Source organism: Stomoxys calcitrans, chromosome 5, assembly GCF_963082655.1.
Source record: "Stomoxys calcitrans chromosome 5, idStoCalc2.1, whole genome shotgun sequence".
In the NCBI taxonomy this organism is placed as follows: Eukaryota; Metazoa; Arthropoda; class Insecta; order Diptera; family Muscidae; genus Stomoxys; species Stomoxys calcitrans.
The window spans coordinates 142,957,301-143,029,389 of NC_081556.1; the positions used below are offsets into that span (position 1 = coordinate 142,957,301).

General features: G+C 38.5%; 2 protein-coding genes across 4 annotated transcripts; one reads left to right on the top strand and one right to left on the bottom strand.

Moving 5' to 3' along the window:
* Nucleotides 1–6,993: 6,993 nt before the first annotated feature.
* Nucleotides 6,994–8,177, top strand: LOC131998009 (uncharacterized). Its single transcript, XM_059369961.1, has 4 exons — nucleotides 6,994–7,169; nucleotides 7,669–7,803; nucleotides 7,883–8,018; nucleotides 8,085–8,177. The coding sequence occupies exons 1-4, from the start codon at nucleotides 7,078–7,080 to the stop codon at nucleotides 8,175–8,177; spliced, it is 456 nt and encodes a 151-aa protein (XP_059225944.1). The 5' UTR covers nucleotides 6,994–7,077.
* A 1,776-nt stretch (nucleotides 8,178–9,953) lies between these two features.
* LOC106092291 (photoreceptor-specific nuclear receptor) lies at nucleotides 9,954–52,922 on the bottom strand. 3 transcript variants are annotated; one of them, XM_013259104.2, is made up of 11 exons: nucleotides 52,717–52,922; nucleotides 41,099–41,552; nucleotides 32,312–32,415; nucleotides 14,200–14,314; nucleotides 13,992–14,047; nucleotides 13,535–13,855; nucleotides 13,379–13,462; nucleotides 13,081–13,298; nucleotides 12,854–13,018; nucleotides 10,263–10,427; nucleotides 9,954–10,187 (listed from the first exon to the last, which is right to left on the bottom strand). In XM_013259104.2, the coding sequence occupies exons 1-11, from the start codon at nucleotides 52,760–52,762 to the stop codon at nucleotides 10,005–10,007; spliced, it is 1,911 nt and encodes a 636-aa protein (XP_013114558.2). In that variant the 5' UTR covers nucleotides 52,763–52,922; the 3' UTR covers nucleotides 9,954–10,004. The 3 variants fall into 3 exon arrangements, with proteins under 3 accessions (XP_013114558.2, XP_013114559.2, XP_013114557.2); XM_013259105.2 differs by lacking the exon at nucleotides 13,379–13,462; XM_013259103.2 differs by having other exon boundaries at nucleotides 13,379–13,855.
* Nucleotides 52,923–72,089: the final 19,167 nt, after the last annotated feature.

Below are 72,089 nucleotides of genomic sequence, written 5' to 3' on the forward strand. Positions count from 1 at the left end.
GTCATGATGGACGCAATTATTGAAAGGTCCGTTCTGGTCAGCGGTACACCTCTTCAAGTAAGGCCCATAGTTTTGAAATGCCCACAAACCCCCCTATGTGACCTTCTATCATCCGTTGCCCTTCGGGTCTGATCGTGATATCTTGGCTTACATACACCCCCTAACCCAGGATGAAACGCTCTATGGCTTTCCTTTTTCATTGAATGTAAACTTCGATCATTAAGCTTGTCTCGAAAGTTACATAAAGGAAAATTTAGTTTTTGGATAATCTCGTCCAGAAAAAAACCTTCCACAGGTTTCCATAAATGTTGTCGCAATCAAATGAAATGCTGCTTTCAGGTGCATTGCTTCCGTAGAAAAACAAACAAACACACAAACGTAGTCTTCTGTTATCCTGCATTATAGACCAGGGTTGTGTGGCGCTGTTCGATTGATACTTCCACGGTGTGTGTTCCTCATTCTCGACTTAAGGTTGTTGTCAGAACCATGACTCTTTCTTGAAACTCACACCGATTTATAATCAATCGGCCAGCTGCCCGGAACACGCACTACCGAGAGAACTCTTTATTGCGCGGACAGTTTATATGTGGCATCGACTTCCCGGTAATGTCTTTCCCACCAGCTACGACATGCAAAAAAGCAAGACAAATGTCAAAAAACACTACTCTCTCTTCCCCCTCTGCGAACCTTAACTATCCTCTCAAATCCAGTGCACTGCATATATAGGCGACATCACGCAGGTTGGTTTGATGAAAAAAACTGGAAACCGAGTGGAAATATTGAAATATTGTCATGCGAACCTACTGGCATATGGTAAAATAGTGGGTTTTCATTCAGAATAAGAGAGATTGTCGCAACGAAACAAACGACAAATCATTTCATCCAGAAATGGATTCAGATGCATGAGAAATTTTAGAATACAGTATCTCTTTCTTTAATCCGATATCAGTCTTGGGTCTTGACGCAATTCCTAACCGATTTCGCACGTGTTGTTTTGGTATCACTTTCAACAACCGTGCTCAGTATGGTTTAAATTGGTTCAAAACCTGGTAAAGCTGCCTTATAAACCGATCTGAGATCTTGACTTCATGAGCCTCTAGAGGGTGCAACTCTCATCCGATTTAGCTGAAATTCTGCATGTAGTGTTTTGATATGTCTTCCAAGAACTGTGCTTAATATATCGGTATATAATTTGATATAGCTGCCATATAAACCGATCATGGCTCTTGACTTCTTGAGCTTTTAGAGGGCACAATTCTTTTCCGATTTGGCTGTAATTTAGCACGTGGTGTTTTGGTAGCACTTCCAACAATTTTACTAAGTATGGTTCAAATCGGTTCATAACCTGATATAGCTGCCATATAAACCGATCTGGGATCTTGACTTCTTGAGCCTCTAGAGGGCGCAATTCTTATCAGATTTGGCAGAAACTTTATACAACGACTTCATACATATCCAATATGGGCTGAAGCGATCTATTATATGGGAGCTGTATAAACCGATCTCCCGATTTTGCTTCTTGAGCCCCTACAAGGGGCAATACTTATCTGAATGGACTGAAATATTACACAATGGCGTCTTCAATGTTCAGCATTCAATTCATTTATGGTCCGAATCAGTCCATAACTTGATATAGCTCCTAAAAAGAGATGCCGCGCAAAGAAAAACACCATCTATATAGGTCTATAAATCACTAATCTTTACATTTGAATATTGAGCCCTTTAAGAGCCAATGTTTATACGAATAGGCTGAAGCTGAATATGTGAAGTACATTTATGGTCTCTATAACTCCAAGAAAAAGTTGACCAAATTTTATTTAGTTAGAATATGTTATTAACCATTGATTTGATGGAAACTTCTATTTTCTCCAATATGTTCCCTAAAACTGGTTTTTAAGAGTATTTAAGACACGTACTTGACATGAACAGAATTTATTGTGGACATCCCAACCATAAGCCTATAGCATTAATTATTGGTATTTCTTCTACAATATTTTGGTTAGATGCCTTCAGAAACCAAGGAAGTTATTGCGAATGTTTAATTTAAAAAAAATAATTTTAGTATAAAACATAGCCTACAGATAAACACTTATATTGTATTGAAATTTAATGAAATTATCATTAGGTAAACCAAAACGTGTTAATCTTAACGGTAACACTTACCATAGGTTAGCATGTTAATGTGCATGCAGCAATAGGAGTCTCCTTTCTATTAAACAGCTAAATAGCTCTCTGTTGTTATTTTGTTCTCTCTCTCTCTCTCTCTCTCGCTCTCCCTGTCTCACTTTGTATATGCCGTTCTTACATTTTTTGATTTTTTACGCGCGCTCAGATAATGACCATTGACCAAGATAATGCAGATTATGATGATGATGATGTTGGTGTTTGGCAATAATGATGTTGATTGATATCGAAGGCGAAGGCAAGCCAGCAAACAATCTATGCCGATGATTACAGCAGCATAGGCGTCGGCAGCATTAGCCGCAGATATACAGAATCAAACTGCGATTCCATGGGAGGTGTTGAAGGAGGAGGGGGAATAGTTGGAGAAGTGAAACAACAAAAACACTAACAACAATTTCATGCAGTTAAACATTTTTTCATTTTTATTGTGATGCCATGGAAGAGATTCGTATTTTATTGTAATGTGTTTTTTTTTGTTGCTATTGCCGTTGTTGTTGTTGGTTATTTGTGTTCAGCTTTCGTCGCACTCTTGAATGTTTGTTCTCGATGTTGTTTTGATGGAGTGTAGTGTTATTTTGGGATTTTTTTTTTCTTCGCCTATACTATTTCATAAAAATAATGCTTGTGTCGTATTATTAATAATATTTTCATCTAGCTGTTGCCATTGTTGTTGTTGTTGATGATGATGTTGTTAATACTTTTGTTATATGTGTGGCTCGGGCCGTATTTATTATTTGATGTTTTAAAAGAGTGTGATTTCGTTTTGCCTATAAATTTTATTTATGTCAAAGTAATAAAAACCAAGGAAATTCCAAAACTAGACACGATTTTATGGAATACCGAACCACCAACCAACCGATTGATGCGTTCGTTTGTTTGGCCGTCGTCCATTCAAAATTTCGACAGCATCAACATTAGCGCATCCAAAAGCAATCAATTGATGATAGACAGAGGAGGGCCATTGAAAGGTTGATGGCCAAAAAGAATTTGTGTTTCTTATAAAATCGAATACATCGAAAAAAGTGTAGGTACAACAAAATTACCTACATATGTATGTACACATATTAAAATAAAAATTTACTATTTAGGTCCAATGGTCAATATGTAGAGCTATGATGCTATGATGTTGCTGATGCACATTCAAAAGATTCTTAATGTATGTACCTACATGTTACATATGTACATATCAAGATGTTGTGGTCGTGTTTTGTTTGTTTTTGTATTACTGTTGTTGCTGGCGCGGACACGAACCCCACAAAAACAACTACAAAATAAAAAGAGATAACAACGCGGAATTTCATGCCATACAAGAAGTATCTTGTAAATACATGTTAGTACACCACCACAACTCACTCCTCACTTGTCGCACACACGCACTTACATAAATAGTGGAGCACACACACACACACTATGCCCGCACACTTTGCACATCATCTACCATCCCACATTGTTTAATGGGGGCCCACAGCATCATCAGATCTCATGTATAATGGCACATTCCGGTGTATTTATAAAACCACTGCTTCCACTTCTTCTTCTTCTTCTGCTGCTTGGCAAATATTTTTTTTTTTTTGCTTCACTCTACTTTTCTTCTTCTTTTTGCTTGCTTGCTTACTTCCTTGCCGTCTTTGCCAAAGCAATGCACTTGATTTCAATAAAAATTAAAATTTCCGCCAATGCAAAACTCTTTTTTTATTTTTTTACACACTTTCTTTGCTTTGATTTGGATATTTATTCTCCTGTTTTGTATTTAATATTTTTTTTGTTTTTTAAGCAAAAATATTCCTTGCGACCACAAAAACAATTTTTATTCCTCTCGACCGACTGACGTCTAAAATAACACTTAAAAGCCTGCGGTCCTTTTTTGCACAGATACAGAGAGTCAGATATGTGTGAGATACAGATACATGAACTACCACAACAAATGCTCTCTCGCCAATAACTGATTAATTGCAAGCTTTTATTGCAGATGGCGTTGTGTTAGGTAGCTCATATGGTAATCTTAGATAAATTGAAATCAGATACTCTAGCCCATGGACATATACAACACTGTTACAGTGGGGACCTTATAAAGAACTTTGCCATCGTTTACTACAAATGTGCAAATAACTGTATGCGATAAGTAGAGCAAAATTCCAAAAGAGTTCGTAGTTCTCAGGTCAAACTTATTTTAAGGCTTTTTTTGGGGACGAATGGCAAGGGTTCGTCAAGTTTTTGCATGCACATACTCCTCATATATTGGGTGCACCGATTTAAGCGAATTTTTTATTGTAGTCCAATTGTAACCCAAAAACACTTATCAGTTAGAGAAACCCCCAAGGGCCCAAAAAACCCCTACTTCCAAGAAACCTCCTAACAGATGGTACCAACCCAACGGAATTATAAAGTTTAAAATATTTTTTCTTTAGAAAATTTTGTCACCTTTTATTTTGTGCAATATTTTCTAATGTAAAGAAAAAAATCGTCCCAACTCCTTCAAAGTCGTCGGTAGAGGTGTGCACGTGAGTTGTCATGGCACGCGCGAATCACTTGATTCGTGAGTGAGTCCAAATCCAATCACATGATCACGTGCGTCAGTGTAATTGAATTAAAGTTCTTCTTGCGTGAGCGTGAGTGAGTGAAATCATGCTCACGACACTAAGCACGACTCACGAGAAAATCACTACTCACGAAACGCTCACGACTCACGAAATGCTCACGACTCACGAAACGCTCACGACTCACAAGAAAATCACGACTAAAGTGTAAAAAAATAACGAAAGTCAATACAAATGAAAAAAGCAAAGACGCCCTTATGCAGGGCTGATACATTTTATACATTAACTAGCTGAACGGGGCCCGTTCTGCAGCGCCTTTTTTAACGCTCTTATACCTTTAACTTGAGCCTTATGAGCCCAATGGTTGATATATAAGTCCTGTTTTGGTATAGTTTTATGATGGGGACGTTTCGCCCCGCATGTGGATATCGAATTCGTGTCATTGAAGCGCAGAGGTAAGCAAGTCCGCCAATGATGCTAAAAGCCTGCGTTCAGGCTTTTAGCCTTGGCGAGAACATTGCCGGCGGGTAAGAAGGTCCCTGGGGTTCCTTATTCATTTTCAAACTGAAATTACTCCTTGATGGTCCATAGGAAGTATACCCGGCCCCCACATTTATTCCAAGAAAATTTTATCTAGAATCGTTCAAAACAAATTTCAAAGCGATCTCACCAATAGTTTAGTTTCTATTAGCACTTACCCTTAAAACAAACATGAGCTTCGTGCTATACTCTCAAATATTTTTTATATAAGCCCAATATAACCATAGTCGGTAAATAAGTCGTGCTTCATTTGAGCCCTATATTTGCGTGATCGGTCTATATATAAATTTAACGGCGAGTGCTTTTTGGGGGTAGAATGGTACCTCAGACATTTCGCTCAAATTTGGATGTCAAATTCGTGCTCTACTACCAAATACCTTTCATTTTAGCCCATAATTGCCCTGGTCGACAAAAATATGTACTGTTTGAAGGGCGTTTTGGGGCTGGCACTCCACCACTTTGGCCTAAAAATAGGTATCAAATTCGTTCTTTATTCCCAAAAACCTTTCATTTGAGCCCCATATTGATATGTTCGGGAAATAAGTGCTTTGGGGCTTAGACACAAATACTTGGCCCCAAAACTGGATTCCTTTTCTAATCTTAAATACCTTGCATTTAAGTCCCACATTGTCACGATGGGTCAAATAACCAATTTGAGGGATATTAAAGAGGGATGACCCCCTTATTCGACCTGATTTTGTATGCCTAATTCTTAATCTACTTCCGTATATCTTTTAAGGGAACGTTCAATTTGTCTGCTTGGAGGAGTTTTGGGGTTAGGGCGACTTCGTGGGTACTTGGACCCAATTTTTAATACCATATTCGTATTCTACTCTTCAATGCCTTTCATTTGATACCCATATTGTCCGTATCGGTCCAATTTTAATTTTGGTTGGTGGTTTTGGGGTAACCGGGGAGGGTCCTCCCCCTTCCGATTTCAACAAATTATAAAGCCTGTTTCTTCCTCCTTCCCATATCCGCAATCTACTCCAGAATCCTATTCATTTGAGTCCCATATTATCATTATCTTAAAAAAAAAACCTACTTTGGGGGATTTTGGGGTTGGGGCGGCCCCCCAGTAATTTGGACCCAATTTTTAATATAAAATTCGTGCTCTACTCCCGAATACCTTTTATTTAGGTCCCATATTGTTCCGATCGGTAAACTTTTATTTATGGGTCATAGTTTTGGGGTAAGGGGGAGGGTCCGCCCCCATTCCGATATCAAAAAATTATATATAGCCTATGTTTCCCTCCAGAAATACCTACACAATCTGTGAAAATTTCAAGGAAGTCGGTTCAGCCGTTTTTGAGTCTATACGGAACAAACTAACAAACCGACAAACAAACACAAATTGATTTTTATACCCTCCACCTTAGGATGGGGGTATACTTATTTCCTCATTCTGTTTGTAACACCTCGAAATATGCGTCTAAGACCCCATAAAGAATATATATTCTCGATCGTCGTGACATTTTAAATCGAACTAGCCATGTCCGTCCGTCTGTCTGTCGAAAGCACGCTAACTTTTGAAGGAGTAAAGCTAGCCGCTTGAAATTTTACAGAAATACTTCTTATTAGTGTAGGTCGGTTGGGATTGTAAATGGGCCAAATCTTTTTTTTTATATAGCTGCCATATCATGGGTTTTGACTTCTTGGGCCTCTAGAAGAAGCAATTATTACTGAAATTTTGCATGACGTTTTTTGATATTGTCACGTACCCCCATAGGAGGTCGCTCCACCTTTTCTCTGGAGTGGCAATTGATGCTGGCGGGCGCTGGCTGCTGGCGGTTGAGCTCCGGCTGTGGCTCAGTGGATGGGGCGCGGTTCTTTGCCAACACCTATTGTCAAAAAGGAGGGACAAAAAAAACTAAAATCAACCAGCTTGTGGATGGACAAATACAGCGGGTACGCAAACACTTGAAATTAAACACACAGGAAAAATGTCTTTATCGGTTCGCTGGCATGCCGGTCTTCCATGGCATGCCTCGGCCTAACCCTCCCCAAACCATGGTACTCCCGTGGCCCACTAAATCGGAGTACCCCAAAAGCTTACTCACCTGTTCATTACACCATTCCTTCCCCTTTCTTTAGTCTTCTATCCCTTCATGGGAAAGAAAAAAAACCAAAAAATATTTCATTCTAACATTCGTACAAAATTCGGCACTGCTTTATTTGGAGGTCACAACCTCCCTGATACTCTCAATTTTGACATTTATAACTAAACTTGTAATGACCAAAGAAAAGGTAGTTAAGAAATTGAAATTCAAGTTATCAAGACTAACAAATTTTTCGTAAAACAATTTACTTTAAGCAAAAACAGTAGTTTGGATCAAAATTAGCAAAAATTATTTTTCAAGCTAAATTTAAGGCTTTCAAATTTAATTTCTCAATTTCGTGTTTTCAGGTTCCTGGTTCTACTGGCGACTGTTCCGGATAAAATCCAATGGAGTCCCCGGGTATTGTGGTCCTGGTGGCAGCCTCTGCGGCCAATAGGGTCCCTTTTAGGTTCTCGTTTGTCCGTCCGTCCGTCTAGTCTTTGGTAAGTATTGTCGTGTTTAAGTGTATATGTCGCAGTCAGTTCTTGTCTAAAAAAGTTTTTTTCTTTTATTATTTTCTAGGGGTTTTCTGATGTGCTGCTTTCTCAGCACCGTAAGGTCAACATTGGCTGATGGGCAAGGAAATATCCTCTACTATCCACTACCTAACCTAACTATGAGCTCATGCTTAGGTTACTCTATAGAACCCAACCAAAGGGTAAGTAATAAAAAAAGCTCGATGTTGTCCCTACCTAATTTCCTTTTTTTCACTTTTTTTTTACAGAAAAAACTTTTTTTTAACAAAAATAAATCCGTTTATGGTCAGAGAAACTTTTTGGACTACCTTATGGACACTGGGGTATGCGACAGCGTCTAGGTCCCTCGGTGGAGTAGCGACAGGAGTTGTGGATATGCCAATTGCAGCAGCTGAAGTCTTTTATACGTGTGGCAGTGGAGGTGGAGGAGTCTTGACTTTCGCTTTTATTTTTAGACTTAAGTTTTTAGCTTTAAATTTTACATTATATGATTTGATTTCTTTTCTATTTCTTTTCAGTGTTTTCTTCTTTAATAAATCTTTCTTTTTCTTTTACAGGTTTTTGTTTACAGCTTTACTTTCTTTAAGCTTTCCGATTTCTTTTATTCTTTTATTTTTCAAGTTATTTTAAATCATTGTACAATTTTCATATATATATATATATATATATATATATATATATATATATATATATATATATATATATATATATATATATATATATATATATACATATATACTGTTTTTAGAATTTTGCCTTATATTTGTAACTTTTTCTATAGCTTTAAGATGTTCACTAAAACTTTACATTTGTTTTAAATTATTTCTTTAGTTTTCACCACTTTGTTTATTCTGTGACACCGCTCAATAAACACATTAAATTTTTCTTTTGCTAGTTCACTTGTGTTTAATTCTTTTTTTGCTGCCAAGATCCACCTCCGTTTGCTGCCAAGATCCAATCGAAAAAGAACTTGTCATCCTCCACATACTGACCATCATGGTTCCCCCAAGCCATCATGTCCACCGAGGAACCATCATGAAAATTGCTTTTCCAAAATAGCAAAAACAAAAATCATATGTATCTTTGAAGTGTCGTTGTAGTGGTCACATTTGTATGTGGAGGTAACATATGGTGGTAGCGCAGGGTTGTATTCCCTAGTTGCCATAAAAACGTGACTGTTCAAAACCAGATGTCGCTCTACTCCAATCAGACATAGGGTGACACGCTACAATATCTTTTCCAACAACTGTGCAAAGTATGGTTCCAATCGGTTCATAACCTGATATAGCAGCCATATAAACCGATCTTGGGTCTTGACTTCTTGAGCTTTTAGAAGTCACAAATCTTATCCGATTTGGCTGTAATTTTGCACGTGGTGTTTTGGTATCACTTCCAACAACTATGCCAAGTATGGTTCAAATCGGTCCATAACCTGGTATGGGTGCCATATAAACCGATCCTGGATCTTGACTTCTTGAGCCGCTGGAGAACGCAAGTCTCACCCGAATTGGCTGAAATTTTTTATGAGGTATTTTGATATGACTTCCAAAAACTGTGATGAGTATGGCGCAAATCAGTACATAACCTGATATAGCTGCCATATAAACCGATCTGGGATCTTGACTTCTTGAGCCTCTAGAGAGATCAATTATAATCCGATTTGGCTGAAATTTTGTACAACGGCTTCTCCCACGACCTTCAACATACGTGTGCAATATGGTCTGAATCGGTCTATAGCTTGATACAGCTCCCATATAAACCGATCTCCCGATTTTGCTTCGTGAGCCGCGAATCGGATTATAACTTGGTATAGCTCCTCCTCCTCTTCCTCCGTCCTTATTCGTTATTCTTTGTTTGCCTAAAAAGAGATACTGCGCAAATAATTCGACAGATGTGATCCATCGTGGACCACCAACGCCATTTAAACCATTATCTTTTAAACTTTTTTTGATTTTTATTTCAGTAGCCCACTTAATATTTAATAGCATTAAGTTTCTTTGATAAATTGCAAATACATACACCATAAATTGTTAACAGTTAATAATGACTATAAAATTACAATTAATTATTAATACATAATACGATGAACTATTACTTAAACAAATATTTTCCCTCGATAGATTTTAATTTTAGGTCTTTGGTATACATTCTAAAGAGAAAAAGTTCAACTAATTTTTATACATATCGCAAAGAACCTTCTCCATGGGAGTATTACCAATGGTGCGTTGGAAGTAAATCAATTCGATTTTATGAGAATTTATGGATCTCAACAATGGCAACATCAGAAGCAAACGCCCAAAACGGGCAACTTGTGCTGTAAATTGAGATTTGGTGTGTTGGGCCAACATAACCTAAAAACAGAGAGGAAGATTTGTAAAGTGTGAAATTTCTATGTACTCGTATAGAAACATTTAATTCATTCTTACATGTGCCTGATCTTGTAGATTTTCAATTTGTGCCGGATCCTTCAAGCCTCTGGTCTCTGGGCGGAATAGAACAATGGCCTTAAGGCAGGCAAATTCAGCAGGATCAACCATAACGGCTTTGAATTTACAAAAGATTTCATACAAAGTGCGAACATCTGAAGCAATCTGAAAGAGGGGAAAATAATTTTAAGAATTTATAAAGACAATTTTTTTTGTGTTTAAAAATATTCATAATTGATTTAACATTTAACTCTATTTCGAATATAGCAATCTTGAAAAAGTTGCGTTGTATAGTACATAACGATAATAACGAACTTTATTTAATAAAACAAATCTTTGCGCGTATATAACAAAGTGAATTGTTCACCAAAACAACCAAAATGTAAAAAATTAGAATAATATAAGATAAATAATAACCCATGTACGTGAGAATGTCTCTGAATATCTTATATATCTGGAGGCCACTGTGGCGCAGAGGTTAGGACGTCCGCCTATGACCCATCCCGGCGCGAACGTCAGAAAAATGTTCAGCGGTGCTTAACCCCTTACTAATCATGGATATATTTGTGAGGCATCCTGCCATGTAAAAACTTTTCTACCAAGTGGTGTCCCTATACGGCACGCCGTTCGTACTCGGTATAAAAAGGATGCCCCTTACCATTGAGCTTAGACATTAACCGGACGGGAAATTTAATATTAGTATCATGTATATCTATTTTGAATTAATATTCACATATGCAAGCATTCACAATAACTAATTGGCATTAACTAAGGTTTATGGCTAGGTTATTCAAAATATGTGTCGTGGCTAAAGCCGTTTTTACACCAGCTATATACCACATACGCAAAACAAACTAAACACAGCACTGGTGTTTGTCTTGAATGTCACCAGTCAGCATTGCCCGATACAAATTACATGAAGTATGAGGTAAATAAACCCAAGGGTGGTGGGTGTCATGGCTAAGCGCATTAAATTAAATGAAAATACCAACCTAAGAGCAAAGTATTCACCACTCAAAGCTCAATGCTATGAAAACCAGTTTGCAGATTCTACTAACATTTTTTAACGAATATTCATGATACAAAAATTCAAAAAGTTATTTAATTTAGTTATGTAATTTGTAGGAAATTGAATCAAAATCAATGTATGATCTTAATGGCAAACTTATCTTCTATATTTAAAATTCAAAGAGTTGGGCCTTAATTCTTATTTTGTCGGTTTGTTCTGAATAGACAAAAAACGGCAGAAAATATTTTCTTGATATTCTTACAGAATGTTGAGTTGGAAAGAATTTCAGATCTCGGAAATGGTGAACTGGCGATTTAGGTGAACTTGTGTTTGCACCATAATGGCATGCCACAAACAAGGATTTAAATTGACCTTCGGCATCTGGGGCGGATATGTTAACCTCAGCGCCACGGTGGCCTCCACAGTGGGCCAACTAGTTCAATTTTACTAAAAAGTTTCAATAGAATTTAGCTCTACAAAATGGAAAAATGGAAAAAATATTTCTGAACACAAAAACCGCCCTCGACCGTCGCAGATCTCTCAACGAGATGGCTGAAAAGTTCAAAATTCACCTGTTCACAGAGATATCCCAGAGAATTGTAAAGTGGACGAGCTTGCTACCTTATACACTCCAGGGACACTGGAATCTGTGGGTATGCCTCTAGCGACAGGTAATCAAAGTTTTCAGGGCCAGGCCCGAAGGACAACGAATGACAGATGGTCTCAAAGAGGGGGCTGTGAGCATTCCAAAACTAAGTGGCCTCATCTAGACTTGAAGAGGTGTAATGCATTGCTGTCATTGGCTAGAACAGACGTTCCAGTCATTGTGTCCGTCATGACAGGTCACTATATAATCGGAAAACATGCTGACAGACTGAAGGTTGCCTGCAACGACTTTTGCAGAAGCTGTAGGGACATCGAGGAAGAAGTGACTATAGAACACCTTCTGTGTGTGTGTCCCGCACTAGCAGTTAGAAGGAGTTCCACTTTAGGTTCTCATTTCTTTGAAAACCTGTCTGATTTAGCGGATGTGAACAATCGCAAGTTATTGGGCTTTTTGAAGCGATCTGGATGGTTCAACGGTAGGAACTAGAAGTCATCTTCCTTCTTCTGTTCCTGTTGTTAGCGTGCTTTCCCAAGACTGAAATTTTGCATGTGGTGTTCCGTTATGATTTCCAACGGTTCAAATCTGTCTATAACCAAATATAGCTTTCATATAAACAGGCTCCCGATTTGATTTCTTGAGTCCTTACATGCCGCAATTCTTGTCCGATTAACCAACAACTGTGGCAAGTAGGGTCCAAATCAGTCTATAACCTGATATAGCTCCCACGTAAACCGTTCTCTCGATCATCCTTATTCGGTTCGTAGAAGCTTTAATTTTTGCTGGTTTGATAGAAGTTTGGTATGTAGAATAAAACTACGCCTTTCAACTAAATTTATTTTGTATAAATTTTTGGCAGGATCCACGGTGGTGGATTGCTATGATTCGGCCGGCCGAACTTACGCTTTTACTTGTTGTTTTTTTTTTAATTTAACCATCAATGACTGTTTTTCCTTTTTTTTTTTGATAAAAACGTACCTCCTCTTTAGTCATGCAATTATTTGCACCCCCATTAGAGGACTCATGATTGTTGCAATGCTCCGTTACCGAAAATAAATGACAATTAACCACATCCAAGGGCAGACACCATTGAATGGCATTTAAAAGGAACAAATCCGACCATGATTCTTCCAAGAGTATGACCTTAAAAAAAAAAACAAGCAAATAAAAATTTACAACAAAAGGCTATAAAATTCCAATTTTACCTGATCTCTAAAGGAAAGACTTGCAAAACTGGGCAAATTTTTGGCCCATTTCACAGCCATGAAGAGGAGACGGGCACTGGTCTCATAGACAGTTTCATGTTGTTGCACATACAAATTGGAGGACATGATTTGGGCTATGTCAAAGGGCACCAAGGATTTTTCACCATTGACTGGTGGTTCGGGATCATCATCTTCATTGGTAACATCAATGGAGTCCTCTAAAAAACCAAATAACGAAAGATGATGATTAATTTATTAACAAAAGGTATTCGTTGCCCCATATGTATTTGCCACCTACCATCATTGTCATTATCCCTTATAGGACTGGAGGAACTTACAGAGGAAACACTACCACTTACGGGCGGTTTCTTGTGGGCTACAGCTGCGGCAAACGAATTCAAATGTAAGTAGGGATCCTTTCCTACATAAACCACACTACTACTGGGCCACTTACCATTTTCGGGTGGTGGTGAGCAGGGATCGATGGAGTTGCTGCTCGAAGAGTTCGAGGAGGAGGAAATGGTGCCGCCGCTCGATAGATCAAGATAACGTTTATCTTTAATGCTAAGGGTGTTGCTGTGATTGCCGTTGTTGTTGTTGTTGCTGCTGCTGTTGTTGTTGTTGTTGTTGCTGCTGGTATGGTAAATGTGATTGTTGTTGAACATGGGAAAACCTCCGGGCCCATTGTTTTGACTCATGCTCGAGGACAATTGCATTGAAGTGGCGGCCAAGTGATTGTGATGCAAAAGACGCCCCGTCGGCAGGCCAGAGAGGGCTAAAACAACAAAGTGGGCGGTTAATTGAAATGTCTAAAAGCACAAAACCTAAAAGTTATCATTGACGAATGGACGAACACAAGCACGAACGCAGCCACATTGGCATACGCTCACACCTGGTTTAGCAATACTTACAAGGTGGTGGCAACAAAGCAGGTCCATAGCAGGGTGGCGACAATAAAACGGGTGGTCTAAACGTTGCAAGGCCCAAACCAGCGAAGGGAGAGCATGTAGAGAGTGGGCGAGAATAGCGTGTGTTAGTTGGTAACTCATTAGCGACATAATGTACAAGCAACTGGGGTTTAATATGCAAAACTAACAGCCATGAACAGCTCGGACTTACCCAAAAACGCCCACGGCCACAGCAGCTTCACGCAAGGCTCGTCCATGCTCCATCTCCCGTAGTGTCTCCGGCCTAATCGTGGCGGTGTTTCGTGGTTGACGTTCATTTTGCACGGCTATAATTGGAAAACAGAAGATGAGAATTTGCTTAGTTAAACGAAAATGTACGGTGGCTAACACCTATGGGTGTATGCATAAGTACGAGTATAGGTGTATTGGAATCAGAGTTGCCAATACCGTTGAAAAACGATTTTCTCTAAAGAAAAAAGTACATGAAAAAATTCCAAAGAATTTTTTTCTAAAAATAAAATTCCAATGGAATTTTTTCTAAACACAAAATTGCAATGAAATTTTTTCTAAAGACAAAATTTGAATGAAATTTTTGGTAAAAACAAAATTTGAATGAAATTTTTAGTATAGACAAAATTTGAATGAAATTTTTAGTAAAAACAGAATTTTCACAACATTTTTCTGAAATTTTCTATGAGGGAAAGTTTTAATAAAATTTTTTTTGAGGGAAAATTTTAATGAAATTTTCCCTGAAGGAAAATTTTAATGAAATTTTCTCTGAGGGAAAATTTGAATGAAATTTTCTCTGAGGGAAAATTTAATGAAATTTTCTCTGAGGCAACATTTTAATGAAATTTTCACTGAGGGAAAATTTTAATGAAATTTTCTCTGAGCGAAAATTTTAATGGAATTTTTTCTGAGGAAAAATTTTAATGAAATTTTCTCTGAGGCGAAATTTTAATGAAATTTTCTTTGAGGGAAAATTTTAATGAATTTTTCTCTGAGGGAAAATTTTAATGAAATTTTCTCTGAGGGGAAATTTTAATGGAATTTTTTCTGAGGGAAAATTTTAATTAAATTTTCCCTGAGGAAAAATTTTAATGAAATTTTCTCTGAGGACAAATTTTAATGAAATTTTCTCTAAGGCAACATTTTAATGAAATTTTCTCTGAGGGAAAATTTTAATGAAATTTTCTCTGAGGGAAAAATTTTATGAAATTTTCTCTGAGGGAAAATTTTAATGAAATTTTCTCTAAGGCGAAATTTTAATGAAATTTTCTTTGAGGGAAAATTCTAATGCAATTTTCCCTGAGGGAAAATTAAGTCGCACAATGGAATTTTCTCTGAGGGAAAATTTTAATGGAATTTTCTCTGATGGAAAATATTAATGAAATTTTCTCTCAGGAAGAATTTTAATAAAATTTTCTCTAGGCCAAAACTTTAACGACATTTTTTATGAGGGAAAATTTTAATGGAATTTTCTCTGAGGGATACTTTTAATTGAATTTTCTCTGAAGAAAAATTTTAATGAAGTTTTCTTCAAATACAAAATTTAATAAAATGTTCTCTAAAATTTTTTTTTTTCAAAAAAACAAAAAATTCAGAAAATGCATGAAATCTTTATTTGAATCGATAGTACGGGCCATATAATTTAATGTTTGAAGATTATTTCAAATGTTGACCGTGACTGCGCCTCCAACGGCCCATCCGCTTAGTCCAATTTAGACATACTATTTCCAACATTTCGGCCGGTATCACACAAATTAGCGCACAATCTAGAACCGGCCAACTGGTTCCGAACGTGAAATAAAATGTTCACAGACCTCGTCTCTCAATACGCATGCTATGTGGCATGTGGCACCCTCTTGTTGAAACCACATGCCATGCAAGTCAAGCTCTTCCATTTTGGGCAAACAAAAGTTGGATATCATCTCACGATAGCGCTCACCATTCACAGTTACGTTACGATTCGCATCATCTTTGAAGAAGTACGGATCAATGATGCCACCAGCCCATAAATCGCTCCAATTGTGACTTTGCATTGGTAGTTCTTGCAATGCTTCTGGCTGATTTTATTGAAATCCTAAACAGTTTTGCCACTTCAGAACATTTAATCAGTGAATAAATATGTAGGTTTGTCATTCAAATTGAATGATGACAACATTTCTCGATAGTAAGCGGCGATAAGTGAGCCGCTTAGCTAAAAGGGGATAGCATACAAACTAAGCGAAAAACCCCGCCTAATGGGTAAATAAAACACCCCTAATGTAATGAGCTGTCAATAAAACAAATATCATGTAGCTGTCATTTCTAGTTTGACAGATATACTAGTTTAAATTTGATTACACTTCGTGTTAACAACCCGAGGTGTTGCCCTCAAATATTTGTCAGTCGGTATCTTACAATCATATCTCAACAGTTTTTTTTTTCAAATCTCATATTCTGAGCACGCCCTCTGTAGCTGTTAACACATTACCCTCTTATTTGCTATAGATTTTCTAACTCAAACATTTTCAAAATTTTCATCGGTATTCACAAACAGTGTTGCCGTTTTTGGTAGGTTCCTACCAAAGTTGGTAGATTTTTTTTCTCTGACCTCAAATTTTGGTAGGTTTTTCGCACTTATCAATACCAAGCAAATTATCGAAAAAATCCCCGGGGATAACTCAAAATTGTTTCACTTTCTTCCGTTTCAGTGTATGCGGAATGAAACCATTTTTTTAAATCAATACCACTTTGACCTCGAGCTTGAAGTTTCAAACAAAATCATCTGATATAATTATTAGAAGCCTTTAATGACCCGATATACTATACTAGACTAGACTATATTTCTCACGTACTCGTTTGGACGTCAAGGGTCTAATACTGTTAAAGGGGCCTCACTGTTTCAATTTTCAACGAAAAAATTTAATAAGTTCTGATATTGACTACAACTGGTACAATAGTCAAGGGATCTGCAACAAATTTCGCATATGCAGGGTAAAAATTCGGCTTTCGTCCGATTGCCTTCAATCGGAAGATCAGGCTATATGGCAGCCACACAATTATGGACAGATCTGGCCCATACTCGAATACTGATGGGGTACAATGCAACTCACTGTAACAGAGGAAACGGGTAGTAATCAGCTTTATCCAACATTGTTGTTCATCGAAATCGGGGCAAAATTCAATTTTTATGAATTCAAGAATTCTTATCGGGAAATCGATATAATGGGTGGTATTTCCATTATAGGTCATCTTTAACTATGCAAATTTACCCATGAATATTCCATTAAGGAACAGGGGCAAACGTCTCATAATCAAGTTTAAGCTCAATAATAAGGGGCCTCCTTTTTACAGCCGAGTCCGAATGGGCATTAGGAGGGGTTAACCACTGCTGAAAATTTTTCCAACGTTCACGTCAGAATTCGAACCCGGGCGTTTAGCGTCATAGGCAGACATGCTACCCTCTGCGCTACGGTGGCCACCATCTTTCCGTCTCCATCTATAACTATGACCGATATTTTTATAGGCTTTAGAGTGATTTCAACAGACAGACATGGACATGGCTAGATCCTCTATTAATATTAAGACGATCTGGTCTAGGTTGCATTTTTGTCTTGAAGCTTGGTCGCGTATGGAAGGATTTTTCTTAAATTTTGGTAGGAAATAATTTTCTTAAGTGGCAACACTGTTCACAAAACTGAATGCAGTGCTAAAGTACGATTATTTGACAGTTCTATAAAGGAAATCTGTCAAATAAACCTACTTTAAAGCTGCATTAAGTTTTGTAAATATAGGCATTTGTCTTTGGCAACTCTTGTTGGAATATATAAAAGTTAGCTACTTCCATTTCGCGTGATTACACACATTCAGCCTTCTTGCCCACATTTAATGACAACAACAAACCCTTGGCGTGCGGATCTGTCGCATCACATGGGTATGAAGTTATGTGATGGCTACGCTGCTACCGCGCATGCTGGCTTTGGAGTTTTGTGTTTGATGGCATTTCATACTTGTCACGTAATCAATCTCCAACGGTGAACTTTAATCAAAAGTGGGAGGTTGTTTCGCAATGGCGACAAGAATCTTCAATAGCTGAGTAGTAACTTTGTATCCCTTATATATGAACTTTATATGAGTAGATGGGAAACAGGAAAAAGCATATTGCCGGCTTAGGATTTCCAAAACAAAAATATCTGTGAGAAATTTAATTTTATGGAAAGTGATAATAAAAGAAAATGATGCTATTACAATATATATATGTGGATGAAAATTGAATTTCGAAAGAATTTTAAAATAAGTAAGAGCGTGCTAAATTCGCCCGAATTTTATATACCCTCCACCAGGTATCGCATATGTGCGCAGTATATCTTTTTAGGCAAACAAAGAATATTGAATAAGAATATGCTATTGTGTAATATTTCACTTCGTTCGGATAAGAATTGCGCCTAGTAGGGGCTCAAGAAGCAAAATCGGGAGATCGGTTTATATGTGAGCTGTATCAAGCTATTGATAGATTCAGACCATATTAGACACGTATGTTGAAGGTCATGAGAGAAGCCGTTGTACAAAATTTCTGCCAAATCAGATGAGAATTGCGCCCTCTAGAGGCTCAATAAGTCAAGGTCCCAGATCGCATTATATGGCAGCTATATCAGGTTATGTACTGATTTGCGCCATACTTAGCACAGATATTGGAAGTCGTAACAAAACACTTCATGCAAAATTCCAGTCAAATCGGAGGGGAATTGCGCGCCCTCTAGAGGCTGAAGAAGTCAAGATCCCAGTTCGGTTTATATGGCAGCTATATCAAGTTATGTACCGATTTGAATCATATTTAAAACAGTTATTGGAAGTGATACCAAAACAATACGTGCAAAATTTTGATTCAAATCGGACGAGAATTGGGCCTTCTAGAGACTCAAGAAGTCAAGACCCAAGATCGGTTTATATAGCAGCTATATCAAAACATGGACCGATTTGAACCATACTTGGCGCAGTTTTTGGAAGTGATACCAAAACACCAAGTGCAAAATTTCAGTCAAATCGGACGAGAATTGGGCCCTCTAGAGGCTCAAGAAGTCAAGATCCAAGATCAGTTTGTATGGCAGCTGTATCAAAACACCCGACCTACACTAATAAAAAGTATTTGTGCAAAATTTCAAGCGGCTAGCTTTACTCCTTCGAAAGTTAGCGAGTCTTCGACAGACAGATGGACAGACGGACGGACATGGCTAGATCGACTTAAAATAGCATGACGATCAAGAATATATATACTTTATGGGGTCTCAGGCGCATATTTCGAGGTGTTCTTTTCCGATTTGGCTGAAAAAATAAAATCCGATCTCTTAATTTTGTTTCTCGAGAATAGTTTTAAGTTGCATATAGAAACGAAAATTGGGGGGTACTAACTTTTTCAATCAACGAATTTTCACTAAAGCGATACTTCACTTAAGCGAATTCAATTCCACTGAATAATACTAAAAATTTATTGGTTTTTTCATAATATTGCAATTGTGTGGGTTTTTATACACACCACTATAGGATGGTGGGAGGAGGCCACCGTAGCGCAGAGGATAGCATGCCCGCCTAGGACGCTGAACGCCTGGGTTCGAATCCTGGCGAGACCATCAGAAAAAATTTTCAGCGGTGGTTTTCCCCTCCTAATGCTGGCAACATTTCTGAGGTAATATGCCATGTAAAATTTCTTTCCAAAGAGATGTCGTACTGCGGCACGCCGTTCGGACTCAGCTATAAAAAAGAGGCCCCTTATCATTGAGCTTAAACTTGAATCGGACTGCACTCATTGATTGGTGAGAAATTTGCCCATGTTCAATGGAATGTTCATGGGCAAAATTTGCATTTTACCATAGGAGGGGAGTATACTAATTTAGTCATCCCGTTTGTGACATTTCGAAATATTCGTCTAAGACCCCATAAAGTATATATATTCTTGATTCTCTCGACGTTCTGAGTCGATATAGCCATGTCCGTCCGTCCGTCTGTCGAAATTACAATAGAGGTCGAACGCGTAAAGCTAGATGCTTGAAATTTTGCACAGATACTTAATATCGATGTAGGTCTTTAGGGATTGCAAATGACAATATCGGTTCTGATTTAGATATCGCTCTCATATAAACCGACCTGCCAATTTGACTTCTTGAGCCCCTCGTAGCCGCAATTTTTATCCGATTTTGCTGAAATTTTGTATTTAGTGTTCTGTTATCACTTCCAACAACTGTGCTAAGTACGGTCCATATCGGTAAATAACCTGATATAGCTCCCATAAAAACCGATCTGCCGATTTGACTTCTTGAGCCCTTACAAAACGCAATTGTTGTCCGAATATGCTGAAATTTTGCATGCCGTGCTCTGTTAAGACTTCCAAGAAATGTGTCAAGTACGGTCCAAATCGGTTTATAACCTGATATAGAACCCAGATAAGCCCATCTCCCGATTTGACTTCTTGAGCCCCTGAAAGCCGCCATTTTTGTCCGATTTAGCTACAATTTAGCACATAGTGTTCTGTTATGACTTCCAACAATTGTGTCAAGTACGGTCCAAATCGGTTTATAACCTTATATAACTCCCATATAAACCGGTCTCCCGATTTGACTTCTTGAGCGACAGGAAGCCACAATTTTTGTGCGATTTGGTTGAAATTTTGCACATAGTGTTCTCTAACAATTTCCAACAATTGTAAAAAGTATGGTTCAAGTCGGTCTATAACCTGATATAGCACCCATATAAACCGATCTTCCGATTAGACTTCTTGAGCCCTTACAAAACGCAATTGTTGCTCGATTTGGCTGAAATTTTGCACATAGTATTCTGTTATGACTTCCAACAACTGTGCTAAGTACGGTCCAAATAGATTTATAACATGATATATCACCCATATAAATCGTTCTTCCGATTTGACTTCTTGAGCCCTTACAAACCGCAGTAGTTGTCCGATTTGGCTGAAATTATGCATGCCGTGCTCTGTTACGACTTCCAAGAAATGTGCCAAGTACGGTTCAAAACGGTCTTCCGATTTGACTTCTTGAGCCCCTGAAAGCCGCCATTTTTGTCCGATTTAGCTACAATTTAGCACATAGTGCTTTGTTATGACTTCCAACAACTGTGTAGTAAGTATGGTGCAAATCGGTCTACAACCTGATATAGCTCCCATATAAACCGATCTCCCAATTTGACTTCTTGAGTCCTTACAAGCCGCAATTTATGTCTGATTTGTCCTAAATTTTGCATGCGATATTCTATTACGATTTCCAACAACTGTGCCAAATTCGGTTCAAATCAGTCTATATCCTGATATAGCTCCCATGTAAACCTGTCTCTCGATCATCCTTGTTCGGTTCCCAGAAGCTTTATTTTGCTGGTTTGACAGAAATTTGGTATGTAGAATAAAATTATACCTTGATTTCAACTAAATTTATTTTGTCTGTTTGCGCTTTCTGTTTTTGGTCTTAAAAACTTATTGAGATTCCATTGCAGGATATTGTCCGGCTTTAGACCATTGTTTAATACTTTCTTTTCTTTTTTAGCAAAAAACATTTAAAAATTCGGCAAAAAGTGTTGTTGCTAGAAGCATTTGACTGGTTTCCCGTATCGCGATTTCATTTTCGACCAAGAAATATCATCAGCAGGAGATGTCAAATGTATGATGGTGCTTTACAACCATTCCAACTAGAGTAAGTTGTGTTCAAATTCAGATGTGTGCTTTACAACGTACTCTAGTTCGAATGGTTGTAAAGCACCATTATCCATGATCCATGAAAAATCATGTCAGGAGATGTCAATCCTGCAGATGATTTTTCTTGGTCGAAAATGAAATCGGGATACGGGAACCCAGTCAAATGTTTCTAGCAACAACACACTTTTTGCTGATTTTTAAATGTTTTTTGCTATACTATTCTTTGAACAGAAAGCATTTAACAATGGTCTAAAGTCGGACAATATCCTGCAATGGAATCTCAATAAATTTATTTTGTTTAAATTTTTAGCAGAATCCATCGTGGTGGGTTCCCAAGATTCGGCCCGGCCCGGAACTTAGCACACTTTTACTTGCATTTAATTAATGCTTGTTTTTTTAAATTCATGAAACACTTACTAACAAATTTTGCATAGGAAATCCTTATTTTAATGGGAAAAATTTGTTAAAGTGCAATAAGGTGCTATTTGAAAATATGAACAATCTTTGCAAATTGAACTGGCTTGGTTTTAATCAGTTCATATTATCGCAAGTGCACTGTATATATTTAGTTTTGTGGAAAAGCCATCTCAACATAACATATTGTCCGGCCTACAATGTTTTTTTAAAAGTATCACAAAATTTTATGTTTATTGAAAATTTGGTGGACATTTTCCTTTACTAAGAATTTTCTATTGGTCGTCATAAAACAAAAAAAAAACAGTAAGGAAAGGCAAAAGTCGGGCGGTACCGACTATATAATACCCGACACCCGACTTATCTCGAAATTAATTTGGATACCAATTGAAATAGCAATTTAGAACCTTGTAAGATTTTTCTACCATAGGACAAAATATTTGGATTTCCACATCTTTAAAATGCCATATCGGATAAAAGATTATATATGGGAGTTATATCGAAACCTGTGTCAATTTTAATGACCCATACTGGGTCATCAAATAGAGCATCTCACGCCCCAGATTGTAGAGATGTGGCCAAAATTGAGGTTTTTACTGCCTTAAAAGTCCATATCGGATGAAAAATACACTTTGGAGCTATATCTAAATTAGGACTGATTTCAATAAAATGTTGCGCACGTATTGGATCGTCAATTTAAACGTCTCATGTAAAATCGGGCGAAAATTGTGGCTTTTACAGCCTTAAAAAGCCAAATCGGATGAAAGGTATATATGGTAGCTATATCTAAATCTAAACCAAAACGGCTCCACGCCAAATTTGGTAAAGATCGGACCAAAATTGTGGCTTCTACAGCCTTAAAAAGCCAAATCGGATGAAAGGTATATATGGTAGCTATGTCTAAATCTAAACCGATTTTTATGAAATTTTGCACACATAGGAAGACGTCAAATAAAACACCTCATGCAAAATATTTTAAAGATCAGACTAAAACTGTGGCTTCTACAGCCATAAAAGTCCATGTCGGATGAAAGATATATATGGGAGCTATATCTAAATCTGAACCGATTTTTATGAAATTTGGAACACATATGTAGACCTCAAATAAAATACCCAATGCCAAATTTTGTGAAGATGGGACCAAAATTGTGGCTTCTACAGCCATGAAAGTCCATGTCGGATGAAAGATTATATGGGAGCTATATCTACATCTGAACCGATTTTTATGAAATTTTGCACACATATGTAGACCTCAAATAAAATACCCAAATGCCATATTTTGTGAAGATGGGACGAAAATTGTGGCTTCTACAGCCTTAAAAAGCCACATCGGATGAAAGATATATATGGGAGCTATATCTAAATGTGAACCGATTTTTATGAAATTTCGCACACATATGTAGACCTCAAATAAAATACCCAATGCCAAATTTTGTGAAGATGGGACCAAAATTGTGGCTTCTACAGCCATGAAAGTCCATGTCGGATGAAAGATTATATGGGAGCTATATCTAAATCTGAACCGATTTTTATGAAATTTTGCACACATATTAGGACAAATAAAACACCTCGTGCAAAATATTTTAAAGATCGGACCAAAATTGTGGCTTATACAGCCTTAAAAAGCCAAATCGGATGAAAGATATATATAGGAGCTATATCTAAATCTGAACCGATTTTTTTCAAAATCAATAGCGTTTGTCCTTGGGCCAAAAAAGTGGCATGTGCAAAATTTCGTGACAATCGAAAAACAAATACGACCTGCACTTTGATTACAAGAATACATGGACTTACAGACGGACAGACGGACATGGCTAAATCGAATCAGAAAGTGATTCTGAGTCGATCGGTATACTAATCAATGGGTCTAGCTCTTCTTCTTCTGAGCGTTGCATACAAATGCACAAATCTATAATACCCTGCACCCACAGTGGTTGTGCAGGGTATAAAAATCAAAATTGAATTTGGATGAATTTTTTATACCCTCCACCATAGGATGGGGGGTATACTAATTTCGTCATTCTGTTTGTAACTACTCGAAATATTCGTCTGAGACCCCATAAAGTATATATATATTCTTGATCGTCGCGATCGTCGTTCTTATCCGATTTGAATGAATTTTTGCACAAAGTATTTTGTTATGATATCCAACAACTGTGCCAAGTATGGTTCAAATCGGTCTATAACCTGAAATAGCTGTCATATAAACCGATCTTGGATCTTGACTTCTTGAGCCTCTAGAGGGCGCAATTTTTATCCGGTTTGAAGGAATTTTTACACGAAGTATTTTGTTATGATATCCAACAACTGCGCCCAATAAGGTATAAATCGGTTAATAACCTGATATAGCTGCCATATAAACCGATCTGGGATCTTGACTTCTTGAGCCTCTAGAGGTCGCAATTATTATCCGATTTGCCTGAAATTTTGTACGACTGATCCTCTCATGACCATCAAGATACGTGTTTATTACGGTCTGAATCGGTCTATAGCCTGATACAGCTCCCATATAAATCGATCTCTCTATTTTAATTATTAAGCCCCCAAAGGGCGCAATTATTATTCGAATTGGCTGACATTTTACACTGGTCTCCAACATATAATTTAATTGTGGTCCAAACCGGACCATATCTTGATATCGTTCTAACACCAGAGCAAATCTTTTCTTATATCCTTTTTTGCCTAAGAAGAGATGCCGGGAAAAGAACTCGCCAAATGTGGAGGGTATATAAGATTCGGCCCGGCCGAACTTAGCACGCTTTTACTTGTTTTTTTTATTTTTGATTTTATATAGCAAAAAATGTAGTCGTTCTCAGTCTCCAATAGTTTTGTAATGTTATACACTTTTATTTATGACATAAAAATTATTCCGCCTGCATATGAAATTAATCCATAATATAATACAAGGAAAAATGAGACACAATGTTTGTTTTACCTTGTTTGCCATTCTCATGTCAATCACACAACATTCTGTGCAGACGAATAACCTTTACTGTCAGAAAAATGAATGTAAGTTCGTTCGGCTATTTTCCCATATGTCATATGGACAATAAATAAAATCGATGAACAGCGAACAACAAAATTCTGATGTCTTCCATCATAACTCGAACTGCGTTCGCAATCACTCTAGCGCAAAATTTGTTTAAACAAACCCACAATGTATGCCCTTCTCATCCTTCCGCAAAATCTCTGCCATCCCATAACTTCACTCCCACTCTGATCGATTAAAATAAATGATATGTATGGCATGCTGACTGCTGGGGAAACATATGCATATAGTTAAACGAGAACAAGTTGATGGGAAATCAAAAACAAAGAAGGAAAATCTTAAACCAGACAACCTTTAAACATCATCTGCAACCGCACAAGCCACCAGCCAACCATGCAAAGGACATCATAGCCTCCACATGGCAAGCAAGTAAATATGTCATATTTTTTTTTGTAGTCAGGTTGATTGAACATCATCAATGGCTGTGTCTGCCGTTAACATAGTCGTCTCATCATCATAAAAAGGACACAAAGTATAACCACCATCAAAGGCAAACAAACTCGGGAGGCGATAGACAAAAAAGAGAGCCATATTATCCTTTGGTTAAATAATTTGCATGCTGAGTCAAACTTATGCAAGCCCACAGCGGCAGCAGCCAACAGCCAACACTAACTACCCACCAACCAACTCAACCAACTACATCAAAAAAAGGCATTCATCATTCAAGCATCCATCCATCCAACCAGCCATTCTTCATTCGTCCTTATGATGCCTCAGCTACGGCTCCTGCCATTGTTGGTGTTGTTCAATGTTTCCAAATGAATGAACAAAAGGAGAGAAAATACTTTAAAAATAAACATGAAAGTCAGCCAACCAAAGAACATCAATAAATTGTTGTTATCCTTCGCTTACGCACAGCATACCGCAAGGATACCTCCAAAAGTAAATACCACAAAAAATTATACCACAAAAAAGAAATTTCCACAAAGGTAAATATAGCAGAAAAAAAACAATACAAAAAAAAATTCAAATACGTATGCTTTCAGTGAGCAAGGAAAATGAACAACAGCAACCATCGATGAGCAAGAAATGATAAATCTTTGTCGCAGGCACAGTGGTACTATCAAAAATAAAATCGCGAAAAATATTCGTTATTCCCTCCACCATAGGATGGTGGTATACTAATTTCGTCATTCTGCTTGTAAAACCCCGAAATGTGCGTCAGAGACCCCATAAAGTATATATATTCTTGATCGTCATGTCATTTTAAGTTGATCTTGCCTTGTCCGTCCGTCCGTCTGTCCGTCCGTCCCTCCGTCTGTCCGTCCATCCATCTGCCTGTCGAAAGCACGCTAACTTTCGAAGGAGTAAAGCTAGCCTCTTGAAATTTTGCAAATATACTTCTTATTAGTGTAGGTCGGTTGGGATTGTAAATGGGCCAAATCGGTTCATGTTTTGATATAGCTGCCATATAAACCGATTTCGGGTCTTGACTTCTTGAGCCTATAGAGGGCGCAATTCTCGTTCGATTTGACTGAAATTTTGCACGTGGTGTTTTGGTATCACTTCCAAGAACTGTGCTAAGTATGATTCAAATCGGTTTATAATCCGGTATAGCTGTCATAAAAACCGATCTTGGATCTTGATTTCTTGAGCCTCTAGAGAGCGCAATTCTCGTTCGATTTGACTTATAATTTGCACGTAGTGTTTTGTCATGGTTTCCAACAACTGTGCTAAGTATGATTCAAATCGGTTCATAATCTGGTATAGCTGTCATAAAAACCGATCTTGGATCTTGACTTCTTGAGCCTCTAGAGGGCGCAATTCTCGTTCGATTTGACTGAAATTTTGCACGTGGTGTTTTGGTATCACTTCCAAGAACAGTGCTAAGTATGATTCAAATCGGTTCATAATCTGGTATAGCTGTCATATAAACCTATCTGTGATCTTGACTTCTTGAGCCAATAGAGCGCGCAATTCTCATCCGATTTTGCTGAAACTTTGCGTGAGGTGTTTTGTTATGACTTCCAATAACTGTGCTAAGTATGGCGCAAATAATTTCATGACCTGAAATAGCTGCCATATAAACCGATCTGGGATCTTGACTTCTTGAGCCCCTAGAGGGCTCAATTGTCATCCGATTTGGCTGTAATTTTGCACAACGGCTTCTCCCATGACTTTCAACATGCGTGTCTAATATGGTCTGAATCGATCATCAATCGAGAGACAGCTCCCATATAAACATCTCCAGATGTTGCTTCTTGAGCCCCTTCTAGGCGCAATTCTTATCCGAATAAACTGGAATATTACACAATAACTTCAACAATGTTCAGCATTAATTTAAGGTCAGAATCGGACTATAACTTGATATAGCTCCAATAGCATAACAGTTCTTATTCAATATTCCTTGTTTACCTAAAAGGAGATACCGCGCATAGAACTCGACTAATGCGATCCATGGTGGAGGGTATATAAAATTCGGCCCGGCCGAACTTAGCACGCTCTTACTTGTGTTTAATTTATGTGGGTTTAACTTAATGAAGCGACGAAATTCTAGCTTTATGGTTGCAAGGTATAACAGTGGATATTCTTAGTTCGAGGACCAACCGTGTTCCAATAAAAAATCAAACCTCAACGAAAACCAACTTTAAAAATTTTTGACAGGCACCTTAAAGGCAGAGGTCTGGTCGAACAAATGGACCACATTCCGACGATGTTCAAGAGAAGCAATTGAGTTGGATACCCTACTGTCCCCAATCAACACCATCGCTCTCCGTTGGACGCGGTCAAGTAGCTCCAAGGATGATTTTGAAGCTCCTTCTCATATATGAGAGTTATATTCCATCCTCGGCCTGATGTAGGTAGTATAGATAGTCGCGAAGATCAGAAGAGGTGAAATATTTCTTGCACCACTTAAGAAAGCCCAAACACTTGAATGCTTCTTTCGACACTTCGTATACGTGTTTTGACCAACGGATATCACATTGTATCTTCATTCCCAGAACATCAAGAGCATCTGACTGTTCAATATCTATACCGTTGATAGATATCGACGATTGAAGTGGGTCAGTTAATCGCTTGTGAGACAAGAAACATCACTGCGTCTTCAGTGCGTTAAAGTCTACTCTGTTCATTCTACCCCACTCGAAAATGGCCAACAAATCCTGGGAGAGCATCTCATCCATAATGCGCTTCCTGATCACAATTTCTTGAGGACTGGGCCTATGGTCGAATGAATATGAATGACACAGAGTACTGTCATCGGCAAATGAGTAGACTGGATTAAAAGTCTGACCCAATGGATCATCAATGAAATTAAGAAAAAGGGAAGGGGAAAGGTAAAGGACAGAGCCTTGTGGCACACCTGCGGTCAACGTATACTCATCGGATGAGAACCCATCTAAAATCTCTGAGAAAGCTCGTTATAAATCGAACGAAGTTATTACCGATTCCAAAGGCGACAAGCTTTCATAAAAGTGCACCGTGCCAGATCCTATCAAATGCCTTGAAGATATACAGAGCCACGACCTTACTCTCACCAAACTAGCGGATAGAGCGACTCCATCGTTCCAACAAAAATGCCATCAAGTCTCCCGTAGAGCGATTTCTGCAGAGCCCATACTGTCTGTCGCTAAGAAGGCCATTGGACTCTAAGTATCTGACAAGATGATGGTTAACCATACTCTCCATAACCTTGGAGAATGCAGAGCATATCGCAATTGGCCGCTAATTCGCACCGGTATTCACAAAACTTAATGTTGCTTTGATAGGGTTATTTTACAGATTTCCTTTAAAAAACTGTCAAATAAATTTAAGGCTTCATTAGTTTTGTTAATACGATCCTAATTGTTGTTTGTATCAACATTTCAACTTTTTGTTTCCACTGTGCCTTCATTCATTCTTACAGGCAAAGGGGTTGTAGGCTATTGCTTATATAATTTTACCATCATTACACCGTGTTGTGACCAGTTTCATACAATTTACACGCAACAATGATTCGTACTTAAAAGAGACACTCATTTTTCAAATTAAAAGACAACAACAACAACTACAACAAGCAAGCTAAGGGGCACGTGTCGTTATTTGTAGATGGCAATTATAGCAATTAAAGACAAAAACACTACAGCTCCATCCACATTGAGCTCCATACCTCCCACGTTCAAAGCACCACAGCAAAATGGTGGTAAACCACGTTTTTGGCTGGGCTTACTACGGTCCATCATTAACATTCATAACGCTCATCATTTTACACTTCATTGCCTTTGGGTTTGTATATAGGTGTAGGTGGGAGTTTTAAAGCATTTATGAGAGTAAGCAGTCGAAGGGGCTTTTAATTTGAATTTGTTTTCAATCCAGAGACTGGATATCGAAGAGTAAATTTTTGCTAAAACTAAAAAAAAACAAGTAAGAGCGTGCTAAGTTCGGCCTGGCCGAAACTTATGCACCCTCCTCCATGGATGGCATTTGTCGAGTTCTTTGCACGGTATCCCTTTTTAGGCAAACAAAGAATAATGAATAGGAATCGTTATGCTATTGGAGCTATATCAAGTTGTAGTCCGATTCGGACCATAAATGAATTGAATGCTTAACATTGTAGAAGTCATTGCGTAATATTTCAATCCATTCGGATAAGAATTTCACCTTGTAGAAGCTCAAAAAGCAAAATCGGAAGATCGGTTTATATGGGAGCTGTATCAAGCTGTAGACCGTTTCAGACCATATTAGAAACGTATGTTGAATGTCTTGAGACAAGTTGTACAAAATTTCAATCAAATCGGATGAGAATTGCACCCTCTAGAGTCTCAAGAAGTCAAGACCCAAGATCGGTTTATATGGCAGCTATATCAGGATATGTACCGATTTGCACCATACTAAGCACAATTGTTGGAAGTCATAACAAAACACGTCATGCAAAATTTCAGTCAAATCAGATGAGAATTGCGCCCTCTAGGGGCTCAAAAAGTCAAGACCCAAGATTGGATTATATGGCAGCTATACCAGGTTATTAACCGATTTAAACCGTAGTTAGCACAGTGGTTGGAAGTGACACCAAAACACCACGTGCAAAATTACAGCCAAATCGGACGAGAATTGCGCCCTCTAGAGTCTCAAGAAGTCAAGATCCAAGATCGGTTTATATGGCAGCTATATAAGGCTATAGACCGATTTAAACAATATTTGACACAGTTGTTGGAAGTGATACCAAAACACAACGTGTAAATCTATTGGAAGTCATAACAAAACGCCTCATGCAAAATTTCAGCCAAATCGGATGAGAATTGCGCCCTCTACCGGCTCAAGAAGTCAAGGCCCAAGATCGGTTTATATGGCAGCTATATCAGGTTATGTACCGATTTGCGCCATACTTAGCACAGCTATTGAAAGTCATAACAAAACACCTCATGCAAAATTTCAGCCAAATCGGATGAGAATTGCGCCCTCTACCGGCTCAAGAAGTCAAGACCCAAGATTGGATTATATGGCAGCTATATCAGGTTATGAACCGATTTGCGCAGCTATACTATGTTATTAACCGATTTAAATCGTACTTAGCACAGTGGTTGAAAGTGACACCAAAACACCACGTACAAAATTACAGCCAAACCGGACGAGAATTGCGCCCTCTAGAGGCTCAAGAAGTCAAGATCGAAAATCGGTTTATATGGTAGCTATATCAAAACATGGACCGATTTGGCCCATTTCCAAACTGACCTAAACTAATAAAAAGTATTTGTGCAAAATTTTATGCGCCTAGCTTTACTTCTTTGAAAGTTAGAGTGCTTTCGATAGACAGAGGTACGGACAGACGGACGGACATGGCTAGATCGACTTAAAATGTCATGACGATCAAGAATATATATACTCTATGGGGTCTTAGATGCATATTTCGAGGTGTTACAAACAGAATACCGAAATTACTATACCCCCATCCTATGGCGGAGGGTATAAAACTCAATCTCTTGATTTGCTAATAGATGTGCAAAGCGAATACATTTTGATTGGTTGTTCCTTTTCTTTACATTAAACTGTCCTCCACAGGATGAAGAGGGCATACTAATTTTGTTATTTCGTATGTAACACTTCAAGATAATGATATATGTCTCCATGGCATTCAAATGCGATGTAGCAATGTCCGGCCTTCCATCTTTTGAAAGCCCTCTAACGCTAACAAACGATGAAGACTACATCCTTAGAAAAAATCAAGCTCGGCGTTTAAAAAGTGACCACATTCGTTCACAAAAGTGAATCAACACACAGATGTTATTAGATCAACCACCATATAGACAGTTATGTTGAGGCTGCCTTAGTGCAGAGGTTAGCCTGGGTTCGAATCAACGCCTGGGTTCGAATCCCGGCGAGACCATTAGAAAAAATTTTCAGCGGTGGTTTTCCCCTTCGAATGCTGGCAACATTTGTGAGGTACTATGCCCTGTAAAACTTCTCTTCAAAAGAGCTGTCGCACTGCGGCACGCCGTTCGTACTCGGTTATAAAAAGGAGGCCCCTTATCTTTGAGCTTAAAAACTTGAATCGGACTGCACTCATTGATATGTGTGAAGTTTGCCCCTGTTCCTTAGTGGAATGTTCATGGGCAAAATTTGCATTTTTACAGTTATGTTGAACAAAACGTCAACAGCCGTTCACATTCTGACAATACCTAGTGCACAGTTTTATAAAAGATTGCAAAATGATTTTGTGTGCCGATGAGTATCGAACCTGTGTTCGCGGCTATACACATACAATGTTTTAAGAGTCATTTCAACTTAAGTTTGGTATACATACACATTTCGTAGAGATGATGTTCACAACGGTGAGTGCATGAAACAACAACGCGTGTTCATAAAATTATTCACGCTTGTTGACAATATTTCCAACAACGCCATACGATAATGACAACGTTGGTGCATGATTTTGCAATATATTTTTCCTATTAGTGTATGTACGCGTACTTTTGGGTTGCCCAAAAAGTAATTGCGGATTTTTCATATAGTCGGCGTTGACAAATTTTTTTCTGTAATTGTATTCTTTCTTCTGTCAGTCGTCAGCTGTGACTTTTAGCTTGCTTTAGAAAAAAAGTGTAAAAAAGTATATTTGATTAAAGTTCATTCTAAGTTTTATTAAAAATGCATTTACTTTCTTCTAAAAAATCCGCAATTACTTTTTGGGCAACCCAATATTAACAAGCAAAATTTGCACTTCTAATATTGAAAATATTTCTTTAAAAATCATGATCTTTAACTTACCATCCTTATTCATTCCCATTTGAAGGCACTTTTTGAGACGACAAGCCTGGCATTGATTGCGATGAGCCTTGTCGACAATACAGCGACCGGTACCCGCTTGACATCTGTAATCAAAATATAAAAATTTCCACTTCGATTATTGTCGTTGGTAATTTGTTTCGATTAAAGCCTAGATTCAATTATTCCAGTATGGTGATTTGGTATAAAATCCAAAAATTGCAACATTTGTTGATGTTTTGCGTAGCATGCTTCAAGCACATCCTCATTCTCTCTTCCTGGTCTATATTTTTGATGCGAGACTTGTTTCATTGCTTTTTTGCCACTTACAAATTATCTACCAAACAATAGGAAGGGAAGAACCTTCCCAAACAATGGCTACAACTACCAACCACTTGAGATGAAATTAAAACTCATCACATGCGTACTTTTAGCCTTTGCAGGTTTTCATGTCTATTATTCTATGACTATTCCACCAACTCTACTCTCGACCATAATTCAAAGGCCATTGTATCTAAAGCCCTAAACAAAAGATTGCTTCTTCATATTCAAAAACCATTTGGCTAAAACTTGGTGAGTGGAGGTTTTTGCTTGTCCTCGAGTGATTCTATTCTTTGCCTTTGCATGTGGCCGAATTTTGTTGCTCTTGATGAGTTTGACGATGTTGGTGATGTTGATGATAATGAAATTAAGCTTAACACTGAAGATTATTTCATTAAGACCCTGTTAACCTTTTGTTTGATTATATCTGCGATATGCCACTATGCACACAAATGGAGTCATCCACTCAATTGTCACAAACTTTGGCGAGTGGCGATCCATTCATGTGTTGACATGTGTCGAAAATTTTGGTTCAATTGAAAGTGAAGCTACATTCTGAGGGATATATTAACTTAATCCCTGTATGAAATTAATCAAAGCACTCAATTGTCGATTCATATTTATAACGAAAGAAAATTCCAATTCATTTCGAAAATGGATCCCCCAAATGCGAATTACATATTTCTTTAATTCAAGCATGTACAGGCTAAATTCTGGCAAAACTGTCATTATACCCTACACCACTACTGTGGTACAGGCTTTTAAAACTTAGTGCATTCGTTTGTAACACCCAGAAGGTAGAGAGATATTCTGTAAATTATTGCTGTTTGTGGATTGTTTTTGGGGAAAGGGTAGACACCCAGAAAATTGGTTCCGAAAGTGGGTACCAATTTGGTGCTCTACTCCCCAATACCTTTCACTTTAGCCCCACATTACCATGGTCGGTAAATATGTCCGATTTAGGGGTGTTTTGGGGAGTGAGGTGGTCGCCCAAACACTGAGCCCTGGAAATATATCAGCATCGTGATCTATACTCAAATATCATTTATTTGAACCCCATATTGCCATTGGCCTCAAAATTGGAAATCAAATACATTTGCTAATCTCAAATACCTTTTATTTAAATCCCTTACTGCAAAAGTCAGCAAATATGTCCTGTTTGGGGTATGGGCCCTAAAAACTATCAACATCGAGCTCCACTCTCTTTAAGACCCAAATTGTCATGGTGAGCAAATACGTCCTATTTGCCGGAGGGACGTCGGTTAGACAGTTGGTCCCCAATGTTGATATCAATTTCCTATCATTTGAGCCCTATATTTCCATAGTCGAGAAACATGATCGTTTTGGGGGCTGTTTTAAGGGATGGGGCGGCCACTCAGTGACTTGGCCCTGAAAATATATATCAGATTCTTGTTTTACTCTAAAATACCTCTTATTTGAGCCCCATATTGCAATGGTCAGCAAATACGTCCTATTTGGGTGGTTTTATGGGGTTGGGGTGGCCCATAAACACTTTTTCCCGAATATTGATATCAGATTCGTGCTTTACTCCCAAAGACTTTTCATTTGAGCCCCATATTGCTATGGTCGTAAATTGGTCCCCTTTGGGGGGTGTTTTGGGGAAGGGGTGGACGCTCAGAAACTTGGTCCCACATTTGGATATCAGATTCGTAATCTACTCGCAAATACCATTCACTTGTATCCCATATTGCTATTATCAGTAAATAAGTCCGATTTAAGGGGATTTGGGGTTTGGTGTGGTCCCCCAAACACTTGATCCAACAATTGGATATCACATACGTTTTCTACTCTTAAATACCTTTCATTTGAGTCCCATATTGTCGTGATTGGACTATATATATATATATTTGGTAGGTTTTGGGGGTGGGGCGGCCCCCTAGGTACCCCATCGGAAATTTGGATACCAAATTTTTGTTTATAGGTTACTATAAGAGAGCATACAAAATTTTATTTAAATCGCACCACCCATCTCCGAGATTTGGCGTTTCTGAAAATTAGGGTAGGGTCCGCCCCCCTTCAGATATCAAAAAATGTAGTACCCTATTTCCACCACGGGACCATTATGCACCATCTGCGAAAATTTCAAGATAATCGGTTCAGCCGTTTCTGAGTCTATAAGGAATACACAAACAAACACAAATTGATTTTTCTACCCTTCACCATAGGATGGGGGTATGCTTATTTCGTCATTCTGTTTGTAGCTACTCGAAATATTCGTTTGAGACTGAGAGTATATATATTCTTGATCGTCGCGACATTTTATGTCGATCTAGCCATGTCCGTCCGTCTGTCTGTCGAAAGCATGCTAACTTCCGAAGGAGTAAAGCTAGCTGCTTAAAATTTTGCACAATTAATTCTTATTAGCGTAGGTCGGTTGGTATTATAAATGGGTCATATCGGTCCATGTTTTGATATAGCTGCCATATAAACCAATCTTGACTTCTTGAGCCTCTAGACTGCGCAATTCTTATCCGATTGGAATGAAATTTTGCACGACATGTTTTGTTATGACATCTAATAACTGTGCCAAGTATGGTTCAAATCGGTCCATAACCTTATATAGCTGTCATATAAGCCGATCTTGGGTCTTGACTTCTTGAGCCTCTAGAGGGCGCAATTCTTATCCGATTTGAATGCATTTTTACACGAAGTATTTTGTTATGATTTCCAATAACTGCGCTAAGTATGGTTTAAATCGGTTCATGTTTTGATATAGCTGCCATATAAACCGATCTGGGGTCTTGACTTCTTGAGTCTATAGAGGGCGCAATTCTTATCCGATTGGAATTAAATTTTGCACGACGTATTTTGTTATGATATCTAACAACTGAGCCAAGTATGGTTCAAATCGGTAAATAACCTGATATAGCTGTCATATAAACCGATCTTGGGTCTTGACTTCTTAAGCCTCTAGAGTGCGCAATTCTTATCCGATTGGAATGAAATTTTACACGACGCGTTTTGTTATGATATCCAACAAATGTGCCAAGTATGGTTCAAATCGGTCCATAACCTGATAGAGCTGCCATATAAACCGATCTTGGGTCTTGACTTCTTGAACCTCTAGAGTGCGCAATTCTTATCCGATTGGAATGAGATTTTACACGACGCGTTTTGTTATGATATCCAACAACTGTGCCAAGTATGGTTCAAATCGGTTCATAACCTGATATAGCTGTCATATAAACAGATGTGGGGACTTGACTTCTTGAGCCTCTAGAGGACGCAATTCCTATCCGATTTGGATGACGTATTTTATTCTTACTTTCAACAACTGTATCAAATAAGGTTCAAATCGGTTCATAACCGGATATAGCTGCCATATAAACCAATCTGGGATCTTGATTTCTTGAGCCTCTAGAGGTCGCAATTATTATCCGATTTGCCTGAAATTTTGTACGACGGATCCTCTCATGACCATCAACATATGTGTTTATTATGGTCTGAATCGGTCTATAGCCTGAAAAGGCTACCATATAAATCGATCTCTCTATTTTGCTTCTTGAGCCCCCAAAGGGCGCAATTTTTATTCGAATTGGCTGACATTTTACACAGGTCTCCAACATAAAATTTAATTGTGGTCCAAACCGGACTATATCTTGATATCGCTCTAATAGCAAAGCAAATCTTTTCGTATATCCTTTTTTGCCTAAGAAGAGATGCCGGGAAAAGAACTCGACAAATGCGATCCATGGTGGAGGGTATATAAGATTCGGCCCGGCCGAACTTAACACGCTTTAATTTGTTATATATTGGGTTGCCCAAAAAGTAATTGCGGATTTTTTAAAAGAAAGTAAATGCATTTTTAATAAAACTTAGAATGAACTTTGATCAAATATACTTTTTTTACACTTTTTTTCTAAAGCAAGCTAAAAGTAACAGCTGATAACTGACAGAAGAAAGAATGCAATTACAGAGTCACAAGCTGTGAAAAAATTTGTCAACGCCGACTATATGAAAAATCCGCAATTACTTTTTGGGCAACCCAATATAAGAAGATATGACGTTTTACAACTTTTTGACGGTCGAATATCTAAAAAACCGGCATACAGACCACCTCTGATAACTATAGATTAACTTCTTCTTCTTCTATGATTTGTTTAAGACCGTTCTGAATAAAATATTTCTTTAAATTCCCCCATCAGCAATTTTAATAGAATTTATTCGCAATTTCGATGTTTCGATCAAACGCTTACTTTGGAATCATTGCAATTGCTTTTAAGAAAAAGTCATTAAATCAAAAAGAAAATATCCCATTCAGTACTTAAAACTTATAAGCCCATCCATCCATTTACCAATACCTCCTACTCTAAAGAAAACAGAAGAAAAAAAAAAACAATAGGAATATAAATCGATTTGCCAACTTCTAACGCCAAGCCATCGAAGAACAAAAAGTGCTGGAAGGAGGGATGAAAAGAAATAAAATTTTGCTTTTGAATTTGTTGGGAAGTTAGAGCGAGGAGAAGCATGGAGCGCCATACATACAAATTGATATCGTAAAGCTGCTTAAGCCAAAGGCAAACTTTTGCCTTCATGCGAGGTCGGCCGCCATCATCGAATTTGATAGAATCGATGGAGCTCACCAGCACACCACAATTCAACAAAGAAAAAGAAATGGGGGTTGAAATGATGATTGTTTTTTGGTCTATGGGTATTGCCTGGATTCGGAAAAATTCCTTTAGATATAAAAATGCTAAAAAGAAACGAACTAGGAGAGAGAAAAAACGTGCTAGGGGTTTTGGTATCAATATAGCCTTGAATTGATGAAGCATTTCCACGTTTAAGGGGGGCATGTGCGTTTGTATGGAGTAGGTTGATAGGATTTATCCCCTCACCCACTCACCTCTCAAATAGACAAAATATAGACCCACAAGTAGGTCCATACACGGTATAGACAGCAGCAGCAAAGACATCATCACCCTCACTGTAATTGTTTGTGTGCGTGCCAGGTTTTTTGCCGAGATTTTTCCCTTTTGTGGGATTATGGATATTTTTGGACATTTAACAAAAACCACCCAAAAAAAACCCGGGACACTTAGGCACTTCTAGATTGTCGCGTCGCTTACTCAGTTCGTGCTTGTGTGCTGAGTGAGGGTTCGTGGGCCAGGGGATAGCATAACGTGATTTACGAAATTTAATGCGGTCACATTTGGCCAAATGTATTCCACTTAAGTTTTATGTCAGTCTCTTCATGCTCTCTGGGGAAAGGATAATGATAAAAACATTTTGACGTTTGTGATTTGCAGAAAAACAGGCGCATTACAAAATAATAAATTTATGTCAATATTGTCGACACTCCAACGCACGGACAGACGGACAAAAGGATAACAGCTAAACATACAGCAGATGGTAATCAGGATGTGAGGAGGTTTTTTTGGAGAAATAAGTTGGCTTTTTGAATTCACTTTGCTATAAACTGGTCAAGATTAAAAAAATGACTACATGATTAAGTTGAAAAACGAAGGAATAGCAAGCAGTTAATATGACCCTTAAGAATGTTAAATTTCATAAACAAAAGTTAAACACAGATTAAATGGTAAAATTAGGTTATTTGTGGTGGAATATAATTTTGGATTTGGTTTTTTGATATATATAGCAAATAAAAACGTGCTAAGTACTGCCGGGCCAAATATTGGATACCCACCACCATGGAATCCGCTAAAAATTTGCCTTTATTAACTAAGTTCACCTGTTCTGGGTGCCGGGCCACAGAGATATCCCAGGGAACTGTAAAGCGGAGAAGCTTGCGAGACTAGGAACTACCCTACACATCACAGGGATACTGGAATCTGTGGGTATACTTCTAGCGACATGTAAGCTTACAATGATGGTCACAAAGAGGGGACTGTGGGCAATTCAAAACTATGTGGCCTCATCTAGATTTGAAGAGGTCTACTGCGTTGCTGTCATTGGCTACAACAGACGTCTCAGTAATTGTGTCTGTCATGACAGGTCACTGTCAAATCGGCAAACATGTTGACAGACTGAAGGTTGCCAGCTAACGACTTTTGCAGAAGCTGTAAGAACATCGAAGAAAAAAAGACTATAGAACACCTTCTGTGTGTGTCACGCACTAGCAGTCGGAAGGAGTTTCACTTCTCATGTATTTGAGAACCTGTCTGGTTTAGCAGATGTGAACATTCGCAAGTTATTGGGATTTTTGAAGCTATCTGGATGGTTCAATGGTAGGAACTAGAAGGCAGCTTCCTCCTTCTGTTCCTGTGGTATCGCAATGGACGAAAACGTCTGAGTGAGCCTGATGGCAGACTGCTACTTAAACCTTACCTAACCTAACTAATTTCGTATTTGAATTATTTTACAACAATCAAATCGGGAATTGGTTTCGGCTGCTATGGTCTCAAGTTGTAGGTTTATATGGCCGGTATACCAGTTTGGAAGACAGAACAGAAGTCCATGTGCCAAGTTTCAGCCAAATCGAATAAAAACTGAGGCTTTAAGAGGCTCAAAAAGTCAAACCTGACGATCGGTTTCTCTCAGGGCTATATCAGTTTATAGACCGATTAGGATCATACTGAAGTTAAAAGTCAAAACAAAAGTCCTTATGCAAATTTCACCCAAATTCGATGAAAATTGAGGTCTCTGTGGGCTCAAGAAGTTAAAACTGGGCATACGCTTATATGAAAGCTGTATCGTACATCGATAAGAAGTAACGGTGCAAAATTTCATCGGATATCATTATTCCTTGGAGCGCTATCCCGATTTCGATATACGGAGGGACGGACGGACACAGCCAGATCGACTCAGAATGTCCAGACGATCAAGAATATATATACTTTATAGGGTCTCAGATCAATATTTCGAGGTGTTACAAACGGAATGACTAGATAAGTATACCCCCTGGCTATGGTGGTGGGTATAAAAATGGTAATATTAATAGAGCTATTTTACCAAATAAAAAATAAATAAAATAAAACAAGTAAAAGCGTGCTAAGTTCGACAGGGTCGAATCTTATATACCCTCCACCATAGATCGCATTTGCCGAATTCGAGTAAGAATTGCGCCCTTTAGGGGCTCAAGAAGTAAAATGGAGAAATCGGTTTATATGGGAGCTGTATCAGGCTATAGACCATATTTGACACGTATGGTGAAGGACTTGGGAGTACCAAATTTTAGCCAAATCAGATAATATTTACGCCATCTGAAGGCTCAAGAAATTATCCCAGATCGGTTTATATGGCAGCTATATCAGTTTATGCATCGATTTGAACCATATTTGATACAGTTGTTAGAAGTTATAACAAAACATCTCATGCAAAATTTAAGCCAAATCGGATAAGAATTGCGCCCTCTAGTGGCTCAAGAAGTCAAGATTCAAGATCAGTTTATATGGCAGCTATGTCAGGTTATCTACCGATTTAAATCATACTTAGCACAGTTGTTGGAAGTCATAACTTCCAAATCGGATAGGAATTGCGCCCTCTAGACGCTCTAGACGCTCAAGAAGTCAAGACCCCAGATAGGTTTATATGCAGCTTTATCAGGTTGTGGACCGATTTAAACCATACTCGGCACAGTTATTGGAAGTCATAATAGAACACCTCATGCTAAATTTCAGCCAAATCGAATAAGAGTTGTGCCCTCCATACCAAAACATGAACCGATTTGGCCCACTACAATCCCAACCGACCTATACTAATAAAAAGTATGCAAAATTAAAAATTAAAATAAAATAAAAAAAAGTACAATAAAATAAAATAAAAAAAAATAAAATAAAATAAAATAAAATAAAATAAAAGAATATAAAATAAAATAAATTAAAATAAAATAAAAAAATAAGATAAAACAAAAAAATAACACAAATTTGGGTTATGCTTTTTCACACTAAGACTAAAAGGTTGAAGTGCAAAAAAAAAATATTCCCAACGTTTTCGCTTAATTCATACATTTCGTACGTTACAAAGTCCCAAATATTGGGATTTGTAACGCAATCTGTCATGCAAATGACACATTTGCATAAAAGGACTTTGCAAATAAATTTCGTTAAAGCCAATTGTTACTTTCCACAAATAAAAGCTCTGCACATGATTCATACGCTTTTAATTCCTAATCCTAAAACTTAAAATTAATTCGTTATTGCAAAAACCAAAAAAGGGGAATGTTGCCAAAAGAACGAGACGACCATTGGGTATCCTTGAGCCGTTTAACACATTAGTTCTGACTTTTCGAATTTAAACCAATGGTGTTGTCGTATTGTCGCCGGACCTTTGCTGCCAGGCAGTCAAGTGATTTTTCAATTAAATGAGCCAAAACCAGAATTTAATTTGCTTAAGTGATGCCAACAGAAGACCAACCAAACGAATTTCCAAATGTGCAAAGGAGGCTCATGTGCATTAAATCGTCTTTATTTACACAAAACTATGTATGTGGGTGTGAGGTTGAGTGTGGGTGTGGGTGTTTGTATATCAGGGTATGCTTAATATACCAACCTGTAAATCAGTTTACGACGTACACTACGCTTGAAAAATCCCGAACAACCATTACAGGCCAAAATGCCATAATGTTTGCCCGAACTGGTGTCGCCGCATACAACACAGATGAGACCAAGATTTTGAACTTTCTGGCGAGGCACAGTTAGGCAGGTTGCTTCATTTGCTGCTATCGTCGATACGCCAGTTGATGTGGGCGGCATTTGTTGTTGTTGCTGCCCTGGACCAGATCCTGGTGTCGCCGTCGTTGTCGAGCCTGAAATTCTATTGCCTACACCTCCACCACCACCGACGCCGCCACCCCCGTTGGAGGAGGAAGATGAGTCGTTTGCATTTGACACAGCTGCAGCTGCGGCCGCAGCAGCAGCGGCGGCAGCGGCCGTATGATGATTCCAGGGCATCAAACGATTCTGGGGCGGTGTACAACATAATCTGGTGGGATTTGGTGGCATATCTGCAAATGGAAAAGACACACATATAGCAAATATGTAGCAAATTTTTGAAAATAATTTCGTGAGGAAAAAAATCATACGCCAGAAGCAGACAGCCGCCTCCGTACGCTTTTAAGTTGATTTGAATTTTATTACTGTCGCTTTTATTGTTTTATTATTGTTGTTGTTTGTTTGTTTGTTTGTTTGTTCGCCAAAATGTTGAATGTGCTCTCTTCGGTTTGTTGGCTGGCTGGTGGGTGTCCTTCTGCCACTGCCACTTTTACTTCGCACCAAACTATGCATCAGGCGACAAAACCTATTTAGCATAATTTCCACCACTATTTTGTCAGGCGGTGAACGCTTTACGGGACTGTAAAGTATTCCCAGTTTGTCATGAGGATTGTTACAAAACGGTTTACTTATTTTTTAGACAAAGGAATTTCAAAATTTTAAATTTAACATAAAAAATAATATAAAATAAAATAAAACAAAAATAAATAAAAAAATAAAAATAAAACAAATTAAATAAAATAATGTAAATAATTTCAAAATTCTATATATAAATAAAATTCCCCCTGACTTAATGTGCCCCACAATCTTTATTTCTTTTCCACATACAAAATGAGCCTTTTCTTAGGTGTCATTAAAGGCCTATGCCTATTTTGGTAGAAAGCTGAAGTTCAAATACACCCCTGGTCCTGGCCAGGGTGAAAAAGGTCCACTCGCGGATCCACTTTTTTAGTTTTCTATTGGCAGATCGGATCTTGGAGCAAGCGGCTCGCAGCATCGAGGGATGCCGCGCCCATGCGATTGATGGCGCTAGGCCAGTCACTCGCACCTGGACAACTTAAAGCATTGCTCAGAGTAACAAAAGAATATTAAAAATGCACTCCCCCAACGTTGACGAACCACGCAAATGAAAAAAGGACCATGATCTGCACCTGGAATGTTCGGACTTTCTATAGAGAAGTTACAGTATACGTATTAGTGGATGTATTGGAGAAGTAACAGGTAGATATTACCACCATACAAGGAGTGCGATGCACAGGGAATGGTGCCACAACAACACAAAAGGGTGACGAACTATCCATGACACGAGGCATTAATTTGGCTGTAGATCTGTGGTAAGTCGGCGATTGAAACACCTTGTCTCCAGCTTTACTCCGGTGAATGAGAGGCTAGCTCAAATCCGCATAAAAGCCAAATTTTTCAACATCAGCCTTATTTGTGCCCATGACCCCGACAAACAGACAAGGACGAGCAGACCGAGAATATTTTCTACGAACGTGAGTATGGCGAGAAAAATAGGATCTGACACTGCACTGAAGATGGAAATTTCAAGTTGCAAACACAACCGATGGCAACAGCATACTTCACTCGACTGACCCAACAGCTTGATGAAAGTACTCCTCGTCCCCATAATAAAACGGGGCAGTGGCAATCCATTGCCCAATCCATGAAAAATGTCGCGAAATCCGTATCAGAAGCTTTCTCCCAAACAACCTATGGTACTACCAAGAATAGCGAAATGCTACTGAAGCATACATGGGCATATAGAGCAACTCCGCAATCAGTAGCAACGTATGGGGAGAAAAAGGAGAGATGAGAAACTTCTATTCCGCAGAAAGAAAAAGAAACTGGAATGATGTGAGTGTGGGAGAATTGAGATGTATAAAAGTCAGAATAAAGTCCGACAATTTTACCAAGAATCAAACATCAAATCAATGGCTTAGTTGAAACACATCCTGCTGCAAAGACCAAGAAGGAAATCTGGTAACTGATACAGACAGGGTGCTTGCGATATGGAAAGAACTTTTTGTCCTGTTACTGGTGTCCGACGATGGCGGCGAAGAGGATATTGTAGAACCAATCCCTGATGATGGTACAGAATGTTTGCCAACTAGTTGTGAGAACAGACGAGGCAGTGCTCGGAGTGTTTGAGAGAAAGATTCTGCGTAAAAGTTCCCAAAAAGTCTTTTGAAGGCGAGCATTGTTATACACGCAAACCGGGACGACCAAAAATCAGATGAAAAGTGGTGAAAGACATCTCGAAACTTGGTATCTAAAATTTTAGAAGGAGCGCGGAAGATCGTGGCGCTTAGAACGCTATTCTAAGTTCGGCTAATAGGACAAATGTTCTGTCATAGCCAATTAGAGTAAAGTAAAGAAAATTGGTCACCATAGCGCAGAGATTGGCACATCCGTATATGGCGCCAAACGCCTGGGTTCGAGTCCTGGAGAAAACATCGGAAATAACTTTCAGCTGTGGTTATTTCCTCCTAATGCTAGCGACCTTTGTGAGGAATTATGTCATTTGAAAGAATGGTATAACATTCATGCAATAATTTCTCTCCAAAGGGGTGGCATACAGCGGCACGCCGTTCAGACTCTTTTAAATAAAGGAACTCCCTTATTATTGAGCTTAAACTTGAATCTTTAGAAGTTTGCTTTTGTTTCTGAATGAAATATAAATGGGCAAATTTGCATTTGCAAAATAAATTCGCACATCGGTCTATGTGGCAGCTATATCCAAAAATTTGGAACATGTGGTCCGGATATCGAGGGCCTTGTCCAACTCCAAATTTACGTATTTCAGCGAAATCGGGCACTCTACAAAATTTGTTCTACAAAATAACTAAAATGATTGCTAAGACAACAGTTTTTGCTGGCTGAGAAAGGAGAAGCCGACTTAATTGCTGTTTCAGCAAACTTATAGCTGCTATTTAAGCAAACATTTCGTATAACTATTTCAGCTAACAAAATCTGCTGAATTGAATAAAAAAAAATCTGCTGAAGAATTGGAAAAAAAACAGCTGAAAATAAAAATTCTTTGCTTTTGATTGTGTTTTGATTATTTTTTGTATTTTTTTCCAAAGGGACTCGGGCTAATGTCCTTGACAAATTATGAAATATTACTGAAAATTTGATCAAAAGATCCTTTTACCCAAAGACATTGAGGCCATTGGTATACAATTCGAAAGGTGGCGAAAACTCTCTCGTAAATATTATTACTCTGCTAGTACCCACACTGTCGTGCCTACTGGCTTTGTAACTCATATCTGCTTATATCGATATTATATGAAAAAAGACATGTGGAATGTAAACAGACACTGAGATACACATATGCATTTGCCTACTGGTGAATATCTCATTCACGAACTTCCCCAAAATCTGGCCTTCTGGTCAATATCTCATTCAGGAAATTTCCTTACATCTGCCTGTGCCAACATTTTTTTTTCTTTACCTATTCATTACTGCAACGTTCCTCCCTTCTCATTCAGCGCTTCTACGAGGGTCTTTTCCATTTGTTTGGTCTGATATTTTCCCTTTTAATATAAAAACAATCCATCGCTCGTGTGGAGTAAAGTGAAACAACAACAGTGTAAAGGTATTTTGAACAGGGAAGTGCCGCATTAGTGCCTCATACCTAGTTTATGCTTATATTGCATGTGTGCTGTGTATTGTTTACAATAACGATGACCCTTTTTACTATGTCATTAAACGCGTGGGCGCTACCTATGCTCAAAACTCTTTAATAAACAGCGTGTGCAATAAACAACAACAACAACCTCCCGCAACCTCTTTTTTTCTCAAAAATGTTCAGCAAAATTAACTTTTAACAGTCAACAGACAGTAATTGCAGTTTTAAGCAGGCTTTCTTTAATGAGTGTAATAAATGCGACTTACATGAGCTAAATTGCCCAAGTCGGGAGATCGACTTTATAGCAACTATATATATGGTCCTGCGTAAGGAAAATATATGTATATATGCCAAACTTCAGCTCAATATCTCAATTTTTTAAAACTGTAGCGTGACCATAACTTATTCACAATGGAATGGAACAAAAACTATGTGAAAAAATTCTACCATTTTTGAATGGCAACATTTTTCACGAAATTTTAAACGTTTCCAGCTGAAGCGCTAGATGGCCACCGTGGCACATAGCATGTCTGCCTATGTTCAAACCCAGGCGTACGGTCGTTATCCCCTTCCGACGCTGACGATTTGAAAAAGTTACTGGCACCCTTATAAAAACTTTTCTCCTAAAAGGTGTCGCACTGCGGCACGCCGCTCGTACTCGGCTATAAAAAGGATATGCCTTATCATCGAGCTTAAACTTCAATCGGACAGCACTCATTGACATGAAAAAGGATTGCCTCCTGTTTTTTAATAGAATTTTTGTCAGAAATTTTTAAAAATTTGCAGCTAAGTTGCTAACAGGACTAGGTGACCTACAAAATTTTGTCGGACTGGCAAAGGCACATAAAAAGATTAGACCATAAAATTCATATGGTACATGTAGCGACAAGCATCAGTCGTCTATAACTCACCATACCCTTCATCGTTGCACTCATAGCCACTTGTTTGGTAGTTGTTGTTATTGCTTTGGCTGCTGTTTTGTTACATTTATCAATCAATTTGTGACGGTCTCTTCGAATATATTTACACATTCAATTAGGACAACATTAAGACCATCACATTACACACGAAATCTGCAAACAAACAAATTTTACCCGGGGGACGTAAGCGGCAAAAAGCGGCAAGGCAATTGTTTTCACATCACACCCTAATTTGATTGCTGTGCAATGTGTGCTCAGCCACCAACCATCTGTCCGTCCGTCCATTCTTCCTCCCCTCATAATGGCATAAAACGCTCAAGCGAAGCCCATGATTCTGATGCCATCAAAAACAATCTGATCACACAAACGGCAGTCGACGCCACTTAACCCCTGGCAAAAGGAAAGAAAAAAAACAGAAAACCTTCTCGCTGGTGATAGATAGAGCAGGGATACGCTATAACTACCAGTCATTCATTCCATCATTAGTTTTGTTGCCACTTCTGCTGGGCTATGCTGCCTTATACTGCATCTCCTCTATAACTGTGAAGGGTTTTCTCTGGCTGGCTTTTCTGAGGCTGAATAAAAACACCAACTGCGGTTTAATGCCGTCGGGATTAATGTCATATGTTTGAATTTTCACAAGTTAATTTTTTCAACTTATGATAAAGTGCAAGCGAGAGCCCAACATATCCAACCCATACAGCCGCACACAACAGAGAGCAAATAAGAGCTGGCATTCTTTGGCCTATCTGCACAGATTGTTATTGTTATACTCTCGTTACGCCACCCTTTCTTCAAAGCTGCTATGAGTCAGTGGCTCGCCTCTAGGAAATGGGATACGGATACGCATAACAAGTGTTAACATCATTTCCGTCTAAACCGATTTGCAGTTTGTTTTGTGATATGAATATTAAGAATGTTGATTGAGTCAAATTTTAATTCAATTAGATGACTAATGACATTATAATAATATTTTTTATGGCTTTCCTTTACAACAACACTCACAGCCACACACAGCAAGATTGAGAGTGGGAGAGGAAGGGCATGTTGGCAAAACGAAAATGTTTCCTCAAACGCATTTTGAATATTTAATCTAACCCTTTTGTGTATCGCTTTGGATGTATTCTTTGCTTTTCACGTTTATGGAAATTTTCGCAAGAGATTGAAAGATTTAGTTTTATTTTGTATTCTGACGAAAGGGTTCCCCAAGGGAAAGAGTAGGTATCAGACAGTTATGAGTCTATAAGCTATGGCAGGGACATGAAGTGCTTATGTTGAATGCTTGGAATCACTTGCGTGCTAAATAAAGACACGTGCCTCGGGAGTAGGTGGATTTTGAAAATTTTTCTAGCATTTTGTTAAGATCCTACTTAATTAATTGGCTATAATCATAGCTCTGGTGGATAAAGTTAATAACAATTTGATGTTAAAACCAGTAAGGAAGGGCAAAAGTCGGGCGGTGCCGACTGTATAATACCCTACACCTACCCTATAAGTACAATGTGGGACCAATATCCAATTCTGAACCAATTTTGATGGACCTCGGCGAGCAATTATGTTCAAACTGTAAAAACTATGGTTGACAAATGACAACATTATGGCAAATTACATAAAATCTGACGAACGTATATATGGGAGCTATATCTAATTATAATGTGGTAGTCGTCGAGGAAAGCGTTGTGCAAAATTTTGGTGATTGGTCAATAAATGCGCTTGCAGTGTCTCTTAAAGTGAAAATCGGGCGATATACATATATGACAGCTATATCTAAATTTGGGCCGATTTCTATGAAATTCACCAGTAATATTGAGAGTCATAAGAAAATCCTTCTTGCAAAATTTCGACAGATTCGGATAACAAATGATCACTTTTTTGCAATATTTCTCAAAATCAGACGAACTTATATATGAGAGCTATATCTAAATCTGAACCGATTTCGACCAAAGTCCTCAAATACAGTGGAAGTCGTCGAGGAAAGCAAAATTTTTTGCAAAATGTTGGCAAGATGGATTAATAAATGCGCTTGCTGTGGCTCAAGAAGTTAAAATCGAGCGATATATATATATATATATATATATATATATATATATATATATATATATTTCGGCTAACAAGAGACCATTTTATTGCAATATTACTGCAAATCGGACGAACATTTATATGGGAGCTATATCCAAATCTGAACCGATTTTGACCAAACTCTATGTTTATTGTGGTAGTCATTGAGGAAAGCGTTGTGCAATATATTGGCAAAATTGGTCAATAAATGTGCTTGCAGTGACTCTAGGAGTGAAAATCGGGCGATATATACATATGAGAGCTATGTCTAAATCTGAACCGATTTCCATGAAATTCACCAGTAATGTCGATAGTCGTAAAAAAATCCTTCCTGCCAAATTTATTACTGAAATCTGACGATCATATGTATGGGAGCTATACCCAGATCTGAACCGATTTTTTCCAATTTCAATAGACTTCGTCTCTAGGCCGAAAAACATGCTTGTACCAAATTTGAAGACGATCGGATGAAAACTGCGACCTGTACTTTGTACACAAATTAACATGGACAGACGGACAGACAGACGGACATAGCTAAATCGAATCAGAAAGTGATTCTTAGTCGATCGGTATACTTATCAATGGGTCTATCTCTCTTCCTTTTGGGTGTCACAAACTAATGCACTAAGTTATAATACCCTGTACCACAGTAGTGGTGTAGGGTATAATCAAACAAGCGCCATGACCTTCTTGTTCGAGATAGTAAATTCAACTGATGATTTTATTTTTTTCAAGAGCACGCGGATAAAGATCTTGCTAATTTCTAGCTTTCGTGAAGCGGTCTTGATGATAGTGGAGTGTTTCATTTGAACTTCGCTCATTGAAATCAAATCGCTATTAACATACACAACCGCCGATCGGAAGCAATATGGAAGCAAAACAAATCCGTCTTTATTATACTATGAAGTTATTTTTCATGCATACCGTATGCAATAGATTAGTGCACAAAAGTATGATAAACTCAAATTATTTTAAAATTTTTTTTAAAGGAATATTACTTTGCAATAATTGATAGTTTCATGCATACTTATTTAGCATTCGAAATGCGCATTAGTATGCTAGAATATTTTCGTATTGCTTCCAAGGCAGGTAACATTTTTTGCTGGGTTATTGTGAAGAGGACACATGGGAAGAAGGGCAGTGGAGCAGGTGGGGAGACGCCGCGATGAGTACCGATTCTTCGGTGGTACGTGTTGGCGGAGTCAGAGGAGTTGGTCTTCAGTGGGAGTGCTGGGGAGGACGGCAAACGCCTGAAGTTGTGATCTCTCAGCGTATGTGTCTCTGTGGTGGAGAAGAAGTCGGGTGGTGAGTTGTCATCTGGACGCATAGCGGTGGCTGCTGGTGGAACAGCTGTTGTGAAGTCAGCTGGTGATAAGAGGTCCGATGTCGTTGATAAGGCACCTGATGTTGATGGTGTGGTGGATGAGGTTAGCGGATGAGGGCCTTCCACTCCAAAGAGATAGCGGCAGCGAGGGAGAGTAGGGAGCGTAGGAGTGTGTTCACTCCCTTGGAAAAGGGAGATAGTGGAGTGGGTATTGGTGTATGATGATGTCTCTGTGGCCAAGTAGATTATTTAGCATGCTGAGATGTATGAGGGTCCCCTCATGCATCTTATGCTCGAAAATGAGAGGTTGAAGGGCAGATTGTAGACAATGGCCGCTCGGGGCACGTTGGTGGGTGCTGGCAGTGTGAGTGGGCGTCCGGCTGTCGCTCAGTCGGTGCCTGGTGCCCCATTGTTAATGCACATACCGGCATGTTTATTGCCCCTGTTGCTGTCGATGTCACCCCTTCTGTGCCGGTTGCGAAACCGGTGGGGACGTGGTCGGTGATTGTAAAGGAAAAGGCGATGTCCACTTCTGCGAAAGTCGTGAAGAATGCAGTTGAGGAGGTGGGTCATGGTATGCGCAGCACTGGTTGCTCTGTCGCGCCGACCAGCATTCGCTTGGTCATAAGAAACGACATCATGGGCAGTTGCCCAGCGAATGGTTGATCTTGAATGACGTCGGTGTGTTGAACATGTCTAGCGAGAAGTTAACCTTTGATGGTCCTTCAGGTGTTAGTGACATTGATGTTACGGCTGTAAATGGGGCGGCATTTACTACTGGGGTACAAGTGACCATAATCCAATTCAGATTATTCTCACTTCCAGGGATCGACGGACTCGGGCTACTACAACAACGCAACTGGGCACGCCATAGTGCCCCCCTATGGCGTGCCCTGTGGCACGCCACTCCTATGGGTGACCACCATAAATGACCTATTACGGATGCTGACTGAGGTGGGACTTGAACCCGTCTGGATCGCAGACGATGTAATAATACTTCTATGGGGTAAAAATCCGAACGAGCTATGCAGAAGGGCCGAAAGGGTCTTGCATATGGCATATGACTGGGCTAGACCCAGAGGTCTTAATGTTAACCCAGAGAAGACTGAAATGTGCCTATTCACGAGAAAGACGAAGGTGGGCTAATTTAACGCACCACGTTTCCTCATTAAGACGATTTCGATATCTGACAAAATCAAATACTTAGGTGTGATCTTGGACAGAAAACTGAATTGGAAGTGTCACATTCAGGAGCGTACTGAGAAGGCTCACAGATGTTGCGCACTATGTAGACGGGCCGTAGGCTCAAAATGGGGCCTGAATCCTAGGATAGTCCACTGGCTCTACAGGGACATGATTAGACCAATACTTACTTAAGCCTCAGTAGTTTGGTGGACTGCTATGGAGAAAAAGTGCAACATAAGGACCATACAGTAGGTTCAGAGAACATGTTGTCTTGACATAGGCAGAGCGATTAGGACCACGACCACTAGAGCAATGGAGACTATTCTAGAAATACAACCCATTGACATACAGGTTAAGTGTGAGGCAGCCACCGCGGCTATGAGACTTAGAATGGAGTGAGGATTTTAGCAGCTCATACAATCGCGGTATAATCGAAGCGACGATATGAAACCTGGAGAGAAGGGAAGAGGTTTCCGATCGGGTACCTGAGATGAACCTTAAAGTCGAGTGCGAGGCACTTCTGCCATCGGCACAGTCTTGGAATGACGGAACCCTAGTATTGCCATCTGGAAGATCATGCTACACGGATGGATCAAAGCTAGAGGACAGAGTGGACCTGGAGGTTTACATTGAGAACCCAGGGACTAAGATCTGTTTTAGACTGAATGACCATAATACGGTCCTGCAGGTGGAGATCCGGGTGATCACGGAATGCGTGAAGTGGTGTGGTGCTAACACGAGGACTTCGAGTCTGAACATCTTTACCGACAGTAAAATTGCCATAAGGGCAATAGCAACCAGCACGGTAGGGTCACGGATAGTCTTGCAGTGTAAAAAGGAGATTAACGCCTTCTCTCAGTATGGCAAAATCCGCATCGTTTGGCTGCCGGGCCATAATGGAGTAAGGGGAAATGAAAATGACAGACGATTTGGCGGTGAAGGCCAGAGGACTGCCGTCAATAAACTTGATTAACCCAAAGCCTTTCGGGTCGACGCAGTCCGAGTTAAGGGAGTGGGCGACGAATGCGCATGCAACATTGTGGAACAGCGAAACGGTCAGTAGGACGCGAAAATCCTCGTGAGAAGACGAGGTTATTACTGAAAGGAAGCAAGAAAGAGGTCAGTATAGCTATTGGTATCATAACGGGACTCATAGGACTACGAGCTCACTTATGTAAAATCGGTGCGGCAAGTGATAGCATGTGTAGGGCATGCGGGGAAGATGATGAGACTTTGGAGCATTTTCTTTGTCATTGCCGGGCTTTCGCGTCTAAGGGATACCGACACTTAGGTGGAGACATAATACCAGATATAAACCAACTTAGGATTTTGTAAGTATCACGGAAGTCCTAACTTAAAATTTTTCCCTTTAGAGGTTACTTTATAGTTTTTAGAGGGCACAACAAGCCGATTACTGGCTTTGGTGTATGTCCATAGTGGAATGGGGCGAATTTATATCTACACCCTCTTTTCAACCTAACCTAATCTAATTAGCTGGACTTAAGATGTTATCAAGTACGCCTACGACTCTGAAAGCCTGGGTTCGAAACCTGGCGAGAACATTAGGAAAAAAGGTTTCGCACCGCGGTACGCTGTTTGGACTCGGCAATAAAAGGAGGCCCCTTATCATTGAGCTTAAACTTGAATCTGACAGCACTCAATGGTATGTGAGAAGTTTGCCCCTGTACCTAAATGGAATGTTGTTAATGGGCAAATTTGCAAAAAAAAAAAGCATTTGGGCTAAAGACGCTGTCATTAATTTGATTCTACCATGATATGACCGTGTTCAGTTAAAAATAATACATTTTTGAAAAGTGTCTAAAATGGGAATTATTCTTCAATTTGACACTTAAGGGACACAATGGTCAATTTGTTTCCATTCCATCGCTTCCTGTATGGCAGTATTAACGATTTTGTAATTCTCCACTACATCCGCCAGTCCGTTTAAGGCGCCTTTAGAGAGAGTCCGAAAATTCCAGGGCTCAACAACTTTATGGAACGCCATCTTTAATCCAGTGAACAGTTTTTTTGCAAGCTTCATATGCTGACCCGACGCATTAACCTAATATTAAGGGTTCCTAAAATATCCTCTGTTCAAGATAAAAAAAAAAATTACGAGCAAATTGCAAAATTGGTTGGGTTGTTTGTGACTTTCGCGTATTTTTAACCATTGTCATCGTTTTACTTTACCACCCACAAGCGAAAGCCATTTCACATTACTATACACTGCACAAAAAATACCGTCGGTAAGGTTGGCCTTAAGAGCTTTTTACATTTACCTTGAGTTATTGGACGCGATAATGCCACAGTATCTTCTTTATTCATGTTAATTCACCAATGGACTGAAATTTTTTTTGATTATCCAATTTTTAGAAGTTTTAAATTACAAATTCCTTTAGAAAAACACTTTTATTTTTTCTTTTGTCAATGTTAAAAACAACACACACTTTCACTTTTTAAATCATGACAATTTTTTCTTTAAAATTCTTTTCTGTTAAATTTATTTTTTTTATTATTCCTTAATTTTTTTTTTGTAATTTTCACTTTAAATTTAAACACCAACACCAATGGGCACAAACTAACACATCTGCCGCCGTTATATAGAAAAGAACTCTGCTGGCGAAGGATTAATTCGAAAGTGATTAATTGCGGTGGTTGTCGGTTGGTTGTTGGTGACTGAGAGAACGAGAGATAATTCACTTCAATTTTTAATTTTTGAATTTATTTTTCATTAGTCCTCCTGCCTCTCAGCCAGCTCTTGTGTATGTGCTTGGAATTGAGTATCCAGTGTACTTTACAGGCTTCCTTGCTTTCTTTTGGCCTCTTGTTTCACATTTCTATGCCGGAGCAGCAGCCAAGTCAGGACGATGGTGAACAACCGAGCGACAGGTTAAATGTGAATCCGTGATGTTAACGTTTCGATATACGATCTGAGATTTATCACAACATCATAGAACACACCAGGCCAAACAACAAACACAATTCCAGGACAGAAGCTTGTTGTTGTTGTTGATGGTGCTGTAGCTGAGGATTTCAATGTGTAGTTGGGCTTTTTCATCCCACCACCGCCATTCCACCCACCGCCATCTACAAAAGAAAAGTAGAATTGATAACCAACCCTTAACTACAACAAAACACATTACAATGTGTGTTTGCATGTGATTCTGTGCGTGTGTGTGTTTGAGTGTTGGAATGTATGTGCACTTGAATTTATGTTAACCCGCAATCAGGAATGAGCAAAGAGCACGGCACAAGTAAAGTTGTCGTCATCAGACGACTACTCATCATCATCATCATCATCGATGTCGACGTCGTAGCCATATTCCTTCACATCCTCAAAGTTATACTCCCACCTCCAAATTTATGCTGCTACCCTGTGATTGTTGTTGTTGCTGCTGCTGCTGATTTTGTAAGCACTGAGCATCAAAGATACAGTGATTCATATTTTAATGTACGAGTATATATGTACAAATGTATGTGCGCCTGTCTACTATATACCTAAAAGGACACCATTTACGGGCCATCATCATCAACCACCAACCATCGTAGTCCAATGTGGCTGGCTCAGCTTTACCAAACACCAGCCAGCATCGCCATCATCATCTATATCACAACACACCACCCACTCAACCTTTCACCCGCAACAATGACACAACTGCAAAGAGAATTTCAAAGCGACCAGCAGCCAGTGTTGTCGGGCTGAGAACAAAAATTAATAATAATTCTGAAAATACTTCTATGAAAATCAAATTTCAAGGAAATGTTTTATGAAAATCAACGCTCGGCGATATTTTTTATGATGACCAAATTTGGGGGAAATTAACTGCAAATGCAAATTTTACCTATAAACATTCCACTAAGGAACCGGACAAACTTCCCACATATCAATGAGTACAGTCCGATTCAATTTTAAGCTCAAAGATAAGGGGCCTCCTTTTTATAGCCGGGAACAAACGATGTGCCGCAGAGCGACACCTATTTGGAGAGAAGATTTTACATGACATAGTATCTCACAAATGTTGCCATCATAAGGAAGGGAATTTTTTTCTAATGGTCCCGCCACTGGAAATTGACTTTGAAAATTAAATTCCTCGAAATTGTATAAAAAATCAAATTTTGGAAAAATTTCTATGGAAAGCCAATTTCGCCAAAAACCTGATTTCGAGGAAATTTTCGATGAAAATATAATTTTGACGAAATTTTCTATGAAGAGTGAATTTCGGCGAGATTTTCAAGGAAATCATATCTTGAGGAAATTTTGTATGAAATTTAAATTCGACAAAAATTTTTTTATGAAAACCAAATTTGGACAATCTTATATATACATATAAAAATCAATTTGTGTTTGTTTGTTGGCTGAACCGATTACCTTGAAATTTTCACAGATTGTGTAGGTTGGTCTCGAAGGAAACATAGGCTATATAATTTTTTGATATTGGGAGGGGGCGGACCCTCCCCTTTCTTCAAAAGTTCTACCCAAAAATAAAAGTGAATCGATCGGGACAATATGGGATTCAAATGAAAGTAATTCAAGAATAGAGTACGAATATGGTCAAGAAGTAGGAATAGGCTTTATAATTTGTTGGTAACTGAAGGGGGCGGACCCTCCATCGTTACCCCAAAAAACACCACCCAAAATCAAAAGTGAACCGATAAGGACAATATGGGTATCAATTGAAAAGTATGCGGGAGTAGATAACAAAACTGGCATACAAATTCATCTCGAAGTATAGGGGGTTACCCACCCCCACAAAAACGCCCAAAACGAGTACTTTAGCCAATCACGGATATATGGAACTCGGTTTGTTTGTTCCGTATAGACTGCAAAACGGCAGAACCGATTTTCTCAAAATTTTCTCATATTGTGTAGGTTGATTTGGAGGGAAACATAGGCTATATCATTTTTCGATATCGGACGGGGGACGGACCCTCGCCTTTATGCCAAAAACACAACCCAAAATCAAAAGTGGACCGATCGGGACAATATAGGTATCAAATGAAAGGTATTAGAGAGTAGAATACGAATATTGTATTTAAATTTGAGTCTAAGTTCCCATCGAGCCGCCCCTACCCCAAACAGACATATTGGACGTTGATTTCAATATGGGGCTCAAATGAAAGGTATTTGGGAGTAGATTTCGAATTTCGCAAACAAAATCAGATCGAAGTATAGGGGGTTACGTCACCCCTCAAAAACGCCATTAGACCCATTATGACTATATAATACTTGGCTGAACCGATTTTCTTAAAATTTTCGTAGATTGTGTACGTTTGTCTGGAAGGAAACATAGGCTATGTAATTTTTAGATATCGGATTGAGGTGGATCCACCTCCTTACCCCACAAACGCCACCCATATCCAAAAGTGGTCCAATGGGCACAAAAAGGGTAACAAATGAAAGTTATTGGAGATCAGAAAACAAATATGGTATTCAAATTTGGGTCAAGTACCCAGCGGGCCCCCCAAACTCCAAAACTCTTCTAAACCGATATATTCGACGTTCATGTCAATATGTGACTCAAATAAAAAGTATTAGGCAGTAGATTAAAAATATGGCATAAAACATTAGGTCCAAATAATGGGAGGTCACCCGCTCCAAATACACCCAAATGGGCATATTAGCCGACCAAAGCTATATGGGACTCAAAGGAAAGGTATTTAGGAGTAGCTTTCGAATATGACATTAACATTTGCTTTCAAGTCTAGGTGGCGCTTTTGCTCCTAATGATACGTCAAATGGGTTATTTGACCCATAATGACAATATGGGGCTCAAATGAAAGGTATTTGAGAGTAAAAATCGAATTTGATATCCAATTTTGGAGCCAAGTGTTTTGGAGTGCGCCCTAAAACACCGCCTAAACTGAACTTCATTTCCGTTGGGAATAAAGGACGAATTTGATATCTATTTTCAGTGCAAAGTGCCCAATATCTCATTCAAAGGGCATGCTTCTACCACTGCACAGCCAACTAATTAGTGAGTAGGTTGAAGCATGTAATCTTTTGCAGGCACCACAGTCTGATGAGGCCCTGGCAAGGCGGAAATCGGGATCATTGCAGCCCACCCCTGATACATATACACCACAAATGTTGAGACTCTTTAAAGTTTTGTTGTTGTTTTGTTCGACTTTCAACAAAAAAATTGTTTAAAACAAAATTTTCCTCAAAATTTTCTATGAAAATGAAATTCAGACAAAATTTTCCATGAAAATTAAATTTATATAAAAAATTCTATTTGGATACAATTTCCTGAAAATTCTTTTTAAATCAAAACTCAAATTTCTGCAAAATGTTCTATAAAGATAAATTTTCACTTAAATACAAAATTTCATCGAAACAAAGATTGGGTGTCAAATTTCCCCAAATCATCCCTTTCAATGGCATCTCTGACATCAAATACTTCAGCAGCATTGGACTTTCCGTATAAGCTTTAGAATCATCTATAAGAAGTTTGAATAAAAACCAAGTAACATACCAAGGGGAGAGAACAGGCTGTGAAAGCACCACCCACTTGAACTCCCCACCCCCCACACAACATACAGCATCCATAAAAACAACAACAGTAGCAACAAAACCAGCACTGAATACTCTGCTAAAGTCTTCTGGTACTTGCTTTGATTCGTCCTTCTTGATGGCAGAGGATTGGGGTTTTTAGTGTTTGTTGCCTGCTGCTGTTGCAGTTGCTGCGGCTGGTCGGTCCTCTTCATAGCGACAGTATGTCGCCGCTGCTCTTTAAGCCAAGCCACAAAAGAGCAGCAGCAAGATGTATAGAGCACACCATCACAGCGCAACCATGCTCATACTACCACCCATCAACATGCTCCCAAAAATCTAATAACCATAATGGCTTCCATATTTACATACAAGAGTCCCCCCATATACTACTTTCCACATTTTATACTCGCGCTCTTTCTACTTGCTCTCTGTCTATCTATTTCTCACTCACTCACTCATTCTCTCACTTTTGGCTTGATTCCCCTGTGATTCTGTTGTATGCCCTGGTTTTTCGTTTTTCCTCTCTTCGGTTTGAAAAACAACCAACAGTATTCTTGAAATCAAACAATAACAACAACACCACAGTAAGCCCCAACAACTCAACAAAGATACTTATGTATGGCGGTTTGTATTTTGATATACCAATTCGTTGTATGTATGCATTTGACTGTGTGTTTGTGTTTTCCTTTTTGCTTCGTTGCTGTTTTTGCATGAACCAAATTCAAATCATGACCGAGAGCTGATAATCGTGTACTTTGACATTTTCCTTTTTGTTTTGTAATTGTTGTTCTGTTATTGATTACGTTAATGTTATTATTGTTGTTGGGGTTGCCCTCCATTGTCCTGTTCCATCAGCTGTGATGCTATATCCTCTGTTTTTTTTTTTCTTTTTGGTGCTGAGCTTAAATTGAATTACACACAATTGTTTGTGGAAATACCCTATATGCGGTATCAAGCTTTTGATAAGCTAAATAATGAGCATAAGAAAAACAAATTATTTAAGCAACTACCACGTACCTCACATAGCGACGGGGTTACATTCCAAAACACACGACACAAAGTGGATGGGACGTTTATCAATCAGAAGAAGGCCGATTGGGCTGGCTTTAGAGAGTATACCAATCGCCGCTTCAGTGAACTGACACCCCCTCGGATGTGCTAGTGACCGAGAGGAAATGCCAAGACATCATTAACGCAGCAGCCGCTCGCTTTATACCAGCCGGTCGAATACCCCAAGTGCGGCCCAATTTCCCGGCGCAGGCAGTGGTACTCACAGACGAGCGTGATGGGATTCGTTATATGGACCCCACTAACCCCAGAATCAGCGAGCTGAGTCTGGAAATAAACAGAATAGTCAACGAACATAAGCGGAATTTTTGGCTGGAAAACTTGGAGCAATGTAACTTAGGCACCGTCTTAGGTGCCTGCACCAACAGGGCCTCAGTCACTTTTGGCGAAGTAACCGTGACCGATCTGAAGAGATGCGCCTGGTTGTTCAACCGTCAATTTATTATTCATCCCGAGAGTGACAGGGCAAGGAGGAGAGCCATTCGCCGAGTTCGTGGTCCCGAGCCGAAGAACAGCCATCACAACTTACCGTGGCCGAAGTTACTATGAATGTCTTCGGTGGCGCCAAATCATCCAAGGCGTTGGGACCCGACGGAATCTCTACATTAATGTTGAAGAATCTGGATTTACCTGGAGTTGAGTACCTTACTACTGTCCTCAACTTGTCTTTGAACACACTTATAGTTCCTGATGTCTGGATGATGCGGTAAATGGTAACCGGGTGAATTTAGTCCTTGGAGAACGACCGCCTCCCATTGCACCTGAGGAAATTGACCTCCCCCGGCAAACCAGATTAGTTCTGGCCCAATTACGTTCCGGCAGATGCAGCCACCTCAACTCCTACAGAGCAAGGATTGATGCCGACGTGCAAGATGTATGTCCCGATTGTAACCAGGGACCGCACGGTACACGTCACCTGTTTAACTACACAGCCATACCCACTCGACTTAAACACAGTACCCTGTGGACGCACCCCATCTTAGTCACAGAGTTTCTGGGTCTTGCGACTCAACAGAATCAAGCAGACTAAAGATGGAACACAACAAACTGATACAACAACAACCATTTGAAAAAATTGTAAATGAAAAGTATGTGAAAAATTAAAATGCTTTTTTTAGACTAATGAATTCAATTAATCCTAGAGTAATTGATGACAAGATTGTGTGGTTGTAGAAAATTTGCCGTAAATATGTTAAAATAAATTAAGATATTTTGTTGAAGTTTTTCAACTTAAACTTAAAAAAGTGTACCCTGTTTAACCTATAAAACCATCAAATATATATCTCTAAAACAAATCTCTTGCTAGTTCACCACAGCTGCATGTAGGGTATCATCAACATTTCAATGTATAAAACTTCCCAAACAAAATCCTCCCCCAATAACTTCCATCTACATGCGAAACCCAACGACCGAATTAAGATTCTCTGCGAATAAATGGTGAATAATTAAATTTTTCAGCAAATGGCAATTAGTAGCAAAGATTTATTTAATGTGATTTTGGCTTTAAGCTCTACCAAAAACTTTCGGTCATAATAAAATCCTTTACAAAACTCTCGCATACACAGCCATGCAAAGAGAGTGTGTGTACGAGGGAGAGAGAGAATGAGAGGGCCACACAAACACCCACACAGCAAATCTCGGCAACAAAAGATTGCACAGCAATGGAAAGTCAATGAATGGTTTTGTTTCTTTCAAAAAATTATATATGTACGCAAAGATAAACTCAAATCGATTCAGGAGAATTTTCGGAAAGTAATGTACAAAATATTAAACAGTGCAGAATATAGCATATACACATGTGTATTCTTCACTGTCATACAGGGTAGCTGACATGAAAATGTGTGAATATATTTTTTTAAATTAATTCAAATGACAAGAATGAGTGGAAGTACATTTCAGAATCCATTCACTTTTGCCCTTATCCTGGCTTTCTAAAATAGCCCAAATAGAAAAGTCCATCGGATTGGTAACTTGTAAATTAAACAGCCACTGTGTAGACGAAATAAAGTGAGGAACATTCTTGGCTTACATGTGCTTTATGCGGCGGTGCCGAAATGTTTGTATAGCCACGGCTCCAAAGCAGCTTCCAAAATATTTTCCCAATAATAAGTCGCATTTACTTTGATGCCAGTCTCAATGAAAACGGTTGACAGCCGAGGGCCGTCACAGCTCCCATACCATCATATGAGACGGAAAATTACTTTTGGTGGCTGTTTGTTAGCTAAAATTCTCACAGGGGAGCTCGGTTAAGTAAACACGATCATTTTGGGATTTACGAATTGCTCAATTTGGAAATTTTTCTCGCCATAGAAAGCGATGTTCGGAAATTTACCACGTTCGTGGAAGCGTAATAACTCCTTTGTTCTTTCGAGTCTAGCTTTGGTATAAGATTGTGTGCCTTATGGAACTTGTTGTATTATGCTATACATTGAACGCCTGGGTTCGAATCCTCGCGAGACCATCAGAAACTATTTTCGGCGGTGGTTTTCCCCTCCTAATGCTGGCAGCATTTGTGGGGTATTATGCCTTCTCTCCAAAGAGGTGTCACACTGCGGTACTACGTTCGAACTTGGCCATAAAAACGGAGGCCCCTTATCATTTAGCTTAAACAATAATCGGACTGGACTCATTGATATGAGAAGTACCCTTGTTCCTTTATGTTCATGGCAAATTTAGTTAGATTGCCACTACGGCGCACAGTATTGCCTCTTCATATATCCGTTGGACAAAAATAGTTCAAGTTAACCTAGTGCCCTACATTTTTGCACAGAGTTATACACTCATAGAAAAAAGTTTGCTGAAAATAGCAAACACTGTCTGCTAAATATTAGTAGTTAATTTTGCTGCTATTGTAGCAGTAGTTCTGCTATTACAGCGGTAGTACTGCAATTTCTGAGTAGCAGGTTTACTGCTGAAAAGTCTATTGTTTGCTGACAATGACTGCTGTCTAATTATAAAGGGGATGTTAGAAGAAAAAATAGAATACATATGTAAATGAGTGTCTCAGTGGATTTTTATAATCACCACTGAATGTAGACTTTCCATAACCTTTCTTCTTTAGATACAAAAGGCCATGCAAGTCGTGTGTACATTACTAGAGCAATAACAACAAGTGCGAGGTAGCTCAGCCGCATTTCGAAGTGTTTACCAATGGATGGATCAGATAGCTTCTTTACAGTAATATTCCACAAATTAAAATCATCTCTCCCAACGAAATTTCTAAAAAAATGCATCATGCTGAGAGTAATCAAAACAAGTAACATGCTACCATAAAAAGTAGTATACAATTTTTTTTCAGCAGACTTGTGTACTCAAAACAGCAGATTTTGTTAGCTGAAATAGCAGTAAGAAATGTTTGCTAATACAGCAGCCCAATGTTTGCTTAAACAGCAGTAATGTCTGCTTTCCCATCCTATGCCGACAAAAACTGACAAACAAACATTTTTGCTGTTTTGAGTAACAATTATAGTTGAGTGTACCATTTAAAATAAAAAATCCTTTGTATAAAGGAAATATTTTTCACCTAAGGGAATGTACCCTTAACAAGTTAGAAAATTTATCATCTTTAAATTAAGTTTGCTAATATTTGGCTCGAAACTTTAAAATTATTAAAAATTTTTTTTTCAGTGTAATCTGGGGGGATAGGAAATCTGGGAGGAAAGAAAGAGGTTTCCGATCGGATACCAGAGACGACACTTCGTGTGCGAGCCACTGCTGCCAGCGGAACAGTCTTGGACTGACGGAACCCTAGTATTGCCATCTGCAAGTTCATGTTACACGGATGGATCAAACCTAGGGGCAGAGTGGGCCCGAGGGTCAACATTGAGAACCCAAGGACTGAGATCTGTTTTAGACTGGAGATTCGGGCGATCATGGAATGCGTGAGGTGGTGTGGTACTAACGCGAGGACGTCGAGTGTGAACATCTTTACGGACAGTAAAATGGCCGTAAGAGCAATAACAACCAGGAGGGTAAGGCCACGAACAGTCTGGCATTGTTAAAAAGAGATTAACGCCTTCTCTTAGGATGGCACAATCCGCGTCGTTTGGGTGCCGGTCCATAACGAAGTAAGAGGGAATGAAAGGGCGGAAGAGTTGGCAATGAAGGAGGTCAGTATAGCTTTTGGTGTCATAATGGATTACATAGGACTACGAGTTCACTTATGCAAAATCGGTGCGGCAAGTGATAGCATTAATATCTGCAACCTCTTTTCAACCTAACCTTACCTAGGGGGACTTACACCCTTTTGTTTTCTCTCCTACATTTCTTCTCACTCGGTACCACAATAAGCCAAACAAACTTGCCTTGGGGATGGAATACCTAGTCAACTTAAACCAAATTCCTAAATTAAGAAATTTCGAAATCTACGTTTGAAATCTTTAAATTGGCAGTAAATCAGAAAATAAGACTTAGTCCAAAATAAATTTAAAATAATTTGTGTTACCTACGCTATTTGTCGAATGTTTTACACCCGACGGTTGAGTCAAGGTCCACAGGGACCTTGTACTTTTTGTATGGACCTTCTCATCAGCCGGAGGGTAAGGAATATTTTTCCAAACTTCTATGATTTGGAAGAAATAATTAAGATTTTCTTTTATTTTTTTTTCAATATTTATCTTCTCAATATTTTGTCATATAATCATTTCAATCATTACGGTATTTTAATTTAATGGTGGCATTGTTCAAAAGATTTGATTTTACAAATTGTTTTCAATGATTGGAAAGAATTCTACACATTGCTTAAAAACATACCTATGTACTATGTATGCATGTACATTTGTAAATATGATATGGTAGACCTGTATTGTTCAACTATGAATGCAGCCCCACATACGAATACATAAGTATGAATGACCCAGGTTTATCTTTACTGTGCCTTAACTTTGCTTTAATCCCCTAAAAGTCAAACAAAGGACATGTGCACAATATGAAGAAAAAGTCGATGGTTTCTGGTTCATGTGTGTGTGTGTGTGTGTTTATTTGTGGAGTTTATGTATGTCCATATCAAAATATGAACGCCTCCATTAAATCATACATTATCCCCATGCAAAAATCAAGACAAGATTTCCCCCACTCGCATTTCTTTTTAAGCATAAGGCGAAGCCACGCCCTCTCAGCAATCATGGGTGGAGCATAATGCGAGAAATCTATGAAATCAAAAAGTAACCACTATGTCGTTTGTTGTATACCTTCACTCACACTCACACACACACATCGTCTGCCACTGCCATCATCTCTGCCGCTCTATAAAATCTTCTGCTTCTCCGTACATTTCTATAGAAATTGTTTTTGGCTTCAACCAAAGAACACACATCAAAGGTAGAAAAGATTGCTTGTTGGCCGTTTGTACATGAGATAGAGTGCGATAGCATGCGTCATGTGAGCTCTGCCAGCAAAGGTATTAGCAAAAAAAGCAGAGATCAACATTGCCATGGTACTTTGTTTAACACAAATAACAGGGAAAAGAATTAAGACATTGCTAGCAGGGGGAAAACAAGACAAGACAAAACATGTTTATATTAAAGATAAACTAATAAGTAAACACGAATGTTAAACTTATTTTGTTTTAGTAATCAAAGAGTGAAAACAACATATTTGTAAGATATACCCCCAAAATATCAATAAAGTTTTCTTCAAAAATCATATGTTTTCAAAATTTTCTAAAATATGTTTTTGATGTATTTTCAAAGATATAAGGTTATGTAAATGATATTAGCAGTCTGCAATTAGACACGTTTTAGTCCCCCACAGTAAGTCACTGGCCAAAGCCGAACCGAACTTTTCGAATTCATTACATCTTATGATGTTGCAAAATTTTGCAAAAACCGGTGTTGGCGTTTAATTTAATTGTTTTATTTGTAATTTTTATCAATATTTCGACCAGCACCGGTGATCTTCATCAGGGTTTGAAATTTTGAAACGAAACAATAGACTTTTCTTTACAGCGCACAAGTTCGACTGTTCGGGTCTTCCTATGCTGCTAAGAATGATGTAAATTTGTTCATAACCTGATATAGCTGCCATATAAACCGATATTGGATCTGGTCTCCTTGAGCCTCTGGAGGACGCATTGAGGACGATTTGACTGAAATTTTGTAAGAGGTGTTCTGTTATGGCTTCCAACAACTTTGCCAAGTATGGTCTAAATTGCATCACAACTTAATATTTAGTGTCATTGCCCGGCTTCGCGTCCAACAGATACCGGTACTTAAGTGGAGACACATTATCAGACATGAATCAACGTAGGGGAGTGGCATTGAAAACAATTAAGGATTTTGTAAGTAGCGAGGAATTCGTAACTTAAAATTTTCTTTTTTGAGGTTACTTTATAGTTTTTAGAGCGCACAACAAGCCGATTACTGGCTTAGGTGTATGTCCATAGTGGCATGGGGCGGATTAATATCTGAACCCTCTTTTCAACCTAACCTAATATTTAGTTAGGTTAAGTTGAAAGGAAGGTGCGGCTATTAATCCGCCCCATGCCACTATGGACATACACCTAAGCCAGTAATCGGCGTGTTGTGCGCTCTTAATACTAAAAAAATAAATAAATCCATGCTACTTACAAAATCCTTAATTGTTTTTGATACCACGCCCCTAAGTTGGTTCATATCTGGTATTGTGTCTCTACCTTAGTGCCGGTATCTGTTAGATGCGAAATCCAAGCAATGAAATCGAAAATGCTGTAACGTCAACTTCCCCGCATGCTATCACTTGCCGCAACCATTTTACACAAGTAAGCTCGTTGTCCCATGAGTCCCTTTCTGATACTGAAAGCTATACTGGCCTCCTTCTTACTTCCTCTCAGTAATAGCCTCGTCTTCTCACGATCTGGATCTCCCTATAGGATTTTCGCCGTTCTACCGACCGTTTCGCTGTTCCACAGGGTTAAATGCGAATTCGTCGCCCACCCCCTTAACTTAGACTGAATCGACCCGAAAGGCTTCGTGTTACCCAAGTTTATTGGCGGCAGATCTCTGGCCTTCACTGCCAAATCGTCCGTTTTCCCATTCCCATTTACTCCGCTATTGCCCGCTATCTCCTTCTTACATTGCAAGACTGTTCGTGATCTTACCGTCCTGGTTGTTATTGCCCTTATGGTCATTTTATTGCCCGTAAAGATGTTTATACTCGACGTCCTCGCATTAACACCACACCACCTCACGCATTCCATGATCGCCCGGGCCCACTCTGTCCTCTAGCTTTGATCCACCCGTGTAACATGATCTTCCAGATGACAGTTCTAGGGTTCCGTCAGTCCAAGACTGTGCCGCTGACAACAGTGCCGCGCACTCGACCTCAAGTGTCGTCTCAGATATCCGATCGGAAACTTCTTCCATTCCTTCCAGATTTCCTATCGTCGCCTCGATTATACCATTTTGAGCGAACGGCCCGTATACATAGTACCCAACGTCTGTAAGCCTTCTCAGTACGCTCCTGAATGTGACACTTCCAATTAATTTTCCTATCCAAGATCACTCCTAAGAATTTGACCTTATCAGATATCGAAATCGTTACATTGAGAAAACCTGGTGCTTCAAATTGTGCGTGAACAGGCATACTTCAATCTTCTCTGCGTTAACACCCAAAGGAGTGGAGATAAAATTTTCTCCTGCGGCGTGCCCTGTGCCATTTTTCCCCTTATATTTATGTCATGGGACTCGCAGTTTATCCACCTGTTCCTTAGCATATCGTTTATCCAGTCTCCAAGGACACGGTCCACCCGATACTGGTCTAAGGATTGGTTCAATATGTCGGTCCGCACATTGTTAAACGCCCCTAGGATGTCCTAATCTTTACCATAGTATCAACAATACGTTCCATGGTTTTTCCATGGTAAGGCTTATAGGTCTGTAGGCCTTTGGTGTCGCACAACTTGCATTGCATATCACCACCAAATATTCCATCAGTTCCGGGTGACTAAAATGGGTTGAAGCTCCACAAGAATTCCCTCACCAATAATTCTGTAATGATAAGTCTTCGATCAACATCATTATTCCGAAATTCCGATATCTCGGTGAGTCCCGTCGTATCATGTGGAAAATGAGTTTTCATCAAAAGCCTCAATATGTTCTCCGTTGTCTCTGCTCTCACTCCCATGTCGTCTACTAACGTTTTAGTTTGGACATGGGGTTTTGAGAGTGAGTCATTAACGCTGTCGACCTGTTCGCAGAAAGCTTCCAGTAGGCACGTTTTGCCGCTCTGGTAATCATATTGTGTTTGCTACCGAAAATTTCGCTCTATGAGCTTAAGAAGTAAAATAGATTGATCGGTTTTTATACGATCTATGTCTACTATCAACCTATCTTGATAGCATATGGTGTGAGTGTTTGAGGACTTAAATATACCTTACATAGTAAATTTCGCCGAAACGAAGAAAAATTAACTGCCTGTCAAACGAAAATCCCTCATTGTCAGTCGCACAAAATTGGTGGGACAGGCTTTAATAAGTCTTCTAAAGGCTCAAGCTATGTCTAAATATGAATCGATATGAATCGTTTGCAACTCCCAACTATCTACATCAATGAGAATCTAGACAAAATCTCAAGAGAATATCATTAACAACAGTTAATATTAGTTAACCCTTTTCTGTGCTGATGGGTATAAACCCAGAATTTATACGAAGAATTTAAAAAATTATGTTTACTACTTTTTATTTTTCATCAAAATTTACTCAATGATATTTTATTTTATTGTTTTTCTGGGACTTATAGTTCTCCCCCGGTTTTTCTATCATGGATGCTATTGGCAACCCTGATTTATGTTATTTCTCTTGAGCCCTACATATAATGCCTGTCTGATGGAATTCTGCATATCCGTATCCGAAGTATCATACCAACGAATGGCACCATGTGAATGTATGCGTTAGTGTTCGTGTGCACAAGTAGAACACTTGACGTTGTGTCTGTTTAGTGGTGGTGGTTGTTGATATTTGAACAAATGACTGTTCAACCTCACCATCAAATTCAGTAGCTGCGCTGCACGGCACTGCATCACAGCAGTATGGGCAGGGATGATGAAGGAGATAGTCGACTCCTGTGCATCATAATGAGAGTACAGGTCATACATTGATGGCGCATCGCAGTATAGTTGTGTGAATGGGTGTGTGTATACAAGCTAACCAATTTATAAAATGAGATTGTAGCTTATTTCACTGGGATTTTCTCAATAGGATGAGTACCATTTGTTACAATTTGTTGTTTGTGTTGCAATGGTTTTTGTCTTGTCCTGCCGTCCATTTTCATTATCTGCTGCTGTTCCTGCTGCTGTCTGCGTGTTCATTTCAAATACAAATCAAAATTTAATCCTGTTTAATTCAATTTCATTTATTTCTTTCGGTCGTCACTGTTCTGCTCTACTTTACTCTGCTGGCATGTGATGTATGCTGCGATGAACAATTGATGAGGAATGACTTGTGTTGTTGGCTACCATACCATAGCTCGGAAAATTTTTGAGTGCCAAATATGGGACGAGTTTAATAACTAGGCTTAAATTTTATTTTTATTTAAAAGCAAAAAGGAAATAACTTAAAATTGGTGTTTATAAATTTATGGAGATTTCTTGTATTTCAATCATCAAATTCGACAGTCGGACAGATATGATTCGGATGACTAACAAGCTCGAATCAGTGGTCGAATTTGCGCTATTCAGATTGATCAGTTTATATTTAGTCGCTAAATAAGGCGACTTAAGAAAGCTTTAGAAGAATGGCGGGGCCCTGACATTTTTCTACCAATTTCTATATGGAACTCGTGATCTACTCCCAAAATTTAGGTTTCATATAGTACCGATCAGTTTATGCTTTTTTGGGGGATTTTGCCGTGGGGATACCCCCTAGATACTTGATTCTAAATTTGTGTTTTTCGATAACTATCAATGTAATGTACATTTGCCCATGAATATTCCATTAGGAACAGGGGGGAAAATTCTCACATATCAATGAGTGCTGTTCGATTCAAGTTTTAGCTCAATGATAAAAGATCTCCTTTTTAAAGCCGATTCCGAACGGTATGCCGCAGTGTGATACCTCTTTGGGAAGAAGTTTGTACTATCAATGTACAATCAATAAGTTCACCGCTGATGTAATCTCGGATATATCACAAAAGATGGTGTTCTTTAATGAAAATTTTAAATTTTCAAAAAACCAACTCAAAACCGCATTATTAATATCTGAAAAATGCTAAAAGATTAAGACGAGTTTGGAATTGCTGTTTTGTCCTTAGTTTGCGAAATACAAGATTCTGAGAGGGTACCGTTGGATTCGTGAAGAAAATCAGTAAAATTTCCTATAAAAAACATCGCTAAAACCAATTTTTTTGGGCGTAAAAATTTAAAGTCGTTTCGAAGGCATGAAACGCTGTAACTCCTTCATTTTCTCGAATTTCGCAAATGTTAAAGCATTCCGTAGTTCGAAATTCGAAGACGATTCGTAAAGTAAACAGAATTACTTAAAATTTCCAACATGATTTTTTTTTAATTTTTTAGCAAAGGCTACTTACCCACTACCTACCTACCCTTATGAAAATTTTCAATTTTCGATTTGAAAAAAATTTTTCGAGTTGAGTCGGTTAAGTCGGTTAAACTTATATGTTTTATCTTCAAAAAAAAAACTAAAATCGCATAATTGATATCTAACAAGTAAAGCGTGCTAAGTTCGGCCGAATCTTTGGGAACCCACCACCATGGAATCTGCTAAAAATTTATAAAAAATAAATTAAGTTGAAGGGCATATTTAATTCTACATACCAAAGTTCTGTAAAACAAGCAAAAATTAAAGCTTCTAGGAAACGAACAAGGATTATCGGGAGAGCGGGGAGCTATATCCAGTTATAGACTTATTTGGACTGTAGTGCCCAATTTGTTGGAAGTTGTAACAGAACACCGCATGCAAAATTTCAGCTGAATCGGTCATAAATTGCGGCCTCCTGGGGCTCAAGAAGTCAAATCGGGAGATCGGTTTAAATGGGAGCTGTATCCAAACCTCAACCGATATAGCCCATTTGCAATCCCCAACAATTATCTGTGCAAAATTTCAAGCAGCTAGCTTTACGCGTTCAACCGCTATCGTGATTTCGACGGAGGGACTGACGGATGGACATGGCTAAATCGAATCAGAACGTCGAGACGATCCAGGATATATTGGGTTGCCCAAAAAGTAATTGCGGATTTTTCATATAGTCGGCATTGACAAATTTTTTCAAGCTTGTGATTCTGTAATTGCATTCTTTCTTCTGTCAGTTATCAGCTGTTACTTTTAGCTTGCTTTAGAAAAAAGTGTAAAAAAGTATATTTGATTAAAGTTCATTCTAAGTTTTATTAAAAATGCATTTACTTTCTTTAAAAAAATCCGCAATTACTTTTTTGGCAACCCAATATATACCTTTTGGGGTCTTAGACGAATATTTTGAGGTGCTACAAACGAAATGACTAGATTAGTATACCCCCATCCTATAGTGGTAGGTATAAACAATTCTAAAAAAAATTAAGGTTAGTTTGAAATTGCTGCAACTTCCTTAATTTTGCGAAATTCACAACTTTTCAGACGCCTTTGGATTTGCAAAGAAAATCTCTTTCCGTAAAGGTGCTGGATGAAGTAATACTCCTGTCAGTTCTCTTAAAAACCAAAAATTTTAAATTTTTGATGCAAAAAAAAATTTTGCATTTATGTATACAGTATTTAAGATAATGGCAAAAAATGGATTTAGTGCAACTCATATGTTTTTTCTTCAAAAAACAAGCTCAAAATCGCATAATTGATAACTACACCAGTAAGGAAAGGCAAAAGTCGGGCGGAGCCGACTTTATAATACCCTACACCACCGAGTCTGCGAACTACTTTGAATGCATGGAACCTATATTGAAATATAGTCAGATTTTTATTTTGCATACCTATTGATATATTGAATAGAACCTTGTAAGATTTTCGTACGATAGGACCTAAATTACGATTACTAGAACCTTAAGGACCATATCATATAAATTATATATAAGGGAGCTACAAATATCTAAATCTGGACGGACTTTGATAAATTTTAGCACACGAACTAAGACGTCAAATAAAACACCTCACGCCAAATTTAGTAAAGATCAGACCAACATTGTGGCTTCTATAGGCTTAAGAGGGCATTTCGGATGGAAGATATTATGGGTAAAGTTCCACATGTATTGGGAGGTCAAACAACACATCTCTTGCAAATTTTTGTAAGGATCGGATGGAAGATATATATGGGAGCTATATCTAAATCTAATGATTTTTATCAAATTTTGCGGACCAAAATTGTGGCTTCTACAGCCTTAATAGGCCATATCGGATGACAGATATATATGGCAGCTATATCTAAATCTGAACTGATTTTTATGAAATTCTGCACACGAACTAAGACATCAAAAAAAACATATTATGCAAAATTTTGTAAAGATCGGACCAAAATTGTGGCTTCTATAGCCTTCAAAGGCCATATCAGATGGCAGATATATATGGTAGCTATATCTAAATCTGAACCGATTTTAATGAAATTCGGCAAACGTATTAGGACGTCAAGTAAAACATCTTGTGGAGAATTTTGTTAAGATCGGACCAAAATTGTGCTTTCTACAGCATTAATGGGACATATCGGGTGAAAGACATATATGGGAGCTATATCTAAATCTAGACCGATTTTTACGAAATTTTGCACACATATTGGTACATATTGGAAATAAAACATCTTACGCAAAATTTTGTAAAGATCGGACTGAAATTGTGGCTTATATAGCCTTCAAAGGCCATATCGAATGGAAGATATATATGAGAGCTATACCCAAATCTGAACCGATTTTTATGAAATTCTGCACACGTATTGGTAATTAAAATTTTGTAAAGATCGGACCAAAATTGTGGCTTCTACCGAATCGGATGAAAGATATATATGGGAGCTATATCTAAATCTGAATCAAATCAATAGCGTTCGTCCTTGAACCAAAAAAGTGACTTGAGCAAAATTTTGTGACAGTCGGACAACAAATGCGATCTGAACCTTAATTACGGGCCGACGGGCAGACGGACATAGCTAAATCGAATCAGAAAGAGATTCTAAGCCGATCGGTATACTTATCAATAGGTCTACCTCGTCTCCTTCTTAGCGTTGCAAACAAATGCACAAACTTATAATACCTCGTACCACGGTGATGGTGTAGAGTATAAAAATGCTACAAAAAATCAAGGTGAGTATGCGTAAACTTCAAAATTCCGAGGACACCGTTGGATTAGTGAAGGAATTCTTTTTTTGCAATGGTGCTGGGTAAAGCACTACTCTTTTCTATTATATTGAAAACTTTGCGTAACTTATGTAAAATATACACTCAAAAACTTTTGAGCCTCAACACCAGTTTTGAGTCTAGCTCAATTAACAAACAATGTACCAAAAAGTACCAATTGTGGTACTAAACATGCCATTATTCCCACTTCCGGAACGATTTTGGGAAATCTTTGTCACCAAATCTTATTTTGTCGAGACCTCTTTAATTTGAGCCCAAAATCATAATTCTAGCCCCATCCGTACGCGCTGGGTAAAAAATCACCATATATAGAAAAATAATAAAATAATAAAAAGACTTCAAAAAATTTTCATGCAAAATTTTAATTTTGGGTTTAAAAAAATAAAATAGAGGTTAGGTTGTCTTTAGAGAGTTTTTCGCTGAAAGTTAGTCCTAAAAAAATTCGTTAAAAAATTAAATAAATTTTTTTTATAAAAATGTTGTCTTTAGAAAAATTTTTAAGGAAATTTTGTCTTAAACAAATTATTTTGAGGGGGTCCGGCCCATGCTGAAGTTTTGTAATAAGAGAATATTACGCTGAAATTTTGTCTCTAGAAAAAGATCATTAAAATTTTGTTTTTACTAAGAATTTCATTACAATTTTGTCCTTAAGAAAAAGAATATTAAGGCTGCCGCGGTCTCAGCAAATTGTTGTCTTTGTAGAATACTATAAATATTAAATTTTATCATTATAAAAATTTTTATTGAAATTTTTGTTTAGAATAAATTTAATTTAAATTTTTTCTTTAGACAAAATCATTTTGGGCGAGCCCGAGGGCCCAATAACCACCCCTA

Bases quoted from the DNA above. Each gene is read 5' to 3' on its own strand.
- LOC131998009 (XM_059369961.1), top strand. From the start codon at position 7,078: ATGGGGCGCGGTTCTTTGCCAACACCTATTGTCAAAAAGGAGGGACAA. The intron at 7,804-7,882 runs GTAAGTATTGTC...ATTATTTTCTAG, and splicing joins GTCCGTCCGTCTAGTCTTTG to GGGTTTTCTGATGTGCTGCT. The intron at 8,019-8,084 runs GTAAGTAATAAA...TTTTTTTTACAG, and splicing joins CTATAGAACCCAACCAAAGG to AAAAAACTTTTTTTTAACAA.
- LOC106092291 (XM_013259103.2), bottom strand. From the start codon at position 52,762: ATGAATAAAGAAGATACTGTGGCATTATCGCGTCCAATAACTCAAG. The intron at 13,299-13,378 runs GTAGGTGGCAAA...TTGGTTTTTTAG, and splicing joins AAGGGATAATGACAATGATG to AGGACTCCATTGATGTTACC. The intron at 10,428-12,853 runs GTACGTTTTTAT...CCCCTCTTTCAG, and splicing joins ATTGCATGACTAAAGAGGAG to ATTGCTTCAGATGTTCGCAC.